This window comes from Tinamus guttatus, unplaced genomic scaffold, assembly GCF_059628265.1.
Source record: "Tinamus guttatus ecotype Peru unplaced genomic scaffold, ASM5962826v1 Tinamus_guttatus_pri_ptg000279l, whole genome shotgun sequence".
In the NCBI taxonomy this organism is placed as follows: domain Eukaryota; kingdom Metazoa; phylum Chordata; class Aves; order Tinamiformes; family Tinamidae; genus Tinamus; species Tinamus guttatus.
This window is the reverse complement of record NW_028288813.1, coordinates 86,872-156,854: the sequence shown is the minus strand read 5'-3', so window position 1 is coordinate 156,854 and position 69,983 is coordinate 86,872. Positions and strand designations below refer to the sequence as shown.

Genomic DNA, 69,983 nt, shown 5'->3' with positions numbered 1-69,983 from the left:
CACAGGACAGCTGGGAACAGGTCAGCTCTTCTCATTCTGCATTAATGCTATAGTGAGCCCTTTTGTCCCTCTATAACCACAGCCATCTACTCAGAGTATAGTAGGAATGCTGGGGATTTCTGTGTCCTCATGGAAAACTCACCCAGCACCAACCAGAGCTCAAGACACAGACCTCAATGACTTGAGACTTGGCTGAAAGGGGAATTCATAACGTTTGTGAGCTAGAGGAGGGCTTATGAGAAAGATTTACACATGGAAATCTGTTCTAATTTCTTGACAACTCTTTTTCCTCTGTCAGTCCTTCAGTGGCCTGAAGGAGCGAATGTCCAACAGCAGCTCCCTCAAAGAATTCCTGCTCAAGCCATTCACAGACACGCGGGAGCTGCAGCTCTTGCACTTCTCGCTCTTCCTGGCCATCTACCTGGCTGCCCTCCTGGCCAACGGCCTCATCATCACAGCCATAGCCTGCGACCACCGCCTCCACACACCCATGTACTTCTTCCTCCTCAACCTCTCCATCCTCGAGCTGGGCTCCATCTCCACCACTCTCCCCAAATCCTTGGCCAGTTCCCTGTGGGACACCAAGGCCATTTCGTACTTGGGATGTGCAACACAAGTCTTTTTCTTCCTTTTTTTATTTTCAGGAGAGTTTTATCTCCTCACAGTCATGGCCTATGACCGCTATGTTGCTATCTGCAGACCTCTGTGCTATTGGGCCCTCATGGACAGCAGAGCTTGTGTCAAAATGGCAGTGACTGCCTGGGCCTGTGGGGTTATCAATGCTTTCTTGCACACTGGGAACACATTTTCCATACCACTCTGCCAAGGCAATGTGGTGGAGCAGTTCTTCTGTGAGATCTCCCAGATCCTCAAGCTCTCCTGCTCAGACTCCTACCTCAGGGAAGTTGGGCTTCTTGGGGTTAGTCTTAGTTTAGCCTTTGGGTGTTTCATTTTCATTGTGGTGTCCTACGTGCAGATCTTCAGAGCTGTGCTGAGGATCCCGTCAGACCAGGGCCAGCACAAAGCCTTTTCCATGTGCCTCCCGCACCTGGTCGTGGTCTCCCTGTTTCTCAGCACTGCTCTGTTTGCCTACCTGAAGCCCCCCTCTATCTCCTCCCCAGCTCTGGATCTGGTGCTGGCTGTTCTGTACTCAGTTCTGCCTCCAGCACTGAACCCCCTCATCTACAGCATGAGGAACAAGGAGCTCAAGGATGCCATTAGGAAACTGGTTACATGGGTCCAATGTCAGCAGCAATAACCACACCATGCACAACCACTCACCAGTTACAGGCTATCTGGCATCAAGTCTTTATGCTGTTCCTTTCCTTGCCTTGCCTTGCCTTCCCTTCTCTTGCCTTTCCCCTCCTTTCTCCTTTTCTGATGCATTCAAATAAAAATAAATAAGTTAATACACAAATTGTGAGTACTAATTCTTCTCATTTGTACTTTCTCCAGAGACTGTGTTGAAGCAGGAAGCCAGGCTTCCCCCTTCACCAGCAGAGAGGGGCAACCTCAGAGCCCGCTGGTCAGAGCTCCCCCAGGTGTCATGTCCCTCAGTGCAGTGAGGAGAGTTTCCCTGTGCAGTGTCTCCTCCTGCTCTGGCACCAAGGGAGTTCTGGGGCACAGAGTTCGGCTAAGACAAGTACAGATGGGGTGAGACCATGAGTCCCCTGTCCATTGGGAGAGCTCAGCTGCTCCAGGCGCAGTCAGCATGTCATCTCACAACCCTCTCCTGCAAGGGTGACAGCCACGTGTCACCGTGGGCTGATCCTTTCCCTCTACAGAGCTTCAACTTTTGGGAGAGGAGGAACATTGGAGAGGAGGGGACTCAGGCAGCAGCTTGTGAGGACAGACCCCGTGCTTGACAGTGTCATCCCCACAGTGACAGCAGCCTTCCTGTGGGGGCGGCAGCTTTCCTGGAGACACGTCCCAGCAGAGCAACAGGGCTCTTTCTTTTGAGAGTCGCTCTCATTTCCATGCTGTCCTTCCATGCTCTATTCTGTGGATATGGTCCAGCATCTCCCATATCCTGAGGGTCACAGGGTTGTGTTTCCATATGTGTGTGTCCTAGAACAACAGGCAGGATGAGTCCTTGAGCTCCCTTAAGCCACAGCTGGACTCCGGAAAAACATTTCCATAATAAAAAGGGATCTGCCCTGTGATCAGCTTAAATCTGGCCCTCCTTCAGAAACTGGAGTCAAAATATATACCCAAGGCTGTGCAATCCCAAAAGGGCCTGCTCTTCTGCTTGTGAACTCCATGAGATCCAAGGGATGAGCTCAGCATTCCAGGGTGATCTGCTAGCCTGAATCCAGGGTTCATCGCTCAGTGACCAGGGGACATGGGCAATGGGCTCTGCATTGCCTGTGCCAGGCTGCCCCACACATGACCGTGCTGGTGAGAGATGCTTCTGGAGGGGCATCCAAACCCCCAGGGGAGCTCCAGGGGCAGCGCGTGCAGCTTTACTGAATCAGGGGGATTCACAGTGCAGTGACCGGAAGGGAGAGCACTAAATACAGGTGCACACGGGGAAAGGAGGGTTCTGCAATCCCGGAACAGACAGTGGGGACCCAGGAGGTCAAGGGAAGGGGCACTGGAGGGTACCGTCCATGAGCACAGACCTGAGCCATCAGAATCAGCAGTGCTGATCCCTGTCCAACTGGCTCTGCTTCATGCACTGGCCAGTGTGGCCCTTAGCCCCACAGCAGGGCTGCTCCACGTGGGAGCTGAGAGTGCTGGCAGGGCAGGCAGGGGAGGTACCCACTGAGAAGAGCTGACATCCCACGGTGCCAGGACAAGAGGAGTAGAGCAGCTTTTGGGATGTTAATGGGGATCACACAGTCTAGTGATGGGCGCACAAGACTGGAAGCCATCAAGCAGCCCAGGTTTGTGGGGGACATGGACTGGAGACCTCCAGAGGTTGCTCCTCTCCACAACTGCTCTGCAACTCGGTGACTTCTTTTGCCTCATCCCCTGATCCAGAAGCACTGGAAGTTCATTCTGCATGAAGATCCTGGTGCTCCTATTCTCGAGCTGGCATCCTCAAAGCCTGGAGACCAGCCCCCACAAAGGCATCTCTTGCCCAGTGCCAAAGTTGTGCAGCTGAGGGCAAGGGTCTTTGCCCCAATTCCCCTGCTCTCCTCCTGCTTCCAGCACCACAAATGCTGTGCCCATGTCAAACCCTTCAGCCTCCAGACTGCCCCGAGGCCTGAGGCAGCTCCAGCTCCTCCAGGGCTGCTCTGGAGCTGTTTGGGATTGGGCTGAGGTGGGTCTGGCACCACCAGGTGGGTGGGAGAGGGCAGCCCCCTCTGCCACGCTGGGGCTGGTGCTGGGCACAGCTTTTCCCTGGGAGCTCCCTGCGGAGCCGCTCCAGGGGATCCTCCACCTCTGCCCTGGCAGCAGATGCCGGGATGGGAGTGCACAGAGGGCAGGAGGGGACGGGCTGCCCCGGGGGAGCATCAAGACCTGCTCTGTGCATGCAGGGATGGAGAGAGGAAATGCAGAGCTCGGCTGGAGCTGGAAAGAGCGAGGGGAGGGCAACGAGGAGGCCTCCTGCCAGCACATCCAGAGCACAAGGAAGGAGGGAGGGAAATGGGGGCTGCTGCTCAGCGGGGTCAGGTCTGGGGCAGCCGAGGAGCTGGTCCCTGCCCACCCCAGGCTGTGCCCCACACAGGGCTCTGCAGGCAGCTGGGCTGCAGGACCTGCTGGGCTCTGCTGCACAAGAGAGCTCGTGCAAGCCTGGCCTGTTCCTCTCCCTTGGGATATGGGGACCTGTGGGAGGATGGAGCTGGCCAGGGACCACCCCACAGCTGGATGAGAACTCAGGTGTGGGACAGTACAAATGGGACCTCCTCAGAAGAATCCCATGGGCTAGAGCTCTAGAAGGAATGGGGCCCAAGGAAGCTGGTTAGTTTTCAAGCGGCACTTCCTCCACATCCAGCAACAGTGCATCCCTGTGTGTAAGGAGTCAGGTAGAGGGGGCAGGAGACCTGCGTGGATGAGCAAGGAGCTTGCGGCAATGCTCAAGCAGAAGGCGGTGGTATATAGAATTTGGAAAAAAGGACAGGCCCCCTGGGAGAAATACAGGAACGTAGTCAGGGAATGCAGAGATGCCACAAGGAAAGCTAAAGCATGTTTGGAACGCCATCTGGTAAGGGACGTTAAAAATAACAAGAAAAACATCTTCAAATATAAGACTTGCCCTGGGAAGAGGAAGATTGAGTCAGAAAGCAAATCCATGGGCCCTGATGGGATGCACCCCAGAGTGCTGCGGGAGCTGGCAGATGCCATAGCTAAGCCGCTCTCCATCATCTTTGAAAGATCCTGGAGAACAGGGGAGGTGCCAGAAGACTGGAAGAAGGCCAATGTCACACCAGTCTTCAAAAAAGGCAAGAAGGAGGACCCAGGCAACTACAGGCCAGTCAGCCTCACCTCCGTCCCCGGAAAAGTGATGGAACGGCTCATACTGGCTGTTGTCTCCAGGCACATGGAGGACAAGAAGGTGCTAAGAGTAGTCAGCATGGATTCACCAAGGGGAAATCTTGCCTGACTAACCTGATAGCCTTCTGTGATGGAATGACCAGCTGGATAAATGAGGGGAGAGCGGTGGATGTCGTCTATCTCGACTTCACCAAGGCTTTTGACATCATCCCTCACAACATCCTCCTGGGCAAGCTCCGCAGTGTGGGATAGATGAGTGCACAGTGAGGTGGATTAGGAACTGGCTGGATGGCAGGGCCCAGAGAGTGGTGATCAGCGGTGCAGAGTCTAGTTGGAGGCCTGTGGCTAGTGGGGTCCCCCAGGGGTCAGTCCTTGGTCCAGTCCTGTTCAATTTATTCATCAATGAATAACCTGGACAGACTGGACAACTGGGCAGTGAAAAACCTCATGAAATTCAACAAGGCCAAGTGCAAGGTTCTGCACCTTGGGAGGAATAACCCCAGACACCAGTACAGGCTGGGGACCGACCTTGTGGAGAGCAGCTCTGCAGAGAAAGACCTGGGTGTCATGGTGGATGATAAGTTGACCATGAGGCAGCAGTGTGCCCTCGTGGCCAAGAAGGCCAATGGGATCCTTGGGTGCATTAAGAAGAGCATCTCTAGCAGATCGAGGGAGGTGATCCTGCCCCTCTACTCAGCCCTGGTGAGGCCGCATCTGGAGTATTGTGTCCAGTTCTGGGCTCCACAGTACAAGAGGGATGTGGAGCTGCTGGAGAGAGTCCAGCGCAGGGCCACAAGGATGATCAGGGGCCTGGAACATCTGCCCTATGAGGAGAGGCTGAGGGAGCTGGGCCTGTTCAGCCTGGAGAAGAGAAGGCTGAGAGGGGATCTAATCAGTGTCTATAAGTACCTCAAGGGAGGGAGTGAGGAGGATGGTGCTGGCCTCTTTTCACTGGTGGCCACCGACAGAACTAGAAGTAATGGCCACAAACTGAAGCACCAAAAGTTCCACAGGAACTTAAGGAAAAAAAATTTAACAGTGAGGGTGACAGAGCACTGGAATAGGCTGCCCAGAGAGGTTGTGGAGTCTCCTTCTCTGGAGATCTTCAAAACCCGCTTGGACGCAGCCCTGTGCCACGTGCTCTAGGTGACCCTGCGTGTGCAGGGGTTGGACTAGATAAGCTCTAGAGGTCAGTTCCAACCTTAAGCATTCTATGATTCTATGATTGCTCACTATAAAGGCTTATGATACATACCACTGGGTCAAATGAATTTCTGTAGGAGAGGTGGAGGAAGAAAGTAGGAAGGAATCAAAAGAGGGGAAATGCAGGCCAGGAGTCCTATCAGTAACATCTCCAAATACAGGTTCATTTTAGACCCTCTCTTGCAAGCCCCTTTCTGCAGTGACCTCCAGCAGCTGGGAGGAGATGCCTCTGGTGGGGTGGAGGGCAGCTGCATTGGAGAGGCCCCTTCCAGCCCAGGAGGATTTTCTGGGCACTCAAACAAGATTTCAGTCTGGGACCTTCATGTTTCAGCCCTGGAAGACTCAGCGCAGGGCTGATTAGCTGCACATGGGACTTCTTTGAACCTGGCTTTGTCACAAGTCACATCTCCTCAACCATGGAAATGCCCCCAGAAGCTGATCCCATCACATCTGACCTCAACAAGACCTACAGTATTTCTCTGCTTTTATTCCCATGTACCTAAACTTTCTTCTTAGCTCCTCAGCATTGGGATGAAGACTCAGCTCCTGGGACAGAGAAGGCTCCATGGGCACCCAGCCCCACTGCTTCACTCAGAGCTTCACTCTGCTGACCTAAGCAAGTCCCAGAGTGCTCCCTGCAGCTGCCTGAATGGACAAAGGTGGGACCTGCCCCTTCCTCTTCCTCCCAAGCATGTCATTTGAGGAAGCACAGGAAGAACAGGCCTGGAGGCATCCTCATGGTACGGCAATGCCTGTGGCTGGGGTAACTGATGGTCCCCCTCCTGCAAATTCTCCCTGAGCCAGGTGCTTGAGGCCAAGTGACTGGCAGTGATTATGGGATGGGTAAGGACCTTCCCCTCTCGGTGGGCAGGGGAACCTCATGCTCTTGTCACACCAGTGGAAAGGAGCTGTCTGCTCAGAGGCCTGTGGAAGAAGAGGGACAGAGCTCAGGGCTCATGGGGTGAAGGTGGTGTCATGTATCTGGGGCCAGGGCACTGCTCTCTCCTAGACCTTCTCCTAGGAAAGCAGTGCAGGAGCAGGCATACCCTGGAGAACAGCCTTGCCCATGTTCCTAAGGCCAATGACAGGGTCCCTTCTGTGTGAGAACGTGACATGCCAGCAGCAGGGCCATGGCTGCTGTTTGTACTGAGGTCATTTCTGCCTGAGAACCTGATATCCCCAAAACTTCTGGCTGTGAGGACACTTACTGCTCTGGAGTTGATACGCCAAAGGGGGCTCTTAGCTCTCACGGGCTGTTGTGACGTCAGGTCAGTGCCTGGTGGTGACAAGCCAGAAAAACGCTCATGGTTCGGGTGTTGGTTGTGTTGGCATTTCTGACTCAGCAGGCTCTGAGTTGCTGAGGTTTCTTGTGACGTCACCTCTGTCCCTGCTGCTGATAGGCCAGAGCCAGTTGAAGGTTCCCGGGCACATTGTGAGGTCACTGCTGCCCCGTGCGGGATTGGCCGGCAGCACCACCAACACCAGCCAAGGGCCTGTGAGGTCCCCTCAGTGTGAGCAGCTGATCAGAGGACAGGGCTGTGACATGGACTGTGAGGACACGTCTGTCTGTGCAGAGGACAGGCTGGAAACGCACTGGCCATGCAGGGCTGTCCCCAGAGCGAGTCCTGGAGATGGAGAAGGAGCAGCAGGCGAATGGCTGCTCCTCATCCATGAGCGGGATCCCTGGAGCGCAGGAGCGCACGAGGGAGGTGAGCGGTGGGATTGCAGGGAGAAGCGGGCAGCAGGGATGGGACCTGCACGGAGAGCACGAGGATGGTGGGGAAGGAGATCTGGGCCAAGACAGCCCAGCAGGAGCTTCTCCAGTGAGGGGACACATACACATGTTCCTGGCCACGGGCTTTTCCTCTCACACAAAGCAGACCAACAGGCACTCTCTCCTGTGCCTGACGCTGGTTCAGGAAGAACAAGGTGCCACTGAAGATGTTCACGGGCCTTGACAGCCGTCAATGCAGCCACCCAGAGGTCCTCATTAGCCCTATTCATATCATGTGGTGGGATGAAGAGAAGTTCAGGAGAGGAGAGCTAGAAGGGTTTGAGAGTGCAGAGCCTGGAGCAGAGACGTGGCGGGGCCGGGGTGCCTCCCATTTATGCAGCACCCTGTATGTAGACGGGATGGGCCTTCCCTACAGCCAGTGCTGGAATGTCTGTGTTTAGGTACAGGACAGAAACGCAGGATGCTCTGGGGCACTTGCCCAGCAATCACTCCAAGGGGACGTGGTTTTCCTGTAGGTTCTCGGCTGTATCTGCTAGAGACATGTGGGTGTGCTGGACACCCCAGGAATCTGACAAGGCCCTGCCAGCACTTTTCTGTGCCATCAAATCAAGGTTCTGCACTGAATTGCAAGAGCTGCTGGTTAATCCTGCAATCTTCCCATGCTTCAACTTCCTAGAGAGTGGGGCTGTCATCGTAGTTGGCATCTGGGGTCATTTCAGACAGTCAAGGCAATTCCCCACCTGGACCCCAACTCGTGCTCTAGGATGATGCAGGTCTCCCAGTAGCTCCATGGGAGCAAGCAGGCACTGGCACCTGCCTTGTAACTCCTCAGTCTCTTCCACTGTCACCAGGTGCTTCTGTGGGAGCAACTGACTCAGCCTTCATCTCCAGTGACTGTGGTGGAGCTTTGACAAGGAGCTTGTGTGCAGATCTCTGTGCTCTGCTCACTTCCATTTTGGCAAGGGGAATCCCACCATTGCTGTATTTGTGGAGTCTAGAGGAGGGATCTGAATACAACTTCAGGTCCAGGCCTAGACAGGCACTGCCCAGATTGATATTTCTGAATCAGCACCTGGACCATGTGTCACTTAACTCCCTATTTGTCCACTCCTCGGTCTCCTGTCTAGTTAAGGGATGTGAAATGAGGCTTCCAGAGTGGGGTATTTCCAACTTTCATAAATAGTCATCCTTTGATGCAATAAATTGCCATGTTGGAATAATCTCTCTCCAATCATTAGCAAAGGACAACAGGTGATTATTTTAGTTTATTGAAGTGAACATTCCCCAGGAGGAGGGGGCACAAGGGACAGAGCAATTGGTGAGTTCAGCTGTTCCTCTGCTCCTGAGCGGGGCCAGGCTCCTGGGACGGAGGCAGCTCGTGGCAGCCTGGCAGCACTGCCCAGAGACAGCCGAGTGCAGGAGCAGCTCCTGTGCCAAGAGCAGCAGGGCTGCGGGCACTGCCTGCTGCTGTGGACAGAGGAGGAGAGAAGGCAGCGAGAGGGGAACGGCAGTGTGGAGCGGGAGGACAGAGCAGAGCTCACTGAAGGAAGAAATCTTCACAAGCCCTTGCGTGGTAAGTCTCTGCCTGCAGGGCAATGCTGCTGAGGTTCCTGGAGGGATCTTCTGAACCCATCCCACCCCATGACTGATAGGACTTGTCTCTCCTGGAGTATCCAGGGCATGGCAGGAGAAGGAGCTGATTCAGCTCAGGGATTCCCTGATGCACCTTCACAGGATAGGGCATGCTGTTCCTTTCTTCCAGGTATTGCTACAGGGGTGTCAAGTGCTGGGTGTGCACATAGAATCAGAGAATCATAGAATGCTTAAGGTTGGGAGGGACCTCTAGAGGTCATCTATTCCAACCCCCCTGCACATGCAGGGTCACCTAGAGCACATGGCACAGGACTACATCCAAGCGGGTTTTGAAGATCTCCAGAGAAGGAGACTCCACAACCTTTCTGGGCAGCCTGTTCCAGCGCTCTGTCACCCTCACTGTTAAAAAATTTTTCCTTAAGTTCATGTGGAACTTTTGGTGTTTCAGTTTCTGGCCATTGCCTCTAGTTCTGCTGGTGGCCACCACTGAAAAGAGGTCTCCCCAGGTTTCTGAATCACAGCAGCATCCCTGCACCCGAGGGAGCACCCTGGGCAGTGACTCTGCTGCCTGCAAGGGTCAGTGCTGCACAGAGAAGCTCTGACAGGGCTGGTCCCAGTCAGCCAGGATCATCTTCTGTGCTGCCTCGGTCAAGTCTGCTCACCTTGTTCATGTGCAGGACATGTCCCAAGAGTCTTTTCAAGAGGAAGATCAAGAGAAGGGCTACTTCCAAGGGTAGGAACTTTCCTCTTCCTGTCTGCACTTTCCGTTATCTCCCTAACTGCTGCAGGGAGAAAAGAGGAGTGTATTCTGTTTTGCCAAGGTAGTGGACTCAAGCCTTCCCTCTCAGAGATCAATGGGTCTGTGAGAAACTTTATAGAGCCTCTTCAACCCACCTTAGTCTGCAGACAGCATCAGCATCGCCTTTGTGCAATTTATTTTACTTGCTCCGTAAAGTGCCTGCACAGCGATACTCCTGGACAGTTCCCTGTCCCCAGAGGCTTGTGTAGGGCAGAACTGAGCACACAAAAGTGATGTCTCTGTGAGCACAGACTGACAAAAATTGTTGGGACAGAGTAAGGTGCCATCAGGGACTGCTGTGGGCAGCAGAGATGGTCAGGGAAGGAGAGGGAAGTGCCCACCATGGTGGGAGGATGGATTTGGGGAAGTCATGCTCAGTCCTTCCAATGCAGACACCTTCCTCTGAGCAAGCCCTGCCACGTCTCCTCTGCCACCCAGCAGCCTCTCTGTGCTGACAGTCTTGGGGTCCAGGGTATCAGCCCACTCCACTACAGCCAGATCCCTGGCAAAGGACAGGGGCATCCCTCCTGCTATGGGCACATTTCCTGCTGCCTGATACTGGGGCTTCAGATGCCTTGCCTGCAGTGTCACCATCTGTGAGGTAGCACGCCCACATAGGTGAGGTAAGGGTGTTCCTGAGCGCCCCTCTGCCTGTCACTCCTTTCTCCCCTTGGCAGAAGGATCGCAGGATTGCTCCTTGTTTCCCCTCCTGTTCTTCTCTTGGGCTCCCTGGGGTTGCAGAGTTTTCAGATGCAGGTCAGACACCTACCCTGCAAGCTGTGGAAGAGAGGAATACGCATGGGAGTGAGGCGTCTCCAGTCCCCTCTAACCTGTGCAACTCCAGGAAATGCAGCCCATGGGTTTAGGAACTGAGCTAACTCTCCCTTAAGCAAAGCCCATCTTCAAGGCAACTTCATTTGACCGTTTTGCCTGTAATGTCTTAATAGACTTGGAGGTGCCCTCAGGAGGGACATTGCTGCCTCCTGCCATCTCTGTGATGTCCAGGAGACCTCTGAAGAATCTGTTACAGAGACTGAGAGTATGAAAAAATGGTTTGGAAACTGCATACGGGCAGCTGAAAAGAGCCCTGCATATTCTTGGCTAGAAGCGAAGCTTGGAGACCTCCCTCAGGTGCCCTGAGAAAGGGAGAGAAGTTGGAGATCGGAGGTTTTGCGACTGGACTTGTCTGCTCTTAGGAGGGGCTGGGTTCTTTCTAGGGCAACTGATTAGGGTGATCATCATGCACCTCAATGAGGTTTGGGCACACAACAGCTGCAATCAAGGCTAATAGGCAGAGGAGCTCTCCTCACTCTGCATAACGTGACTATAAATCCATTTTCTCACGATTACCAGTAGAAACGCTGTTGCCTGACATTGGCAATCGACTCCGTCTGCCGAGGCGGCCAGGCACGTCCAACCCGTGCCTGGGCCAGAGAGCACAGACACCAATATGAGGATGCTGCAAATGGCGTTTAATATACGCAGGCTGGATCTTATAAAGGTAGCAAAGGCGGAAGCATGCCTATATAGCCAATAAGCGTTGCTCTTTACCTAATATGGCATATGCCTTAGTTCCCTATTCTTCCCGTACATCGCGAGATCTTCCGAGCGCCGTACCCTACATCTCCCCCCCCCCATGTTAATCTAAATATCCTAAATATCACTACTTTGAACAAGCTGCTAATAGCGTACATTGTGACTGCCTTGTTTCTGTGAGCGTCGTAGCTGATGCAATACATAGTGGGTTATACATGACAAAATAGGCATGCCGCAAAAGACACCAATCAATACCATAATGATAATCAACCCAAGCTTCCACAATCAATCCAATTGAACCAGGATAGTAATCACGCCCAGATACTGTTGCCTATGCTCTCAAGCCATCTCCAGTTTCCTGGGTTACATCTTATCACCTGTAGCAGATCTGATCCTACGTTTTGAATGGCCTCCGACCTCTTGCCGATCTTCTCGTAGTCTTTTGTGGTCAGGCAACAAAATGTTAGGTTTTTGAATGTTCTGGACCGGCCTCCCCCCACCTGGAGAATCTCGAAGATTACGTTGATGGCCTCGTGATGTGCTTTGAGTATCTTGTTGACATCCCTAAGACCTGCCGCTATCTGTTGAGACAACGTGTTTACTGCTTTATTCGTCCGCAACAAGTGACAGGTCGAGCTTTGAATTTTGTATAGCCCTGTTGATCCTAAAATCGGGCCGAGGCAAGTAATATTAGCATTCACCAGGACGAGGAATGGTGCCTCGCTCATATTACCCGGTAAAAAGACACCAGGTGACATGGGGGCAAAAAATTTTACAAGGGTTGGGGGTATTTTGTCTGGTGGTAGGTATGCAGCAGCCAGCAAGCATAGCGCGCTAGAGCAGGAAACGTTTCAGGTGGGGAGAATTATAGTACCGTTCGTCCATCTTGTACCTGAGTGTCTAACAAGTCTTCGGGTATAATCCACTCCCTGTTTCCTTCATCATCCCCGCAGCTAAATCTTCCCACACCTCTGTCTATATTTATTGTATTATAACTTTCATAGGTGGCAGAGGGGTCTGATGTAATCTTTCTCTCCCATTTCTGAGCCTTCTGAGTGACTATCTCTAGGTACCCCGTGAAATTCACATGATGGGAGCGGTATGTCACATTAACATATGACCCATATGGTGACCATGATTCCCCATACACTGTCCCACTAGGCAGTATTGTGAGATTTGCTGCTCTTCGTGCCATTAATTTGCATAAAGCGTTATCTGTTAGCGGAGCCGCAAAACTTACAAAAGCAAAGCATGTTAGTGGATTGTGTGGAAGGAGCGTTTGTAGAAGAATTGTTTGAAAGCAGGAACTGAGAGGAAAACTAGGGCCTCACACAGCTCTGGCATTACAGAGGCCTGCTTGGGGTGCTGCACAGTTGCCACTTCTAGGATGGTTGGTATGCACGGACCCTGCTCCTCCACGGTTCCCTGGGCAACGCAATCTGCCCTCCTCGCAGCTGCGAAAGGGAGTAACGGAGGACGGAGCGGGGTGAAAGCTCCGCGACCAAACTCTGCTGCACTCCCTTTGCTGGGCTGCTGATAAGCTGCACAGTGGCTGTCTAATGAGAGATATATGATAACAAGTCCGGTGCTGAGCCAGCAAAAGTGGCAAATGATGAACTTTGCTTAAACTTTGCTCATTATAATGTGAAAACCGTACCTCCATCTCAGAAGTTACCCGCCTCTGAGGTACGACCACCCCTCACTGAGCATGCGCTTTAGATTTTCGGTTGACTGTACCTTTAAATGAAAGCGAGAAACTTTTCCACCAATCAACAACAAGGTTAGGTATGACTTTAGTCACTCAAGCTCCACCTGAATGTAAAGAAAAGTATAAAAGGTGAACTAAGGATGAAAAGTCTGGAGGGAAGAATTCATCGTAACTCCTGGGTCAGTCGAAAGGCTGAGCCCCCTTCCCTCCCCTTGCGCCGGGACGCTGCCCGAGGAGACTCGAGACTGGACGTCTTCTCCCATTTTCTGGGGTGAGTGATGACTGCACATTTGTACATCAGAGCTAGCTAAAAACCCCATGCTCTAGTAGAGAATTTCCTGTACTAACATCCGAAACCTGCTTTGTAAATGCTGCACTTGAATAAATCATACTGTTTGTGAACTCGACTATTTGTTTGCGGGGGGGCAATCGGACCTACAGATGACAGACTGTTCGTGAATCCGATACCTTTTTTGATACCTCCTTCCCCCCCCACCACCATTACCACTACGGCTTTCAAACTGCAACATTTTCAACACAGGTTGAGATCAGGACTTTCCCCTTTTTCCACCCCGGTGGGGAGGCAATAATGGGATGCGCCTCTCGCCCTCGCCCATTGTCGGGCCTAGGATTCTGTGTTTCCTGGTCGACTCCATACAACCTGTATCAGCAGGATAGCGCAAAGAGACCCTTTCCTCGTCTTGCCATGTCGATCGTTTGTTTTGCTGTTCTCCAATATTTCCTTTTCAACCGGACAAGGTGCTTTCTTAGTAGGTCGGGGTCCAGTCGAATCCTCCATCACTGAGGTGTATGGGTTGTGAGGTCGTCCCACCAGCTGTTCCTCCTAAAAGCCACAATATACAGCTAATAATAACAGTAACAGTTCTTCCTCCCATGTTGTTCTTCTGCAGGCTCACACTTTCCACAGCTAGGGTACCAGCTGCCTGCCTGCTACGTTTGATGTATGCGAGTTTGCTTCCAGCCAAGGTCTCGCCCATTTTTGCTGGCACCCATCTGGTTCCAGTATCTGTAACGACACAAGCATACCCTTTTCCCCAGGTTATTAAGCCCAAGGGTCCCATCCAGTTTCCCGTGTTCCAGTCTCTCAGCATCACCTTACACGGACCCGACTTTACTTCTGTCAGGCCTCCCTTTAGCCCAGCCCTGTGTTTGACCATCAGAGGGACTAGGCTATCCTGGGGCAATCTCAAAATTTTAAAACATATTCTGCTCTTGCCAATTTTTCGTTTTTCGTAGCTGGCGTTTCAGCGTTTGGTTCATATGTTCCACTATGTCATGGTCCTCAGGATGTAATAGTATGGTGAAAAAACAATCTTTCAAATCGATTATTAAGATGTCCCAATCATTTTGAAAGGTTCACGATTTCCATTTCTATTTATGTTTGCATAGCTTCAATTTGGTTTCCTCCCCAGAAATTGCTTGGGATTTCCATATATTAAGAAGGCCCCCGCTCCAGTAGCATTGAGGCTTTTACAATTTGTAAGGACTGTTGCAGGTCCTTCCGTGCCAGTTGCACTGGAGCTTGGCCGTCGCTTCATTCTTGTTTCCCATGCTGAAGTACTTCCCTAGTCTCTTTCCAAGGATACAAGTCAGAGCACGGCTCCCAGTCCTCCACTGGTTGTGGGGGGGGAACGCCATAGTCTGAGTTATTCCTGGCTTTCCCTCTTTCAAATTCTGCACTTTCCTGTTGTGCTTATTCAGCCCTCTCTGCTGATATATATATTACACAATAAAGATCTAAAGACCACACACACAAACAGCACAAACACGGTTTCTATCCAGTGGCACGACCTCACGTAGCTGTGCACTCCTCTAGTGAGTTCCACTGTCTCAATTGCCTAATCCCATCCTCGCTGCCAATTAGGTTGCGAATGGGTTTGGGATTCGGCAATAATCACACAGAACAAAGTGGCTACGGCTATTCAGGTGAAAGCACGTTAAAGAAGCAAAGTATGCCTAATTACTCATGAGGTAATACTTGTCGGCAGGACACTGAGACTGAACATTCTCTCGAGGTGGCAGATGAGAGGGTTGCTGACAGGCTCCCAACTCAGCGGGCGTCCCCGCAGAGACAACGTGGGCCTCAGTGTTAGGAGTCTCACCCCTCCTTTCTCTCTGCACTGTCTGTTTATGCCCGGTGCATCCTGCCACATAGGGCCAGTACGTGCCAGCAGGCAGACCAGGGGGCGGACAAACTCCGCCTTCAGTCTCATAATCTTCCCTCCTGGGTGCGCAGGTGCGCATGTCAGTAAATTGTCCCAGTCGTCAGTCTGAGGGTCCTGCCTTTCTCATCTCCCTCCCTCTCGGGTGTTTGACCTTCAAACTAATTTAGAGGATGTTTGCAGTTAAGTTGGCTACAAGCCCGGTCGAGCAGCCGCCTTCAGCTGCTTTTGGAGGAGGTCGGCTCTGAGCCTGGCTGGGCAGCCGCCTCCATGCTCCTTATCGCTCAGCCTGGGCAGGCAAACATCTTCTTTCTCAGGGTCTTGGATCCTGTTTTTCACAATAGTTTTAAGACTCTACAGATCATACAAATTTCCACCTTTCAACCATACCTCGTGTCGGCATCAATATACAAAGGATACAACACATAATAGAGATGAACATAGCAAATAGAAATAATAGCCCTAATAACGGTTTCCGTCCTCACTTAAAGCATTACAGTTCTACAACCTCCACTTTTAAAGACAGATCAAATTCCTCTGCACCTCCCTCCTGGCTTTCATCAAGCCTTCAGCAACATAAGTTTCCTTGATCTCATTCGCCTTCTCTTCCCCAGCCCCCCTTTCTCCTTTTTTCAAGGCGATCTAACAAGCGGAAGCGGGGGCACAGACAGTGTAGGCGCCGCAGGTGCAGGCACAGAGGCAGGCACGGGCGGGGGGGTTAGCGATGGATCTCCAAACACCAGCGGTTTTCAGTGGCGTGGCGGTCCCGGTCCTGAAGTGCTTGCAAAGGCTGCCGTGGCTCCGATGGCCACTTTGCTTTTGGCTTTCACATCGGGTTTGAATACTAGGTGGGGCTCGGCTTTGAACCCGTTCTCTCTGCACCAGATCGAAAGCTTGCAGAGGGTCTGTTCATCAGCCTCCGTCTGCACTCCCACTGCTTCGCTCTTCCCGAGCGCCTCCCGTGCTGCCCTCCAAGTCTCCCTTTCCTCTTTTGCTCTCTGGAGGACCTGCCGTATCACTCCCCATGTCTTTAGATCTTTCGCACTCCCTTTAGATATACCATATTCCGCTAAGGCGGTGGTACATCTCTGCCAGTGCTGGGGGAATAAAACTTCCCCGGCACTGTTAACCGCCCCTTCTTCAAGGAGCCGCTCAGCAGCTCTTAACTGCGTTCGATTTCATAGAAATCCCCATTCACGAGCACACGATAATACGACCTTGATTATCCCTTCCATGATCCGGATCCCTCGACCGCCTGCGGTCCGCCGCCTCGGAGTATCACGTCGGGGTCACCACTTGTTGCCTGACATTGGCAATCAACTCCGTCTGCCGAGGCGGCCAGGCACGTCCAACCCGTGCCTGGGCCAGAGAGCACAGACACCAATATGAGGATGCTGCAAATGGCGTTTAATATACGCAGGCTGGATCTTATAAAGGTAGCAAAGGCGGAAGCATGCCTATATAGCCAATAAGCGTTGCTCTTTACCTAATATGGCATATGCCTTAGTTCCCTATTCTTCCCGTACATCGCGAGATCTTCCGAGCGCCGTACCCTACAAAACGCTGAAAAATTCTGCATCTGAGGAACACTCTGCAGAGGTGAGAGGGGCATCCCAAAGAAAATACACGTCAAAATAAATGTTAAAAATACCCAAATTGTACGCTCAATACACATTCATTAGCAGTGGTACTTTAGATACTGAAAAGCCCTTTTACAAACCAGGGGGATTTCACCTGAAAAACTGTGAATCTCAGAGCTCATCACCCCTCTTGTCTCCTTCCCACTACTGTAGAGCTGAACAGACTTCCCTGGAGCCCATGCGGAGATGCCCCTGCTCCTCACAGCACATTCAGCCACCCCACATGGAGGCTCAAGGAAGCTGCACAAACATCTCCATGAAGAGACAATATGGGCAGGGTGTTAGAACTGGAACAAGTTGGGAGATATTTAACTTTAAAAATCTGGGATAACTGCCCAATATCTTTTCTTTTCTGAACAATCCACAAAGCTTGGAGAGAGTGAAATGTCCAACAGCAGCTCCCTCAATGAGTTCCTGCTCCTGCCATTTGCAGACACACGGGAGCTGCAGCTCTTGCACTTCTCGCTCTTCCTGGCCATCTACCTGGCTGCCCTCCTGGCCAACGGCCTCATCATCACAGCCGTAGCCTGCGACCACCGCCTCCACACCCCCATGTACTTCTTCCTCCTCAACCTCTCCCTCCTCGACCTGGGCTCCATCTCCACAACTGTTCCCAAAGCCATGCACAATTCCCTGTGGAACACCAGGGCCATTACCTATTTGGAATGTGCCTCCCAAATATTTTTCTTCTTCTTCTTGTTTGGAGGATAGTATTCTCTTCTCACAGTCATGGCCTACGACCGCTACATTGCCATCTGCAGACCCCTGCACTATGGGACCCTCCTGGACAGCAGAGCTTGTGTCAAAATGGCAGCTGCTGCCTGGGCCACTGGTTTCCTCACTGCTCTCCTGCACACTGGGAACACATTTTCCCTACCCCTCTGCCAAGGCAATGTGGTGGAGCAGTTCTTCTGTGAGATCCCCCAGATCCTCAAGCTCTCCTGCTCAGACTCCTACCTCAGTGAAATTGGGATTACTGTGATTAATGCTTGTTTATTCTTTGGGTGTTTCACTTTCATTGTGGTGTCCTATGTGCAGATCTTCAGAGCTGTGCTGAGGATCCCGTCAGACCAGGGCCAGCACAAAGCCTTTTCCATGTGCCTCCCGCACCTGGCCGTGGTCTCCTTGTTTGTCATTACTGTATTGTTTGCCTACCTGAAGCCCCCCTCCATCTCCTCCCCACTTCTAGATATGGTTGTGTCCGTTCTGTACTCTGTGGTGCCTCCAGCCATCAATCCCCTCATCTACAGCATGAGGAACAAGGAGCTCAAGGAGGCACTGAAGAAACTCATCCAGTGGGTACAAGGCCAGGGGTGACAACTGTTTAATTCACGCACCAGGATATATGGTATCAAAGCTGTATTTTATCCATTTCCTTCTTTTTTACTTCTCGCTTTTACACCCATATTAAAATAATAAAAAATAAAATATGTCCCCAGTGCAGGGAGGAGAGTTTCCTTCTGCAGCGTCTTTTCCAGCACTGACACCAAGGGACCTCTGGGGTACAGAGTCACGGCGGGACAAGGGCAGGTGGGGTGAGACCAGGGGCCCAGTGTTGTTTAGGAGATCTCAGCTCTCGTGCCTATGCTTAGAGTGTGATCTCAAATCTCTCTAATATGACAGAAATGGCAACCAAGGGTCACCACAGGTTTCCATGGTTCCATTCAAAGCTCCAGCACACAAAACTAAACATGAGTGAATTGAAGGAAAGTCTAGAGGCAGCCTTCCCATGGCAGTTCATCTTTCCTGAAGACACATTCAGGAGGACAGCAGGACTTTCTCTACTTAGAGTTAGCCTCCTCATTTCTGTGCTGTCCTTCCATGCTTCATTTTGCAGATATGGTCGAAGAACTCTCATAACCTGGTAGAGATAGGCTTTTTTTTTCCTCGCACCCTGATAAACCAGGCAGGACCAGTCCTTGGGCTCCCTTAAGCCACAGCTGGATTCCAGAATAACATTTCCATAATAAAAAGGGGATCTTCTCTATGATGGTCCTGAATCTGGCCTCTCTTTAGAAACAGGAATCAAAAAATATGGCCAAGCATGTCCAACCACAAATGGGCCTGCTCTTCTGCTTGTGAACTCCATGAGATCCAGGGGATGACCTCAGCATTCCAGGGTGATCTGTTAGCCTCAATCCAGGGTTCATCTCTCAGTGACCACTGCAGACAGGCAATGGTCTCTGCATTGCCTGTGCCAGGCTGCCCCACACGTGACTGTGCTGATGAGAGAACCCCCAGGGATCTCCAGGCACAGGGTTTGCCTGGGAGTGGGCATTGAGTGCAGCTTTAACGAAACAGGGATGACTCACAGTGCAGGGACCAGAAGGTAGAGCACTAAACCCAGGTGCACATGGGGAAAGGAGGGCTCTGCAATCCCCAGAGAGGCAGTGGGGACCCAGGTGGCCCAGGGAAGGGGCAGTGGAGGGCGATTCCTGCACCCGCAGTGAAACACCACAGCCTGGAGCTAGAGGCCACCCAAAGACATCTCCTGCCATTGCAATATTGTGGGGGCACTCTGGGTACCGTCAGACCTCAGCCACCAGTATCAGTGGCCACAGGGGCACACTGATGGCTCATGGTCAATTTGTTGCCAACCACGATTCCCAGGTCCCTTTTTGTGGAGCTGCTCTCCAACAGGTCAACCCCCAGCCTGTCCTGGTGCATGGGGTTATTCCTCCCTAGGTGCAAGACCCTGCACTTGCACATGTTGAACTTCATGAGGTTCCTCTACCCGCCAATCTCCAGGCTGTCCAGGTCCCTCGTAAAGCCTGCACAGACCTCTGGGCTATCAGCCATTCCTCCCACCTTTCTATCCTCAGTAAACTTGCTGAGAGTGCACTCTGTCCCTTCAGGTCACTGATTAATAAACTGAACAGGTTTTGACTGACTCCTCATACCAATAGTTGCAGGTCTCCAACTAGGCTCTGTGCCACTGATCACAACCCTAAAGCCTAAACCCCAAACCCAGCTGCTCACATGGAGGTGACCTCACAGGGGCAAACCCACCACATCCCTGCTGCTGCCTGTGGCCTTCAGAGACACCAGCTTCCTCAAACCCCTTCCCCACACAGGAACCACTGCTGCCCTCTCAGCTCCTCTCACCACAGAGACCCCCACCCACTGCCCATGCCTGCCTGCTGCCGGCCAATCAGGCACTCACAAAGACATGACGTCACAGCGCCGTCCCGCCCAGCTCTCTGGCCCTGCCCTCCAGGGCAGCAATGGCCTCCCCAGCCCTTCCCTGCCAGGAGCCCAGCCCGGGCTCAGCAGCTGCTCCGCGGAGATGATCTCAGCAGCGCAGAGCCCCGCAGGGCCCGGCTGCTGCCCAATGAGGCGCTGCGGGAGCGGTGACCTCACAGTCACCAGGCAGAGCCAGCCCTGCTGCTGCCCAATCAGCTCTGCCCGCAGCGGGGACCTCCCAAGCAGCAGCCACGCCCTCTCCCTGCAGCTGGCCTATCAGGGGCTGCGGCAGCAGTGACCTCCTCGTGCCCAGCGCAGCCATTGGCTGTGAGGCCCCGCGGGGCTCCTGGCTGTGCTGGGGGCTGTGCGGGGCCGGGGCAGGGAGGGGAGCCCAGCTCGGGGCTGCGGGTGCTGGGGGTGCTGGTGTGGGGGCCTGGGGGGCTGTGTGAGCTGCTGTGTTGGGCTCAGCCAGCACTGCCCACCCCGGCGTGGGGGAGAAGAGGGGCAGCCAGTGCCAGGGAAACCTGCCCTGGATTCTCTCCTTCTGCCCCCAGCACCCACACAAGGGTTGGAGCTGCCCCACGGGAGCCCTGGGGCTCGGGAAAGCCCCAGCCCCAGGAGTCCTGGCTGCCACATTGTCCCCTGAGCAAGGTGGGACCCTCAGGAGGACTCTTGTGGCAGCCTCCAGCCCTGAGCAGCTGCTGCCACAGCCTGGGATCCACAGGGGTCTTTGCAGTGACAGTTTCTGTGTGACACCTCGGGAAGGAGCTCCCAAAGCTGGGAGCCTTGTTGGAGAGCAGCAGGATCCCTGGGAACAAGAACTGAGGTCCAGGCTGCGGGTGTTGATCCAGCAGTTCCCACCTCGCTCATCAGTCCCCACCTCATTTGACTCCATCAGCAGTTTGTGAGATGAGCAGCTCCCTGCTCTGCAGATGATGAAGTTAGGGAAAATCCCTGCAGTCTCCCTTTGTGCTCTTCTTCATCTCTGCAGCAGAGCCCTGGTTACCATCTGACAGAAGAGAAGCCCCATCTCCCTGCAACCCTGCCAGAGATGCAGTTTTCCAAGTCACAGAGTTTCTTTGGGTTAAGTCTGTGGCAGCTCATCAGTGATGCTGTGACCCCTGCTCTGCATGCTGGCGTTCTTTCCCACATGTCCTGTTTAAAGTGACAATTTCTAACATCCCCTTCAGGGCACTCTCTGGACACATTGTGACTCCTCCCGATACTCTGTTCACTCAGAGACCCAGCGGCTGGTTTGCCCTTTATGGAGGTTAAAGCTTGCTCTGTCTTTCTGCAGTCTGCCCCATTAGCCAAGTCCTTACTAGATGTACGGATTGTATGGACTTAGCATATATTCAAAGAGTGTCATTATTTTCCATGAAACTATACTCTACCTGTTTTTTTTCTTTTTTCTTTCTTTTTTTTTTTGTTTGTTTCTTTGTAACTAAAAGAAGATCCCCCTGTGCCTGTTGGCAGCCAGTTGTCTAAGTAAAGCAGGTGAGAATTGGGGCAGGTGAGCTATAACCTTGAGTGCAGACTTAGGTGGACTAAGGCTAGCTCTCAGCAAGAGTGACTTAAATTCCCAAGAGGCTGATGAGGGAAATGGGAGGGCTGGGGATGCGGGGAGGAAGATTGTGCATACAGTGCCTGATCTCTGGGACACTGCTTTCCCTACATGTGCTGCCTTCATTAGGAGTCACTCTGGATGGCTATGAATTGGACGGTGCGCTGTCACCTATTCTTTAGAATAATAATAGAAAACTTTAAAAAGATGAAATACTTGTATATAATTGTTGTCTTCAGCTTTCAGCTGCGCTCCTGAAACCTCTCCAATTAGCCATGGACACTTGAAGGAAATTGCAGGGAGAGTTCTAGTTTATCAGGGATTTTTGCTTTTTAATGAGCTCCATGCACTACTTGGTGCTGTGGCCATGAATTGCACCTTTGAAAGAAGATTGAAGAAATCCGTGAAGAAGTCAAAGTCAGAAGGAAACCCTAAAGTTTTGTAGAACACTAATGGATCCTACTGGGGCCGTGAACTACAACAACTCACCAGGGGCTGACTAAAGGTAAAAAAAATATAATCATTGGTAATAGTTAGGTAGAGAAAATACTCATGTGGCTCTGATGCTGAATACACCCTTGATGTGTTTTGTCAACACACATTGGCCAAGCACAGGCAGAGAAACCCCGGGAAGGGAGATCCTTTCCTCCATGTGTTGCCCACATCCTCCCTGGCAGCAGAGTTTGGGTGAGGGTGTGCAATGCTGAGTGCAGGACAAACACACGACACCTCCCAGGGCCCCCAGAAGGATAAAGGGGGTAAAGAAGTCCTGATGATTCCTGATAGGCCTCGGTGACAGACACAACAGCCATAGTCAAGAGGATAAAGACCTCCATTCTGTTGGGGCCTTGGCAGTGCCCTTGGCCATCTCTACCACAGGTCATCCTAGGCCTGCTCCTGTGTCCCTGCAGACTATGGACACCCAATCTGCTTCCCCAGCAAGTTTTCACAACAGGTTCTCCTTCCCTTCATTGAGGGCTTTTCCATCCTCAGTGGCTGTTTCTGGAAACACAAAGCCATGGGTGGTGACAGACTCTCTCTGGGTGCCCTGTAGCACCACTGCTCTACCCTTCAAGTGATATTTCTTCATCCTATTGCCCCATCTGAGCTTCCCAAGCAGTATTTTGGTCCTGTTTCCTCTTTTCATGCTACTTCCCACTACCAAGGAAATCTCTTGGCAGACCCATAATGTGGGGACGAATATAACCTTGTGTGTCACGACAGAGTGGAACGTGAGGAACTGAAGTGCCAGGGCCTGAACGACAGGCCCGAGTCGGGTTTGACTTAGAGACGAATACGGCACTGCCTTTGCAGTGCACAACACTCGCCTGTAGAATTGCTCATGCCAGCTTGCACAGAGGCTTATTAAACTGTAGCTTTTTTAAGCTCTCGTGTGGCTGTTCTTGACCTTGAAGGGAGCCCTCCCACCCGAGGCCTGGGCTCTGAGCAGATCCCCATCCCACATGATAGGGAAAGTATGCCACATCAGATGTTACCGCTCACAAACAAAATGCAAGTTATCATGATTTGCTGATTTGGCTCTATAAAAGATGGACACTCTTGCCGTGATTTTGGAGACCTCACGGGTGGATGCACCACGTAAGACCTCCCAGTTGTCAGGAAGGTTCTCCAAATCCTGGCCACAACAGGGACCCCCCAGTGACTGCGGATTGGGATGATGATGACATATGATGACATATTTAGGCAATTGGTGATGCATTTTTAATCACTATTCTCTTTCTCATATAGTAATGGTTAGCTACATTGCCTTGCTTATTTTGTCTGTTGCTAAAACCAGTGTGTAATAAGCTTATTTTTTTAAATGTATCATTCTGTACTGCCTTAATATTGTGAAATAATATAGTGAAATAAGACCATTCTTTCCAGTGGTGTCTGGTTCTTTCTGTCGCCCCGTCTGCTGTCTGCCATCTGCCCCAGAGCTGAGCCGTTGCTCTTCTTTCTCACCGTGCTCCTTTGCATGCCCCAAGCCCCCTGCCCTTATGGCCCTGAGTAGCAAGTGTGTGTTACAAGCAGGATGCAAATTATTGCCTGATGACTTTTAAAAGAAGGGAAAGATGCCTCTTCTCTTGCTGCTCTCCAAGAAAAAGCAGCCCAGCCTGAACCAGGCAATGCCTGTAACAAGACCAAGCAAGGTAGAGCAAGGTCCTTCCTTGCGCTCAGCTTCTTCTATTCCCAGTTGTCACTTTGACCATGCAGGTGGCAGGTGAGGTTGTCTGAGGTGTGAAACACAGGAATAACACCAGAGGAGAAACTGCCACTTGTGCACTTTGAGATGTGATCGTGACACATGCAATGGTGCAGTGTGACAAACAGAGAAGGGGTAAAGGGAAGCAAGCTAACCATCAGGAGGCATGAAAGCAGTGCAAGATGCAGTGCCATAAATGCAGCATTCCCATGTGAGCCCCTTTTTGCATCTATCAGGCGGTGCTCAGAGAGTCTCTGATGTGTGAAGGTCGCTTGCCAAGGGCCAGAGGTACAAGCAGTGTAACTGGAGGGACTCGATTTCTCCAGTTCATGGAGCTCTGTCAGACGTGGGCACTGAACAGTGCAAGAGAGTCCCGACAGACCCCATGGTTTTGTGGGTGTCCAGTTTGCTGAAGTGAGCGCTACTCAGATCCTCCTCCAGCAAGGGAAAGTCTTCCTTCCTCCATTTCTCCATGGACTCCAGGGCCTAGGATTCCTGAGGGTCACTCTTAGCTCTAAAGCCTGTGCCAAAGGTGGCCTTTTCCGTGTCCTCTCTCACCAGGGCTCTTGGCCCATTTAGCAGCAGGCCCATATTTTCCCTAGTCCACCTTTTGTTCCTGCTGTATTGTTGTATTGTATTTTAAATAATTATTTATTATTATTTTATCAGGAAGATAAGAGTAAAAATTCATAAAGAAATAAATGAAGAGCACATGTTTCATGCCAAGTACATGGGAATGACAAGTGACGGCACACAGGACAGTTTTTGGCACTGACATGGAGGAAGTTTCCTCAGTGCCTCCTTGAGCTCCTTGTTCCTCATGCTGTAGACAAGGGAGTTCAGTCCTGGAGGCACCACTGAGTACAGAATGGCCAGTATAGAGAGATCCAGAGCTGGGAATGATATGGAGGGAGGAGAGGGGGGAATAAAGTGGCTAAGGGTGACATTTCACTGCCCCTGTGATTAGGGGTAGGAGTCAGACCCAACCAAATGGGTATCACGACCTCTAATCCCTCCGGGGGACTGCAGATGACTGCACAGTCCAGGGCACCTGGACTGCAGAGCATTTCCAAGGGTGCTCGTTGTGTCCAGTTGTGCCTATACATCCTGCCCCTGGTATTTGATTGATGGTGACCCAGAGGGCTCTCCGTTCTCCCTTCTTCCTGACAGTTGAGTCCTCACTGCCTCTCCTGAGACTGCAGAGTCCTCTTTTGCCTGCGAATACCCAGTGCTTTACCTCTAAGAAACTCCATCTTTGAGGACCTCTCCCTTTATGAGGCTCTACTCACAGGCCATCCCAGGCATATGCTGTCCCAGGAGGATCTCTGTGCTCTCCTGACACCTCCACCTTCCCCTCCATGAGAACAGCCGTCTGACACTGTGCCTTAATACGTAGGAGAGCTGTGCATGTGTAAATCCATGAGCATTCAGCGTCTCCACTATCCTTGGACTCTGATAGGTGAATTCTCAAAGCAGCCCTTGGTCTCTAAAAGATCATTACATGATTCTGAGCTCTGTGTTGCTGAACCCATGGAGAATCCTGTGCAGCAGGCCCTTGAGGGGTGCAAGTCCTTGGGCCTATTCTTGACACCAGCTTTGGAGGAAAGGCCCAGCTTTCATGCACTGTACTGATAGAAATTACTTTATTACAGAGATACTGTTAGGGAGCCAGTCCTTGTCCAGCATTCGACACAATTGAGGGTATCAGGTGAGACAGAGCAGACACCGTAAAAAGGGGAATGAATACAAGTAGTTGTGTAGCAACACGATAACAATTATTATCACTAGTAAAAGCCATAATAAAAAGAACATGAAGAAACAATGCGCAATCCAGTTATGGGATTCAGAAAGAATCATTTGTGGAGAGATGTGGAAAAATTACCACTGCTTAAAAAGGTCCATGAAATCACTTTCCTAATGGCATCCTTGAGCTCCTTGTTCCTCATGCTGTAGATGAGGGGGTTCACTGCTGGAGGCACCACCGAGTACAGAACAGCCACCACCAGGTCCAGAGACGGGGAAGACGGGGGACGTTGGGGACGTGGCCGGGGCCCGGCGCTGCTTCCGGGGGGCCCTGGAGCAGGTGGGGACATTGGGGACAATGAGGGACAATGGGGACACGGGGGGGGATTGGGGACAATGGGGACAATGGGGACAATGGGGGCATTGGAGATAATGGGGGCATTGGGGGCATTGAGGGGGATTGGGGACGTTGGGGACGTTGGGGACATTGGGGACGTTGGGGACATTGGGGACAATGGGGACATTGGGGACATTGGGGACGTGGCCGGGGCCCAGCTCTGCTTCCGGGGGACGCTGGAGCAGGTGGGGACAATGGGGACAATGGGGACACGGGGGGGATTGGGGACATTCAGGCGGATTGGGGACATTGGGGACAATGGGGACATTGGGGACAATGGGGACAATGGGGACGTTGGGGACATTGGGGACACTGGGGACAATGGGGACATTGGGGACATTGGGGACGTGGCCGGGGCCTGGCGCTGCTTCCCGGGGGCGCTGGAGCAGGTGGGGGTGACAATGGGGACAATGGGGACATTGGGGACAATGGGGGACATGGGGGGGATTGGGGACAATGGGGGAGATTGGGGACAATGGGGACAATGGGCGGGATTGGGGACATAGGGGACAATGCGGACACGGGGGGGATTGGGGACATGGGGGACATTGGGGATGTTGGGGACATTGGGGACATGGGGGGGATTTGGGATATTGGGGACATTGGGGACAATGGGGACATTGGGGGGATTGGGGACATTCGGGATATGGGGGACATTGGGGATAATGGGGACAATGGGGGGAATATGGGGCACATGGGGGACATTGGGGACGTTGGGGGATGTTGGGGACATTGGGGACATGGACGTTGGGGACATTGGGAACACATTGGGGACATGGGGGGACATTGAGGACATGGGAGGATTGGGGACACGGGGGATATTGGGGACATGAGGGACGTGGGGGACGTTGGGGACATGAGGGGGATTGGGGACATGGGGGATATTGGGGACCTGGGGGGATGGGGGGGACCCTTGAGGACATGGGGACAGGAGGGGACATGAGGGGACGGGGGGACATCGTGGATATGGTGGGACAGGGAGGGACACTGGGGACGGGGGGGACATTGGGGACACGGAGGGACACGGTGGGGACGGGGCCATGTTGGGGACATGGGGGGACATTGGGGACATGGGGGAACATGGGGGGACACATTGGGGACATGGGGGGGATGGTTTGGGGCTTGGGGACATTTGGGGACCCATTGGGGACACCCTGGGGCTGCATTTTGGGGCATTTCCTTGGGATTTGGGGGTTTCTTTGGTCTTTGGGGACACTTTGGGGACACCTTGGGGACACTTTGGGGACATGTGTCCTTAGCATGTCCTTAGCGTGTCCTTGCTGTGTCCTTGTCGTGTCCTTCCCGTGTCATTGTCACACAGGGTCCCCACGCGGGGGCGCTGCGGGCCCTGTCCCAGGCCCTGCGCCAGGGGGGACCCGTTGGGGACATTGGGGACACGGAGCGGAGCGTGGAGGTGGCCAAGGGAGCCGTGCGCTGTGACCCCCAAGATGGCCAGAACTGGTGTATGGGGACATGGGGGGGACACGTGTGACATGGAGGGGACATGGGGACATGGGGACATGGGACATGGGGGGGACACGTGTGACATGTGTGACATGGGTGACATGGGACACGTGACACGGGGGGGGCACGTGTGACACCGTGGGGGGACATGGGTGACGGGGGGGACATGGGTCACCGCAGGGGGACACGGGTGTCATTCCCATGTCATTCCATGTCATTCCCATGTCCTTCTCATATCCCTCCCGTGTCATTCCCATGTCATCCCGTGTCAGTTATCCCATGTCATTCCATGTCATCCCGTGTCCTTCCCGTGTCATTCCCATGTCATTCCATGTCATCCCATGTCATTCCCGTGTCCTTGCCATGTCATTCCCATGTTATCCCATGTTATCTCGTGTCATTCCCGTGTCATTCCCATGTCATTCCGACGTTATCCCGTGTCATTCCGTGTTATCCCGTGTCATTCCCATCTCATTCCTGTGTTATTCCCGTGTCATTCCCATGTTATCCCGTGTCATCCCGTGTCATTCCCGTGTTATCTCGTGTCATCCCGTGTCATCCCGTGCAGTCGTCCTTGGCAACGCCTACGTGGCCCTGTTCTTCGCGGGGGGGCAGGGCCCCGGCGCCGCCCGCAGCGCATTGGCCGCCTAAGCCCGCACGGTGAGGGGCGGGGCCAACGGGAGGGGCGGGGCCAGGGGGATGGGGGCGGGGCTAACGGAGGGGATGGGGCTAAGGGGAGGGGGCTGAGGGAGGGGGCGGGGGGAAGGGGAGGGGCGGGGCCAAGGGATGGGAAGGGGCTATGGGCCCAGGGGGGTTGCAATGGGGCTGAGGGGGTCCAGGGGGCTGGGGGCGGGGCTAAAGGCTTGGGGGCGGGGCTAAAGGCTTGGGGGCGGGGCTAAGGGCGGGTCTATGGGCCTGGAGGGGGTTGCAAAGAGGCTGCTGGGGCCTGGAGGTGGGGCTAAAGGCGGGGGCGCGACAGGGCGGGGCTAAAGGCCTGCGCGTGGGGTTAAAGGCTTGGGGGTGGGGCTAAAGGTTTGGGGGCGGGGCTAAGGGCGGGGCTATGGGCCCGGGGGGGTTGCAATGGGGCTGGGGGGTGGAGCTCGGTGTTCATGGGGTGTGGGCGGGGCTATGGGGAGGTGGGAGGGGCTCTTGGGGTGGGCGGGGTTATGTGTCCGGTGGGCGGGGCTGTGGGGTGGGGCTATAGGGGGTGGGTGGGGCTTTAGGGGTTGGGCTATAGGAGAGGGCTGGGGTTTATGTGGGCGGGGCTCGGGGTGAATAGGCGGGGCTGGGAGTGAGGGGGCGTGTCCCGGGCGCTGACTCCGCCCCCTTCCTCCCCCCCCCCCCCCGCAGGAGCAGGTGGACCCGCGGGCCGCCCGCAACGCCGACCTGCACCTGAACCGGGCGGCGGTGAGGGGCGGGGCCTAAGGGGGCGGGGCCTAAAGGGGGCGGGGCCTAAACGGGGGCGGGGGCCGCGCGAGGGGGCGGGGTCGGGGGAGCCCCCAGGGTGTAGAAGGAGCCACTGGGGAGGGGGGGAGTGGGAGGAGGTGGGCGGGGCCAGGGAGGGGGCGGGGCCATAAATGCCCCCTCGGGGGCGGGGCTAGAAGCGAGTGGGCGGGGCCACAGGCGGGGAGGGGAGGGGAGCCCCGGGGCTCTTAAATGAGCCGCGGGGTTTGGAGCAGAGGGGCGGGGTTTTTGGGGGGAGGGCGGGGCCTGGGTCAGCGTGGGCGGGGCCAGGGGGCGCCGGGGAGCCCCGGGGCTCTTAAAGGAGCTGCGTGGGCGGGGTTTGGAGCACTGGGGAGGGTTTTTCGTGGGGTGGGCGTGGTTTGTGGGGTGTGGGCGGGGTTTGCGGTGGTGGGCGTGCCCGTGACGTCACGGGGGCGTGTCCAGCTGCTGCAGTTCACGGAGCAGCTCGGGGCGGCGCTGGCGGCCCTGGCGCGGGCGACCGACCTCCGCCCCGGGTGGGCGGACCCCCGGAGGAGGCGGTTGCGGCTGCGGCGCTTCCTGCGGCGCCTCTGCCACCTGCTGCAGCACCGGGTGACACCGCGGGGGGAACGGGGGGACAATGGAGGACAATGGGGGGACATGGGGAGAATGGGGGACATGGGGGACAATGGGGGACATGGGGGCAATGGGGGCATTGGGGGCAATGGGGACATGGGGGGTAATGGGGGGGTTGGGGACAATGGGGGCATTGAGGGACATGGGGGGCAATGGGGACATGGGGGGACATGGGGGACAATGGGGACAATGGGGACATGGGGGGGACATGGGGACAATGGGGACAATGGGGGGACATGGGGGGGTTGGGGGCGTTGTGGACATGGGGGGCAATGGGGGGCAATGGGGGTTGGGGACATGGGGATAATGGAGGACATGGGGACAATGGGGATATTGGGGACAATGGGGGCACAATGGGGACATTGGGGGGTTGGGGGCTTTGGGGACATGGGGGACAATGGGGACAATGGGGAGATTGGGGGTAGGGGGGGACAATGGGGGACATGGGGACAATGGGGGCGTTGGGGGCATGGGGATAATGGGGGACATGGAGGGCAATGGGGACACTGGGGACAATGGGGATATTGGGGACAATGGGGACATGGGGGTAATGGGGGACATGGGGACAATGAGGGCATTGGGGACATGGGGACACTGGGGACATGGAGGCAATGGGGGACATGGGGACAATGGGGACATGGAGATAATGGGGGACATGGGGGGCAATAGGGGACATGAGGACAATGGGGGCATTGGGGGGGTTGGGGACAATGGGGATTTTGGGGGAGGGTGGCACAATGGGGGACATGGGGGACAATGGGGGACATGGGGACAATGGGGGGCAATGGGGACATTGGGGGACATGGGGACATGGGGGACAATAGGGGGCCATTGGCATGGGGGAACATGGGACATTGGGGGCAATGGGGACATGGGGGACCTTGGGGACCCACTGAGGATATTGAGGGGACATTGGGGGGACATTGGGAATATTTAGGGGACATTGGGGACATGGGGAGACATGGAGGGACACTGGGGACATGGCGGGACATGGGGGAAGTGGGATTGGGGACAATGGGGACATTGGGGCGGATATGGGGGGACAATGGCGACAATGGGGGACATGGAGGGACATGGGGGTCATGGGGGGATATGGGGCACGGGGGACAATGGGGACAATGGGGGACATGGACACGGGAGGATGTGGGGGGGCATTGGGGACATTGGGGGGACATTGGGACATTGGGGACACTTTGGGGACATTGGGGGGACATTGGGGACATTGGGGGACACATTGGGGACATTGAGGGGACATTGGGGGGACCTTGGGGACACGGGGGGACATTGAGGGGCCATCGGGTCCCCCAGTGGGCGGGACTAACCCGGCTCCGCCCCCCAGGGGAAGGTCCCGGTGTGGCGGCTCCGCCCCCTTTTGGCGTCGCTGTCCCCGGCCCTGCTGGGCCCCCTGGGGACATCGACGTCCCGGATGTCCCCGACGTCCCCGACGTCGGTGGCCACGTTGGTCCCCGATGTCCCCAACCCGGGCCAGGCGCTGCTGCTGCGGGTGCTGTTCAGCCTGGCGCCCCCCAAGGGCGTCCCCGTGTGAGTGTCCCCAATGTCCCCAATGTCCCCAAGGTGTCCCCAAGGTGTCCCCATGTCCCCAGGGTGTCCCCAATGTGTCTCCAATGTGTCCCCAATGTGTCCGCAATGTCCTCCCAATGTGGCCCCAAGCTGTCCCCCATGTCCCCAAGGTTTCCCCATGTCCTTAGTGTGTCCCCAAGGTGTCCCCAAGGTGTCCCCATGTTCCCAATGTCCCCAAGATGTCCCAAAGGTGTCCCCAATGTCCCCAAGGTGTCCCCAATGTCCCTCCAACATGTCCCCATGTCCCCAGTGTCCCCAATGTGTGCCTAGTGTGTCCCCAATGTGTCCCCATGTCCCCAATGTGTCCCAAATGTCCCCAGTGTGTTCTCATGTCCCCAATGTGTCCCCAATGTGTCCCCATTGTCCCTAGTGTGTCCCCAATGTGTCCCCAATGTCCCCAACATGGCCCCAATCTCCCCAAGGTGTCCCCATGTCCCCAATGTGTCCCCAATGTGTCCCCATTGTCCCTAGTGTGTCCCCAATGTGTCCCCAATGTCCCCAACATGGCCCCAATCTCCCCAAGGTGTCCCCATGTCCCCAATGTGTCCCCAATGTGTCCCTATTGTCCCTAGTGTGTCCCCAATGTGTCCCCAATGTCCCCAATGTGTCCCCATTGTCCGCAACGTCTCTAGTGTGTCCCCAGTGTCCCCCCATGTCACCCCAAGGTGTCCCCAATGTCCCCAACATGTCTCCAATGTGTCCCCAATGTCCCCAATCTGTCCCCCATGTGTCCCCAATGTCTCCAATGTGTCGCCAATGTCCCCAATGTACCCCCAATGTGTCCCCAGTGTCCCCATGTCCCCAATGTGTCCCCAATGTGTCCCCAATGTCCCCCATGTGGCGCCAGTGTCCCCATGTCCCCAACGTGTCCCCAATGTGTCCCCAGTGTCCCCCCAATATCCCCAATGTGTCCCCAGTGTCCCCAATGTCCCCCCAGTGTCCCCTGGCGCCCCCCTACGGAACTGTGGGATTCCTGAAGGCCAGTGGTCATGCTGTGAGCAAGCCAGATAAGGGCAGAAGGGCGCCAGACCTAGATGAAAGGGCAGAAGGGCGCCAGGCCTAGCTGAAAGGGTGGAAGGACTGCTGACTAAGAGATAAGGAGATCTTGCGGAGAGTCAGATAAGGAGGCAAAGAGTTGAGACAAACAAGTAGAGGGGGACGGTCGTTAAATGTGAGGACACGTGGGCACTGTTAGTTAGCCTCTGTTAGTTAGCCTATCACACTGTATAGTTAGACGCATGGACGCGGGGTCTTGACCAATCATTGTAAAGAAGCGCTCGCGTGTACGGGGAAATCTTGCATAGAATTTCGTTGACGCAAATAAGAGCTAACCTATCCTGAGCTCAAGCTTTGCAATATGCATGAACCTAATTAAGTTATGTATAAAAGTGCACACTGAGTGTTCAATAAACGAGTCTTGTCGATGACCATATGGTGTCGCAGTCTCCCTTTCTCCTACACGGAACCCCATAGGGCCCGCGGGGATGACGTCACCGGCGCTTAGTGATGTCACGGGTCACATGGGGTCGTGGTGGCACCTCTAGGTGTCCCCCTAGGGTGTCCCCAAGGCCCCAATGACCCCCCTATGGAGCCCTATAGGGGTCACACACATGATGTCACATGTGTCTGATGACGTCACACACGTGTGATGACGTCACGGGTCACATGGGGACCTTGCTGGCACCTCCAGGTGTCCCCATAGGCCTCCCCGTGTCCCCCTAGGGTGTCCCCAGGGCCCCAATGTCCCCCCTATGGAGCCCTATAGGGGTCACACACATGATGTCACATGTGTTTGATGACGTCACACGTGTGATGACATCACAGGTCACATGGGGACCTTGATGGCACCTCCAGGTGTCCCCATAGGCCTCCCCGTGTCCCCCTAGGGTGTCCCCAGGGCCCCAATGTCCCCCCTATGGAGCCCTATAGGGGTCACACACACGATGTCATGTGTGTTTGATGACATCATAGGACGCCGCACGTGTGTGATGATGTCACAGGTCACGTCGGGACCTTGGTGGCATCTCCAGGTGTCCCCATAGGCCTCCCCGTGTCCCCCTAGGGTGTCCCCAAGACCCCAATGTCCCCCCTATGGAGCCTCATAGGGGTCACACACATGATGTCACATGTGTTTGATGACGTCACACCTGTGTGATGACATCACAGGTCCCATAGGGGCCCCCCAGTGCATCGCTGCCCCCCCCCAAGCCACCATTTTGCCCCCACCCAATGAGGTCGCCCGGGGGGGGGAGGGGGGTGATGTCACGGTGATGTCATGGTGATGTCGTGATGATGTCACGGTGACATCACAGCACGGTGGGCGTGGCCGACGCCGTCGGGACCCCCCTGGCCCTCAACGTGTTCAACGCGGCGCCCGGCTGGGCCCCCCGCGTGGGCGACGCGCTGGCCCTGGCGGCCCCCGTCCTGTGGCAGCACCGCGTGGAGGAGCGGGGGGAGGTGGGGCCAAAACCGGGCCAAAACTGGGCCAATGGGGGCCAATGGGGGGCCATGGGAGCCGATGGGGGTCAATGGGGGTCAACAGGGGTCAATGGGAGCCAATGGGGGTCAATGGGGGCAGATGGGGGTCAATGGGGGCCAATGGGGGCCGATGGGGGTCAATGGGGGTCGATGGGGGTCGATGGGGGTCAATGGGGGCCAATGGGGTCAATGGGGGTCAATGGCAGCGAATGGGGCTCAATGGGGGCCGATGGGGGTCAATGGGAGCCAATGGGGGTCGATGGGGATCAATAGGAGCCAATGGGGGTCAATGGGGATCAATGGGAGCCAATGGGGGTCGATGGGGGTCAATGGGGGCCGATGGGGGTCAATGGGGGCCAATGGGGTCAATGGGGGCTGGCCCTGGCGGCCCCCGTCCTGCGGCAGCACCGCGTGGAGGAGCGCGGGGATGAGGGGCCAAAACCGGGCCAAAACCGGGCCAATTGGGGCCAATGGGAGTCAACGGGGGTCAATGGGGATCGATGGGGGTCGATGGGGGTCAATGGGAGCCAATGGGGGTCAATGGGGGTCATTGGGAGCCAATGGGGGTCGATGGGGGTCGATGGGGGTCAATAAGGTCAGTGGGGGTCAATGGGGGTCAATGGGAGCCAATGGGGTCAATGGGAGCCGAAGGGGGTCAATGGGGGCCAATGGGGGTCAATGAGGGTCAACGATGGTCAATGAGGGTCAACGGGGTCAATGGGGGTCAATGGGAGCCAATGGGGGTCAATGGGGGCCGATGGGGGTCAATGGGAGCCAATGGGGTCAATGGGGGCCGATGGGGGTCAATGGGAGCTAATGGGGGTCGATGGGGGTCGATGGGAGTCAATGGGGTCAATGGGGGTCAATGGGGGCTGGCCCTGGCGGCCCCCGTCCTGCGGCAGCACCACGTGGAGGAGCGCGGGGAGGTGGGGCCAAAACCGGGCCAATTGGGGCCAAGGGGGGTCAATGGGAGCCAATGGTGGTCAACAGGACTCGATGGGAGCCAATGGGGGTCAATGGGGGCCAAGGGGCTCAGTGGGGGTCAATGAGGGTCAATGGCAGCCAATGGGGGTCAATGGGAGCCAATGGGGGTCAATGGGGTCAACGCGGGCCAATGGGGGCCAATGGGGTGAATGGGGCTCAACGGGGGTCAATGGGAGCCAATGGGGGCCGATGGGGGTCAATGGGGGTCAATGGGAGCCAATGGGGTGAATAGGGGTCAACGGGAGTCAAGGGGAGCCAATGGGGGTCAATGAGGGTCAATGGGGTCAAGGGGGGTCAATTGGGCCGATGAGGGTCAACGGGGGCCAATGGGGGTTAACGGGGGTCAATGGGGGCCGATGGGGGTCAACGGTGGCGCTTGGGGGTGGCTTTTGGGGTCAATGGGGGCCATTGGGGACCCCTGGTGGCCATTGGGGCCACGTGGGGGTCCATGGGGCCCCTTGGTGTCCCCAACACCCCCAATGTCCCCATTGTCCCCATTCACCCCATTGTCCCCATTGTCCTCAATGACCTCATTGTCCCCAATGACCCCATTGACCTCAATGTCCCCATTGTCCCCATTGCCCCCATTGACCCCATTGCCCCCATTGTCCCCAATATCCCCAATGTCCCCATTGACCCCAACGCCCTCATTGCCCCCATTGATCCCATTGTCCCCATTGTCCCCAATGTCCCCATAGCCCCCATTGTCCCCATTGACCCCATTGTCCCCAACGCCCCCATTGTCCCCGTTGACTCCATTGTCCTCATTGTCCCCATTGCCCCCCCTTTGTCCCCAGGTCTGGTCCTTCTCGTCCGTGCGGGTGCCGACGCCGCTGGCCCTGGTGCTCAACGGGCGGCCCCTCCCCCCCAGCACCCGGGCTGCCGCCCGCGTCACCTGCCACGCCCCCGCGGGGCCAGGGGCGGGGCCGACCTCGGCGACATTGTCCGCTTCCCCCATGACATCACTGATGACATCACTAATATCCCACATGTCAGTGGTGACGTCACTGATGACGTTACCCACGCGGGCACCAAGGGCGGGGCGCAATAAAAGGCGGGACCCGGAGGTAGCACCGGAGTCTTGGGGACATCGGGGGGGGTGAACGATCGGCCAATCAGGGCTCAGCTCCGCCCCCGGCCAAGATGGCTGCCGCCGCGGGGCCGCCGGCCCCGCCCCCGCCGCGGCGCTGCCATCTTGGCCCACGCGGGGGGCGGCACCGCGGCGGCCGCCATCTTGGCGGCCATCTTGGCCGCCCGGCGGGTCACGGGGCCGGCGGCCATCTTGGAAGGGGCGGCTCCCTCCGCGGCGGCCATGTTGGGAGGGGCGGGGTCTCCCACGGTGGCCATCTTGGGAGGGGCGGGGTCTCCCGCGGCGGCCATCTTGGTCCCGGCGGGGGGGTGGAGCTCCTGGAGGCGCCGCTCGACCAGCTGCGAAAAGGGGGGCGGAGCCAACGCGAGGGCGGCCCCGCCTCCAGGGGGAGGGGCCTCCGGGTGCGTTACCTGGGCGGGGCTTAGTCCGAGCTCCGCCTCCAGCAGCGGCGCCAGCGCCAGGGGGTCCCCGTGGGGTGACGCGACGGCGGCCACAAAAAGGGGGGACAGGACAGCCTCGGCCTGTGCTATGGGGCAGGGAGGTGTCTATGGGGCAGCCCCATGGCTCCCTATGGGGCAGGAGTCACTATTTGGCAAGTGGGTCCCTATGGGGCTCCCAATGGCTCCCTATTTGGCAGGGGCTCCCTATGGGGCTCCCAATGGCTCCCTATTTGGCAGGGGCTCCCTATGGGGCTCCCCATGGCTCCCTATTTGGCAACGGGGTTCCCGGACGCCGGGGCCCCTCCCCGCTCACGTGACGCACGAAGTCCCGCCCCCCGCACAGCTGCTCCAGGTAGGCCTCCAGCTCCAGCTCCGCGGCGGCCATGATGGGCCGGAAGTGGCCGTTAAAATGGGGGGGGGGGGTATCCATGGTGACCCCCCCCCCGGACGCCGGAGCCCAATGGAACCCAATGGCTCCCTATTTGGCAGGGGCTCCCTATGGGGCTCCCAATGGCGACCGCGGACTCCATTTCCCAGCGCTCCCCGCGCGCGCGGCGCGAGGGGCGGGGCCGCGCGGCGGTGACGTCAGCGCGCGGATTCCCAGGACCCTTTGCGAGGCAGCGCGCGGCGGCCGCCATGTTCCTGCAGTTCTACGAGAACGAGCGCGGGGAGCGGGTCTACACCCTGAAGGTACCGGAACCGGAAGCGGAAACCGGGAGCACCGGGGGGGGGGAGCGGAACCGGGAGGGTCCGGTTTGGGCGGGGGGAGACACCGGAACTGATGGGGGGGGGAGCGGATTGAAGGGGGGGCCGGGGGGAACCGGGGAGAACCGGAAGCGGAACGGAAAAGGGGGGGGGAGCGGGAGGCGGCGCACCGGGGGAGCGCAGTAAGGGCGGAAGTGGGGAGCGGTTTGGTGACGGGCGCTTCCGGTTGCGGCGCAGAAATGGGCCCCGGACGGGCGCGCCACGGCCTCGGCGCACCCGGCGCGTTTCTCCCCGGACGACAAATACTCGCGGCACCGGCTGGCGCTGAAGCGGCGCTTCCGGGTGCTGCCCACGCAGCAGCCGCGGCCGCTGCTCTGAACCCGGAACCGGGGCGGCCAGAACCGGAACCGCCGTTAAAACCCGCCCCCCGGAACCTTTGCCCCCCCCCCCCGGAACCTTCGCGCGGCGCCGCGCGGGGCACCGAGGCGGAAGTGCCCGCGCCAGGGGGGAGTAGGAGGGAGGGGCTTCCGGCCGCGCGGTGAATAAAGGCGGTGGCCACGTGACACGGCTGCGTGTGGTGAATGGGGGGGGCGTGGCAAGTGTGACGTAGCCGCGCGGTGACGTCACGCCCCGTCCCGCCCTCCCCCCCCCCCCCCGCCCGGGCTGAGGTAACGCGGCGGCGCCTGAGGGGGGGGGGAATGGGAGGATTTTGGGGGGAAAAAGGGGGATTTGGGGGAAAAAGGGGGGTTTTGGGGAAAAAGGGGGGTTGGGGGGGGGGATGAGAAAAAGGGGGGCGGGAAATGGGGCTTTGGGGGAAAAATGGGGATTTTGAGGGGAAAAATGGGGATTTTGGGGGTTAACATGGGATTTGGGGGGGGGGAATTTTGGGGGGGGGAATGGGAATTTGGGGAAAAACAGGTGCTTTTGGGGAATGGAAAATGGGGGTTGAAATGGTTTAAAATGGGCTTTTTTGAACCCAAAATGGGGAGGTTGGGGGGAGAAAATGGGGTTTGAGGCCCTGAAATGGGAATTTGGGGGGAAAAAAAGGGATTTGGGGGTTTTATAATGTTTTTTTTTCCCTGAAATGGGGAGATTTGGGGTTAATTAAAGGGGATTTGGGGCTGCAGAATTACATTTTTTTTGCTGGTAAAATTGGGATCTTGGGGATACAGAATGGAGGTTTCTGCTCCCAAATGGAGCATTTGGGGTAAAAAACATGTTTTTTTGGTTGAAAACCAAAAATGGAGGTTTTAGGGTCCCAAAAAGTTCCTTTTCCGCCCCAAAATGGGCTGGAGGACCTGAAAATGGGGATTTTTCCCCCCAAAATGTCTCTTTTTGCCTCAAATTATGGGATTTGGCCCCAAACTGGAATCCCAGGAACATCATGGGGGCCTGGGAGTCCCAAAATGGGGAGATTTTGCCCCAAAATGTGGGAGTTTTACCCCAAACTGGGGGATTTTTCCCCTAAAATGGGGCTGCAAAAGGGAGGGGGAGCCCCAAAATGGCGGCCCTCAAAATGGCGCCCCCCAGTGGGGGTGGCCATGTTGGGCGGCGGCCATCTTGGCAGGAGGCCACGGGGGGGGGGGGGGGCGCCATCTTGGGTGGGGGGGGGCTGTCCCCCCTGGTGGCCATTTTGGGAAGGGGGTGGCCATCTTGGCATGAGGGCGGCCATTTTGGGCACAGGGGCGGCCATTTTGGGGAGGGGGTGGCCATCTTGGGGAGTGGGCGGCCATCTTGGGGAATGGGCGGCCATGTTGGGGAGTGGGCGGCCATCTTGGCATCAGGGCGGCCATCTTGGGAAGCGGTGGCCATTTTGGGGAGGGGGCGGCCATCTTGGCATCAGGGCGGCCATCTTGGGGAGCGGCGGCCATTTTGGGGAGGGGACGGCCATGTTGGGGCGTGGCGGCCATTTTGGGGAGCGGGCAGCCATCTTCACATCAAGGCGGCCATCTTGGTGAGTGGGCGGCCATCTTGCGGAACGGGCAGCCATGTTGGGGAGCGGCGGCCATGTTGCGTCTCCCCCCCCCCCGCAGGGCCCCGCCCCCATCATGGCGGCCGTGCGCTTCGTGGTGACCCCGGCCAAGATGGCGGCGCCGGCGTCGGCCTCGTCCAGCCCCGCCCCCAGTTCGGCCTCGAGCAGCCGCGATGGAGCCGGGAGCAGCCGGAGCGACGGCACCGGTGCCGCCCCATAGCGACCCATAGGGACCCATAGCGACCCATAGAGTGACCCATAGCGAGACCCATAGTGACCCATAGAGACCCCATAGGGACCCATAGAGCGACCCATAGCGGGGACCATAGAGTGACCCATAGTGAGACCCATAGTGACCCATAGAGACCCATAGGGACCCATAGAGCGACCCATAGCAACCCATAGCAGGACCGATAGAGACCCCATAGCGAGACCCATAGCGAGACCCATAGCGGGACCCATAGCGGGACCCATAGCGACCCATAGAGAGACCCATAGGGACCCATAGCGGGACCCATAGCGACCCATAGAGTGACCCATAGAGACCTATAGAGACCCCATAGGGACCCATAGCGGGACCCATAGCGACCCATAGAGTGACCCATAGAGCGACCCATAGCGGGATCTATAGAGCGACCCATAGGGGCCTATAACAGTCCCATAACAGGGACCCATGGGGAGACCCAGAGAGACCCCATAGACACCCATAGCGGCACCGATAGGGACCCATAGAGACCCATAGTGACCCATAGAGACTCCATAGTGGGACCCATAGAGCGACCCATAGAGTGACCCATAGCAACCCATAGAGACCCATAGCAGGACCCATAGCGAGACCCATAGTGATCCATAGCAGGACCCATAGAGCCACCCATACAGACCCATAGCGGGACCCATAGGGAGACCCATAGGGACCTATAGAGCGACCCACAGTGACCCATAGAGACCCATAGCGAGACCCACAGCGCCCCATGGCGGGACCCATAGACCCATAGAGACCCATGGCGGGACCCATAGAGAGCCATAGAGCCCCATAGGGACCCATAGAGACTGACAGCAACCCATAGCGGGACCCATAGGGACCCATAAAGACCCATGGGGCCCATAGGGAGACCTATAGACCCCCATAGAGACCCATAGCAGGACCCATAGCAGGACCCATAGACCCATAGGGACCCATAGAGACCCCATATGGAGCCATAGGGAGCCATAGACCCCACAGGGACCCACACCGGGACCCATAGGGACCAATAGCGACCCATAGAGGGACCGATATGGACCCCATAGGGACACCCATAGAGACCCATAGACCCCATGGGGAGCCATAGGGACCCATAGAGACCCCTTATGGACCCATAGGGACCCATAGATCCCTATAGGGAGCCATAGAGACCCATAGAGGCCCATAGGGACCCATAGGGAGACCTATAGAGACCCAGAGACCCATAGAGGGACCCATAGAGACCCACAGCGGGACCCACAGACCCCATAGGGACACACACCGGGACCCATAGTGTGACCCACAGGGACCCATAGAGCCCAACAGCGCGACCCACAGCAGGACCCACAGGGACCCATGGACCCATAGGGAGATATATAAAGCCTCATAGAAACTCATAGAGACCCACAGCGGGCCCCATAGACCCATATGGACCCATAGGGGGACCCATAGCGGGATCCACAGCGGGACCCATAGGGACTCATAGGGACCCATAGCGTGACCCATAGCCCCCCCTAGTGGGCCCAATAGCCCTATAGCGCCCTATAGCTGCCCCATAGCTGCCCCATAGCACCCCATATACCCCATACTGCCCCATAACCCCATAGAGCCCTATATCCCCCATAGCCCTATAGCCCCATAGCTGCCCCATAGTGCCCCATATACCCCATAGTGCCCCATAGCCCCATATTCCCCATAGCTGCCCCACGGCTGCCCCATAGCTGCCCCATAGCGCCCCATAGACCCCATAGTGCCCTATAGCCCCATATCCCCCATAGACCCCATAGCTGCCCCATGGCCCCGCCCCCCCTCAAGCTCCGCCCCCTTTTCCAGACCCCCCCCCGGCGCCGCGGGACCCGACCCTGGCGCTGTTCGAGGTACCGCCCTCTCCCCGGAAGCTCCGCCCCCTCCCCGGAAGCTCCACCCATTCCCAGAAGCTCCACCCCCTTTAAGCTCCGCCCCCGCAGGAGGGGCCCAACGTGTCGGCCCTGCTGCGACGGGTGGCGGCCGCCAGCGACGGGACCCCGGTGAGCGCTATGGGGCGGCTATGGGGCGCTATGGGGCAGTGCTATGGGGCGCTATGGGGCAGTGCTATGGGGCGGAATGGGGTGGCTATGGGGAGGCTATGGGGTGCTATGGGGCAGTGCTATGGGGCGGCTATGGGGCGCTATGGGGCGGCTATGGGGCGCTATGGGGAGGCTATGGGGCGCTATGGGGCAGTGCTATGGGGCGCTATGGGGCGGCTATGGGGTGCTATGGGGCAGCGCTATGGGGCTCTATGGGGCGGCTATGGGGCGGTATGGGGCAGCGCTATGGGGCAGCTATGGGGCAGGTGTGGGGCTATGGAGATATGGGGGACGATGGGGCTATGGGGCGCTATGGGGCAGAATGGGGTGGATATGGGGCGCTACAGGGCTATGGGGCACTAGGGGGCTATAGGGCACTATGGGGTAGCGCTATGGGGCGCTATGGGGTGGCTGTGGGGCAGCTGTGATGCTATGGGGATATGGGGCGCTATGGGGCAGCTATGGGGGCCTATGGGGTAGCGCTATGGGGCGGGTGTGGGGCAGGTGTGGGGCTATGGGGATATGGGGCGCTATGGGGCAGCTATGGGGCAGAATGGGGTGGATATGAGGGGCTATGGGGCAGCTATGGGGCGCTATGGGATGCTATGGGGCAGCTATGGGGCGCTATGGAGAGCTATTGCAGCTATGGGTTTCTATGGGGTCTCTGGGGGTTTCTGGGGGGTCTATGGGGCTCTATGGGGCAGCTCCATGGGGTGCAGCCCCCATAGATGCCCTGTGCTTCGCCCCACAGCGCGGCTCTGCCCTGTGGCGCTATGGGGCTCTATGGGGCTATGGGGCTCCATGGGGTCCCTATGGGTCTCTGTATGGGTCTTTCTATGTCTCCCTATGGGTCTCACCCCACATTACCCCCTTGGCCCCACAGCGCGGAGCTGCCCTGCGGTGCTATGGGGTACTGTGGCTCCCTATGGGTCCCTATGGGTCCCTATGGGTCCCTATGGGTCCCTATGGGTCTCTATGTGTCTCTATGGGTCCCTATGGGTCTCTATGGGTCTCACCCCCCACATTTTGCTCTGCCCCACAGCGTGGAGCCGCCCTGCAGTGCTATGGGGCACTGTGGGTCCCTGTGTGTCTCTATGGGTCTCTATGGGTCTCACCCCACATTTCTCTGCCCCACAGCGCGGAGCTGCCCTGCAGCTCTATGGGGTCCCTATGGGTCTCTGTATGGGTCTTTCTATGTCTCCCTATGGGTCTCACCCCACATTACCCCCTTGGCCCCACAGCGCGGAGCTGCCCTGCGGTGCTATGGGGTACTGTGGCTCCCTATGGGTCCCTATGGGTCCCTATGGGTCCCTATGGGTCCCTATGGGTCCCTATGGGTCTCTATGTGTCTCTATGGGTCCCTATGGGTCTCTATGGGTCTCACCCCCCACATTTTGCTCTGCCCCACAGCGTGGAGCCGCCCTGCAGTGCTATGGGGCACTGTGGGTCCCTGTGTGTCTCTATGGGTCTCTATGGGTCTCACCCCACATTTCTCTGCCCCACAGCGCGGAGCTGCCCTGCAGCTCTATGGGGTCCCTATGGGTCCCTATGTATCTCTATGGGTCCCTATGGGTCGCTATGGGTCTCTCTATGGGTCTGGATCTATGGGTCTCACCCCACACATTCTCTGCCCCACAGCGTGGAGCCGCCCTGCGGTGCTATGGGTCCCTGTGGGTCCCTGTGTGTCTCTATGTGTCTCTATGGGTCCCTATGGGTCTCTATGGGTCTCACCCCACACATTCTCTGCCCCACAGCGCGGAGCCGCCCTGCGCCGCCTCCTGGGGGGCGCCGGCTCCGCCCTCCCCGACGCTCTGGGGCCGCTGCTCTTCCTGCGGCTGCCCTGGGTTGTGGGGCAGGGGGGGCTGCTGGGGGCGCTGGGCGCCGGGGGGCTCTGCGGGGCCGCCGTGAGTGCCGCTATGGGGCAGCTATGGGGCGGAATGGGGTCTATGGGGCGCTATGGGGTCTATGGGTCACTATGGGGCACTATGGGCACTATGGGGCGCTATGGGGCAGAATGGTGTCTATGGGTCACTATGGGGTGGAATGGGGTCTATGGGTCACTATGGGGCGCTATGGGGCACTATAGGGCGCTATGGGGCAGAATGGGGTTATGGGGCAAAATGGTGTCTATGGATTACTATGGGGCGGAATGGGGTCTATGGGTCACTATGGGTCACTATGGGGCGCTATAGGTCACTATGGGTCACTACGATGCTATGGGGCAGAATGGGCGCTACGGGGCGGAATGAGGTCTATGGGGCACTATGGGGCGCTATGGGCCTATGGGGTGGAATGGGGTATATGGGGCTATGGGTCACTGTGGGGTGCTATGGGGCTATAGGGTGCTATGCGGCGGAGTGGGGTCTATGGGGCAGAATGGGGGCTATGGGGCTCTGTGGGGCTATGGGCCCTATGGGACAGCTATGGGACGGAATGGGGTCCTATGGGTTGCTATGGGTCTCCCTATGGGGTGATATGGGTCTCTCTGGTTGCTATGGGTCCCGCTTTGGGTCCCTATGGGTCTCTCTGGGTCTCTGTGGGTTTCCCTATGGGTCTCTCTGGGGTCTCTCTGGGTTTCTATGGGTCTCTATAGGTCTGTATGGGTCTCTCTCTGGGTCCCTATGGGTCTCTCTGGGTCTCTATGGGTTTCTCTATGGGTCCCTATGGGTCTCTGTGGGTTTCCCTATGGGTCTCTATGGGTCTCTATAGGTCTCTCTGGGTCTCTCTGGGTCTCTATGGGTTTCCCTATGGGTCTCTATGGGTGTCTATGGGTCGCTATGGGTCCCTATGGGTCCCTATGGGTCTCTATGGGTCCAGGTCCTCCTCACGGCTGCGTCACTTGGAGCCGTCGCCACCAACGGGGCCCTCCCCTCCCCCGGCGCCCCCGAGGCTCCGCCCCCCGGTGAGCGCTATGGGGTGGCTATGGGGATCTATGGGGCTCTATGGGGCGGTATGGAGCTGCTATTGGGATCTATGGGGTGGCTATGGGGCTCTATGGGGCTATGGGGCTATGGGGCTCTATGGAGCTATGGGCCTCTATGGGGGGTCTGTGGGGCTCTATGGGGGGTCTATGGGGCTCTATGGGGCGGCTATGGGGGCTATGGGGCCGGGGGGCTCTGTAGGGACTATGGGGCGGCTATGGGGCAGCTATGGGGCCATGGGCTCTATGGGGCCATGGGGCTCTATGGGGTTCTATGGGGCTATGGGGGGGCTATGGGGGTCTATGGGGCAGTTATGGACTGCTATTGGGATTTATGGGGCGGCTATGGGGCTCTATGGGGCGGCTATGGGGCTCTGTGGAGCGGCTATGGGGCTCTATGGGGGGTCTATGGGGCTCTATGGGGCGCCTATGGGGGCTATGGGGCCGGGGCGCCTGTGGGGGCTATGGGGCCAGGGGGCTCTATAGGGGCTATGGGGCAGCTATGGGGCCATGGGGCTCTATGGGGCCGGGGGGCTCTATGGGGCTATGCGGCAGCTATGGAGTTCTATGGGGCTATGGGGTGGCTATGGGGCTCTATGGGTCTCTATGGGGGTCTCTGTGGTGCTCTATAGAGCCCTATGGGGCTAGTGTATCTCTATGGCGTGCTATGGGTCTCGCTATGGGTTCCTGTGGGTCTCGCTATGGGTCTCACTATGGGTCTCGCTATGGGTCTCGCTATGGGTCACTGCGGGTCCCTATGGGTTTTGCTATGGGTCTCTATGGGTCTCTCTATGGGGCGCAGGGGCGGGGCCGCTGGCCCCCCTGGCGCGGGCGCTGGGCCCCGAGGTGGGCGGGGCCGCTGGGCTCTGCGCCTTCCTGGGCGCCGCCTTCGCCGCTGCCATGGCCGCCCTGGGCGTGGCCGAGACCCTGCTGGTGAGTGCCCCGCCCCAAGATGGCCGCCGCGCCCCATTGACCCCCATTGGCCCCCATTGACCCCCATTGGACCCCATTGGGCCCCATTGACCCCCATTGGACCCGGTTGGCCCCCATTGGTCCCCATTGGTCCCCATTGAACCCCATTGATCCCTATTGACACCCATTGACCCCCATTGACCCCCGTTGACCCCCAATGGCCCCCATTGGGCCCCGTTGACCCCCATTGGTCCCCGTTGACCGACATTGGCCCCCATTGAACCTCATTGACCCCCGTCAACTTCCATTGGTCCCCATTGGCCCCGGTTGGCCCCCATTGGCCCCCATTGGGCCCCGTTGACCCCCGTTGGCCCCCATTGACCCCCATTGGCTCCCATTGACCCCCGTTGACCCCCGTTGACCTCCATTGACCCGTGTTGACCCCCATTGACCCCCATTGATCTCCATTGGCCCCCATTGACCCCCATTGGCCTCCATTGACCCCGATTGGCCCCCATTGGGCCCCATTGACTCTCGTTGACCCTCGTTGACCCCCATTGGCCTCCATTGACCCCAATAGCCCCGCCCCGTCTCCCACAGGTGTATGTGGCTCCGCGGGCGGCCATCTTCCCGGGGGGCGGAGCCAGCGCCCGCCTCAACAACGGGCGGCTCTGGGGCTCGGCCGCCCTGGGGCTCCTGGCGGCGGCGGCGGCGGCTCCGGGGCCCCCGCGATGGCGGCGGCGGCCGCTGCCCCCCGCAGCCCTCGGCCTCGGCCTCCCCCTCCTGCTGCTGCTGCTGGGGCCGCTGGCCCTGCTGGGGGGCGCCGCGCGCGGGGGCGGAGCCGGGATGCGGTGAGCGGGAACGCCGGATACGGGAAGAACGGGAATACGGGAGAAACGGGAAAAAGGGCCGCAGAATTGGGGGAAATGGCCGCGAAATTGGGAAAAATGGCCGCGAAATTGGGGGAAACAGACTCGGAATTGGGGAAACGGACTCGGAATTGGGGAAACGGACTCGGAATTGGGCAAAAGGGCCCCGGGATCGGTAGAAAGGGCCCCAGGATCGGTAGAAAGGGCCCCAGGATCGGTAGAAAGGGCCCCAGGATCGGTAGAAAGGGCCCCAGGATTGGGAAAAACGGCCTCGGAATTGGGAAAAACGGCCTCGGAATTGGGAAAAACGGCCTCGGAATTGGGAAAAACGGCCTCGGAATTGGGAAAAACGGCCTCGGAATTGGGAAAAACGGCCTCGGAATTAGGGAAATGGACTCGAAATTCGGGAAACTGAGTCGGAATTGGGGAAATGGACTCGGAATTGGGGAAAACGGCCGTGAAATTGGGGGAAATGGACTCAGAATTGGGGAAATGGACTCAGAATTGGGGGAATGGACTCGGAATTGGGAAAAACGGCCGCAAAATGGGGAAAAATGGCTGCGAAATTGGGGAAAACGGCCTCGAAATTGGGGGAACAGACTCGGAATTGGGGGAAATGGCCTCGAAATCGGGAAAAACGGCCGCGAAATTGGGAAAAACGGGCGCAGAAATGGGGAAATGGACTCGAAATTGGGAAAAACAGCCTTGGAATTGGGGGAACGGACTCGGAATTGGAGAAACGGACTCGGAATTGGAGAAACGGACTCGGAATTGGGGAAACGGACTCGGAATTGGGAAAATGGACTCGGAATTGGGGGAACGGACTCGGAATTGGGGAAGCGGACTCGGAATTGGGAAAAACAGCCTTGGAATTGGGGAAATGGACTTGGAGATGGGGAAATGGAGTTGGAATTGGGGAAATAGCCTCGGAATTGGGAAAAACGAACTTGGAATTGGGGAAACAGCCGTGAAATTGGGAAAAACGGCCGCAAAATTGGGCGAAAGGGCCCCAGGATCGGGAAAAAGGGTCCCAGGAGCAGGAAAAACAGTCCCGGGATCGGGGAAAACGGCCTCGGGATTGGGGGAAATGGCCTCGAAATTGGGGAAACGGACTCGAAATTGGGGAAACGGACTCGAAATTGGGGAAACGGACTCGGAATTGGGGAAACGGACTCGGAATTGGGGAAACGGACTCGGAATTGGGGAAACGGACTCGGAATTGGGGAAACGGACTCGGAATTGGGGAAATGGACTCGAAATTGGGGAAACGGACTCGAAATTGGGCAAAAGGGCCCCGGGAGTGGGAAATTGACTCGAAATTGGGAGAACAGCCTCGAAATTGCGCAAAATGGTCCAAAATCGGTCAGAATGGCCCCAAAAGTGGGTAAAATGGCTCCCAAATCGTTCAGAATGGCCCCAAATTCAGGCAAAATGGCCCCAAAATTGGGCGAAATGGCCCTGAAATCAGGAGAAAGGGCCCCAGGATTGGGAAAAAAGGCCCCAAATCGGGAAAAAAGGCACCGGGAACGGGAAAAACAGCCTCAGAATTGGGGGAAACGGCCTCGAAATTGGGGAAATGGACTCAAAATTGGGGGAAACGGCCTCGAAATTGGGCAAAAGGGCCCCGGGAGTGGGAAAAAATGGTCCAAAATCGGTCAGAATGGCCCCAAATTTGGGCAAAATAGCCCCAAAATCAAGAGAAAGGGCCCCGGGATCGGGAAAACAGGCACCGGGAGTGGGAAAACGGGCCCAGCATTGAGCAAAATGGCCCCAAAATGGGCCAAAATGAGCAAAAATTGCCCCAAAATGAGGCAAAAGAAGCCTAAATGACCCCCAAAATGAGCTCAAATGAACCGAAATGAGCAAAAATGCCCCCAAATGAACCGTGAAAGAGCCGAAAAATGAGGCAAAAGCAGCGGCCGAAATGGCCCCAAATGGCCCGAAACGGCCCCAAATGCCCCAAACGGCCGCGTTTTCCGCCCAGGTTCTGCGTGTTGGGCAACCGGACGCTGGCGGCGGCCATGTTGCCGGGGGGCGGGGCCTGCGGGGGCCTCCGGGGCCTGTTCTGCGACGGCGCCGGCGCCTGCGACGGCTACTACGGGCGGAACCGGGCGACTGTCATGGCCGCCGTGCCCGGGCCGGCCAGGGACGTGCTGGCCCGTGAGCATGGAGGGACAAGATGGCCGCCGGGGGGGGCAAGATGGCCACCGGGTTTGGGAGGAGCCAATGGGAAGGGGTCACAAAATGGCCGCCGGCGGGGCAAGATGGCCGCTGGGGTGGGAGGAGCCAATGGGAAGGGGATATGGGGTGCACAAGATGGCCGCTGGGGGGACAAAATGGCCGCCGGGGATGGGAGGAGCCAATGGGAGGGATTTATGGGGTGAACAAGATGGCGGCCGGGGGGGCAAAATGGCCGCTGGGCTTGGGAGGACCCAATGGGAAGGGGGTCTATGGGGAGGAACAAGATGGCCGCTGGGGTCACAAAATGGCTGCCAAGGTGGGAGGAGCCAATGGGAAGGAGCTATGGGGGGGGACAAAATGGCCGCCAGGGTGGGCGGGGTCTGGAAGGGGCGGGGCTTGAGAGCATGGGGGTCTAAAGGAGGGGGCGTGGCCTCTGCGATGACGTCACTGGGGGGATCTCCAGGCAACCTGTGGCCCCGGTGGGCGGAGCCCGGGCGGCGCTTGGAGACACCGGCCACGCCCTCGGTGCCGGCCCCGCCCCCCGGCGATGACGTGGGCGGCCCCGCCCCCTCTCCCCCCTACGTCCTGACCCACGGGGGCGACTTCGGCCTTGTCCTGGGGCTGGTGCTGCCCCTGGCGCCGGGTGAGACCCTGCCCCATAGCGATCTATGGGGCTGCCCCATAGAGAGAGCCCTGCCCCATAGTGAGAGCCTGCCCCATAGCGAGAGCCCTGCCCCATAGCGACACCCTGCCCCATAGCGAGAAATGGGGCTGCCCCATAGCGAGCCTTGCCCCATAGAGAGAGCCCTGCCCCATAGCGAGCAATGCGGCTGCCCCATAGCGATCCATGGGGCTGCCCCATAGCGAGACCCTGCCCCACAGCGATCTATGGGGCTGCCCCATAGAGAAAGCCCTGCCCCATAGTGAGAGCCCTGCCCCATAGCGACACCCTGCCCCATAGCGATCCATGGGGCTGCCCCATAGCGAGAGCCTGCCCCATAGCGAGAAATGGGGCTGCCCCATAGGGAGCCCTGCCCCATAGAGAGAGCCCTGCCCCATAGCGAGCAATGAGGCTGCCCCATAGTGAGAGCCTGCCCCATAGCGAGAGCCTGCCCCATAGCGATCTATGGGGCTGCCCCATAGCGAGAGCCTGCCCCATAGCGAGCAATGCGGCTGCCCCATAGCGAGACCCTGCCCCATAGCGAGAGCCCTGCCCCATAGCAAGCCATGGGGCTGCCCCATAGCGAGTAATGGGGCTGCCCCATAGGGGGAGCCCTGCCCCATAGTGAGCAATGGGGCTGCCCCATAGGGAGAGCCCTGCCCCATAGCGATCCATGGGGCTGCCCCATAGCGAGGAATGGTGCTGCCCCCTAGAGAGCCCTGCCCCATAGCGAGCAATGGGGCTGCCCCATAGCGAGAGCCCTGCCCCATAGCGAGTAATGGGGCTGCCCGAGAGACCCTGCCCCATAGCGATCCATGGGGCTGCCCCGTAGGGAGAGCCCTGCCCCATAGCGAGAACCCTGCCCCATAGTTGCCCCATAGCTCCCCATAGCGCCCCATAGCTGCCCCAAAGTGCCCCATAGCCGCCCCATAGCTCCCCATAGCACCCCATAGCCGCCCCATAGCCGCCCCATAGCTGCCCCACATCTCCCCATAGCTGCCCCATTGAACCCCCCCGTCCCCGCAGGGCTCCTGGCCGCCCCTCCCCCGCTCGGGCCCCCCCTTCCCTGCGGAGCCGCCGGGACCGTCGGAGCCGTCGCCGCCTCCTCCCTCATCTGTATCCAAACCCCAAAACCGCCGGAATTCGCCCCAAAACGGCTGCCAAAAAAGCACCTTTTTGGCCCCAAAATGGGGGGAGCGGAGGGCAAAAAATGCTGGTTTTGGGGTGGTTTTTGGGGGGTGATTTCTGGCCGTTTTGTGTCCTTGACGGGGCAGACGGGGTCAGCGCCATCTTGTTGGGGGCCTCCGTGGACGGGGTCGTCCTGCAGGACAAGTGAGTGACCCCCCGGTGACCCCGTGACCCCAATGTGACCCCAATGTGCCCAATGTCCCCCAATGTCCCCCAATGTCCCCCTATTCCCCCCATTGCCCCCAATGTCCCTCCAAGTCCCCAGATGTCCCCATTGTCCCCACATCCCCCATTATCCCCAATGTCCCCAAGGTCCCCAAGGTCCCCAGAGTCTCCCCATGTCCCTCTGTGTCCCCATAACCCCAAATGTCCCCATTGCCCCCATTATGCCCATTGTCCCCCATTGTCCCTCCATGTCCCCATTGTCCCCCCATTGTCCCCCCGTTGTCCCTGCAGATTCGGCGCCGCTCTCGGTGCCACCCCCCCCTGGGGCGCCCTGGCCTGGCCCGGCCCTTGGGTGGCCCCGGCCGGAGCCGCCGCCGCCTCCGTGGCCACCGGCCTCAAGGGCCTGGCCCAGGCCCCACGGCTGCTGCGGGGCCTGGCGGCGCTGCGGGCCCTGCCCGGCCTGCACGTGAGTGTCCCCAATGTCCCCAAGTGTCCCCAGGGTGTCCCCAATGTCCCCCGAGCGTTTTGGGAGAGTTTGGGGCCGTTTCACGGCTTTTTTGGGCGTTTTCGGCCTTTCGGGCCTACTTGAGGCCTACCAGGCCTGCTTGAGGCCTACAAGGCCTATTGGAGCCTGTACGTGGCCGCTCTGCATGTGAGTGTCCCCAACGTGTCCCCAAGTGTCCCCAATGTCCACTGGGCCTTTTGGGAGAGTTTGGGGCCGTTTCGCGGTGTTTTTGGGCGTTTTTTGGGGCATTTTCGGCCTTTCGGGCCTACTTGAGACCTACCAGGCCTGCCTGAGGCCTACAAGGCCTATTGGAGCCCCTATGTGGCCGCCCTGCACGTGAGTGTCCCCAACGTGTCCCCAAGTGTCCCCAATGTCCCCTGGGCCTTTTGGGGGAGTTTGGGGCCGTTTCGCAGCATTTTTGGCCATTTTTGGGCCATTTTTGAGGCATTTTGGGGCCTTTTGGGCCTGCTTGAGGCCTATCAGGCCTCTTGGGGCTCCCACGTGGCCGTCCTGCGTGTCCGTGTCCCCAGTGTGTCCCCAACATGTCCCCAGTGTGCCCTGGGCCTTTTGGGGGCTTTTCACAACAGTTTTGGGGGCGTTTGGGGTTTTTTGGGGTGTTTGGAGTATTTGGGGTTGTTTTGGGGGCATTTTGGGCTCTTCTGGGGCATTTCAATGCCCTTGGGGGCTGTTTTGGGGTATTTGAGGGTGTTTGGGGCACTTGACTGTATTTTGGGGCATTTTGGGGGGTATTTAAGGGTTTTTTGGGGTCATTTTGGTGCATTTTGGGGTTTTCAGGAGGTATTTGAGGGTTTTGTGGGGCATTTTAGGGATATTTGGGGCATTTGGAGGGTGTTTGGGGGCATTTTGGGGGCATTTTGGGGCATTTGGAGGTGTTTTGGGGGCATTTTGGGGGTGTTTGGGGGCATTGCGAGGGTGTTTGGGGGCATTCTGGGGGTGTTTGGGGACATTTTGGGGGTGTTTGGGGGCATTTGGAGGGTTTTTGGGGGTGTTTGGGGGCATTTTGAGGGCCTTTTGAGGGTATTTGGGGCGTTTTGGGGGTGTTTGGGGTTTTTTTTTTAGGGACATTTTGGGAGTTTGCGGAGGCATTTGGGGATATTCGGGGCATTTTGAGCGTTTTTGGGGGCATTTTGGGGGTGCTTGGGGGCATTTTGGGGGCATTTTGGGGTGTTTGAGGGCATTTGGGGGTGTTTTGGGGCATTTGGAGGCGTTTTGGGGGCATTTTGGGGGTGTTTGGGGACATTTTGGGGTGTTTGGGGGTGCTTGGGGGCATTTTGGGGGTGTTTGGAGGCGTTTTGGGGGTCTTTGGGGGTGTTTTGAGGGCATTTAGGGACATTTGGGGGGTTTGCGGAGGCATTTGGGAATATTTGGGGCATTTTTAGGGTGTTTGGGGGCGTTTGGGGGGTCTTTGGGGGTGTTTGAGGGCATTTTGAGGGTGTTTTGGGGCATTTGGAGGGTGTTTGGGGGCATTCTGGGGGTGTTTGGGGACATTTTGGGGGTTTTGGTGGCGTTTAGGGGCATTTTGGGGCTGTTTGGGGGCATTTTGGGGGTGTTTTCTGGCATTTGGAGGGTTTTTGGGGGTGTTTGGGGGCATTTTTGAGGTCTTTGGGGGCATTTCGAGGGTGTTTGGGGGTTTTAGGGGGTGTTTTGGGGGCGTTTTGGGGAGTTTTGGGGTGTTTGGGGGGCATTTTGGGGGTGTTTGGGGGCATTTCGAGGGTGTTTGGGGCCATTTTGGGGGCGTTTTGGGGCGTTTTGGGGCGTTTGGGGGTCTCACGTGTCCCCGCAGATGCTGCCGCCGGGCACCGAGGAGCGGGTCCCGCTCTGGGCCCTGGGGCTCACGGCGGCGGTGGCCGAACTGGGCGTCCTGGTGGCCTCGCTGGACCTGGTGGCCCCCGTCCTCTCCGTGTGCGTTGGGGGGGGGACCGGGAGGGGACCCAAATGGGTCAATTTGGGCCCCAAATTGCTTAACGGGGGCCTAAAGGGTCTCTAGGGATCAATGTTGGCCAACCCAAGTCAACCTTGGCCAACCCAAGTCAACTTGGGTCAACCCAAGTCAACTAGGGTCAACTCAAGTCAACATGGGCCAATCCAAGTCAACCTTGGCCAACCCAAGTCAACCTTGGCCAATCCAAGTTGGGTCAACCCAAGTCAACCTTGGCCAACCCAAGTCAACATGGGTCAACTCAAGTCAACATGGGTCAACCCAAGTCAACCTTGGCCAACCCAAGTCAACTAGGGTCAACTCAAGTCAACATGGGCCAATCCAAGTCAACCTTGGCCAACCCAAGTCAACCTTGGCCAATCCAAGTTGGGTCAACCCAAGTCAACCTTGGCCAACCCAAGTCAACATGGGTCAACACAAGTCAATGTGGTTCAACCCAAGTCAACTTGGGTCAATCCACATCAACCTTGGCCAACACAAGTCAACTTGGGTCAACCCAAGTCAATGTGGTTCAACCCAAGTCAGCATGGGTCAACCCAAGTCAACATGGGTCAACCTAAGTCAACATGGGTCAACCCAAGTTGACTTAGGTCAACACAGCATGGGTCAACTGGGGTCCAATTGGGCCTAAATGGTCTAGAGGGGTCAACATGGGCCAATCCAAGTCAAGATGGGTCAACCCAAGTCAACTTGGGTCAACACAACATGGGTCAAGTTGGCTCGACTTGGGTCTGACTGCGTCTAAAGGGTCTAGAGGGGTCAACATGGGCCAACCAAACTCAATCTGGGCCAACCCAAGTCAACCTTGGCCAATCCAAGTTGGGTCAACCCAGGTCAACCTTGGCCAACCCAAGTCAACATGGGTCAACACAAGTCAATGTGGTTCAACCCAAGTCAACTTGGGTCAATCCAAGTCAGCCTTGGCCAACACAAGTCAACTTGGGTCAACCCAAGTCAATGTGGTTCAACCCAAGTCAATGTGGTTCAACCCAAGTCAACATGGGTCAACCCAAGTCAACCTTGGCCAACCCAAGTCAACTTGGGTCAATCCAAGTCAACTTGGGTCAACCCAAGTCAACATGGGTCAACCTAAGTCAACATGGGTCAACCCAATTTGACTTAGGTCAACACAACATGGGTCAACTGGGGTCCAATTGGGCCTAAATTGTCCAGAGGGGTCAACATGGGCCAATCCAAGTCAACATGGGTCAACCCAAGTCAACTTGGGTCAATACAACATGGGTCAAGTTGGCTCGACTTGGGTCTAACGGGGTCTAAAGGGTCTAGAGAGGTCAACATGGGCCAACCCAAGTCAACCTTGGCCAACCCAAGTCAACATGGGTCAACCCAAGTCAACACGGGTCAACTCAATTCAACATTGGTCAACTCAAGTCAACGTGGGTCAACCCAAGTCAACCTTGGCCAACCCAAGTCAACTTGGGTCAATCCAAGTCAACCTTGGCCAACCCAAGTCAACATGGGTCAACCCAAGTCAACATGGGTCAACCCAAGTCAACTCGGGTCAACACGACTTGGGTCAACTTCGCCTGACTTGGGGCTAACTGGGCCTAAATGGTCTAGAGGGGTCAACATGGGTCAACCCAAGTCAAACTTGGCCAACCCAAGTCAACATGGGTCAACTCAACAAGGGTCAACTTGGCTCAAATTGGGTCTAACTGGGTCTAAATGGTCTAGAGGGGTCAACATGGGCCAACCAAACTCAATCTGGGTCAACCCAAGTCAACATGGGTCAACCCAACATGGGTCAAGTTGGCCCTAAAGGTTCTGTAGGCGTCAACATTGGCCAAGTCAACATTGGGCAACTTGAGTTGGCCAACGTTGGCCAACGTCAGTCCAGTTGTGTCAACCCAAGTCAATGGGAACCAACTCAAGAAGACCCAACTCAACCCAACTAGACCCCAGTCAACCCAACTAGACCCAACTCAACTCAACTAGATCCAACTCAACCCAGCAAGACCCAAGTCAAACCAACTAGACCCAACTCAACTCGACCCAAGTCAACCCAACTAGACCCAAGTCAACCCAACAACACCCAACTCAATCCAACTAGACCCGACTCAATCCAACTAGACCCAACTCAACCCAACTAGATCCAACTCAACCCAACTAGACCCAACTCAACCCAACTAGACCCAACTCAACCCAATCCAGCAAGACCCAAGTCAACCCAACTAGACCCAACTCAACTCGACCCAAGTCAACCCAACTAGACCCAACTCAACCCAACAAGACCCAAGTCAACCCAACTAGACCCAACTCAACCCAACAAGACCCAAGTCAACCCAGCAAGACCCAACTCAACCCAACAAGACCCAACTCAACCCAGCAAGACCCAACTCAACCCAGCAAGACCCAAGTCAACCCAACTAGACCCAACTCAACAAGACCCAACTCAACCCAACTAGACCCAACTCAACGCAATAAGACTGAAGTTGATCCAAAATGACCCAAAATGCCCCAAAATGACTCAGAATGACTCAAAATGGCCTCAAAATGACCCAGAATGCCCCGGGCCTCTCCCGCAGCTTCCTATTGGCCGCCTACCTCGTGGTGAACCTGGCGTGCGCCCTGCAGAGCGTCCTGCGCAGCCCGACATGGCGGCCCCGCCTCCCCTATTACCATTGGTGAGCCCGGACACCGGGGCCCCTTCCCGGATTCCGGGGCCCATTCCCAGATTCTGGGGCCCATTCCCGGATTCCGGGGCCCGTTCCCGGATTCTGGGCCCCATTCCCGTATCCCGCCCCCCATTCCCGGACTCCGGCCCCCATTCCCGGCTCCCGTCCCCATCCCGGCTCCCTATTGGCCAGGGCGCTGTCGCTGGGCGGCGCCATCCTCTGCTCGGCCCTCATGTTCGTCGCCTCCTGGCCCTGCGCCGCCATCGCCCTGGCCATGGCCGCCACCGCCTACAAGTACATGGAGTACCAGGGGTGAGTGCCCTGCCCCCTTTTCACCCCCGCCCCCTTTTTACCCCCACCCCCTTTTTACCCCTACCCCCTTTTTACCCCCCACCCCCTTTGCCACACCCCCTTTTAACCCCCGCCCCCGTTTTACCCCCCACCCCCTTTGGCCCCGCCCACTTTGGCCACGCCCCCTTTTTACCCCACCCCCTTTGGCCACGCCCCCTTTACCCCACCCCCTTTGGCCCCGCCCCCTTTTAACCCCCACCCCGTTTTACCCCCACCCCCTTTGGCCCCGCCCCTTGGCCACGCCCACTTTGGTCACGCCCCCTCTTGGTCACGCCCCCCCTGTTGGCCACGCCCCCCTTCTCTCCCATAGGGCGGCCAAGGCCTGGGGGGAGGGGCTGCGGGGGCTGTCGCTGAGCGCCGCCCACTTCGCCCTGCTGCGATTGGAGGAGGCGCCGGCGGAGCCCAGCAAGAACTGGAGGTGGGCGGGGCCAAAGGGGGCGGGGCCCTATGGGGCGCTATGGGGCGGCAGGGACTCCCTATGGGGCTCCCAATGGTTCCCTATTTGGCAGGGGGCTCCCTATGGGGAAATCCATGGCTCCCTATTTGGCAGGCTCTCTCTACGGGTGCCCGCATGGGTCATTTCTCGCAGGCCGCAGCTGCTGGTGCTGCTCAAGCTGGACGGGGCCCTGCGCCCGACCCGGCCCTGGCTGCTCTCGGTGGCCGCCCAGCTCCGCCCCCCCGGGGCCCTCGCGCTCGTCGCCGCCGTCGTCGCCGGCTCCTTCCGGGAGGCGCCGGGGAGGGGGCGGCGGGCGGAGCAGGTGGGGGCGGCGCCGGGGGGCGCTGTGGGGCGCTATGGGGCAGGGGGTCCCTATGGGGCGGGGGGGGCGCTATGGGGCGCTATGGGGCGGCGGGGGGTACTGTAGGGCCATTGGTCACTATTTGGCAAGAGGGTCTCTATGGGGATACCAATGGCTCACTATGTGTCAGGGGGGTCACTATGGGGCGGGGGGGTCCCTATGGGGTGCTATGGGGTAATAGATCACTCTTTGGCAAGAGGGTCTCTATGGGGCAGCCCAATGGATCACTATGTGGCAGGGGGTCCCTATGGGGATTACAATGGCTCACTATTTGGCTACGGGGCACTATGGGGCGGGGGGGGTCCCTATGGGGTAATGGATCACTATTTGGCAAGAGGGGCCCTATGGGGATTCTCAATAGCTCACTATTTGGTAGGGGTCTATATGGGAATCCCCATGGATCACTATGTGGCAGGGGTCACTATGGGGATTGCCATGGCTCACTATGGGGCAGGGGGCACTATTGGGCAGGGGATCCCTATGGGGCAGCCCCATAGCTCCCTATACCCCTATAGGAGCTCTGTCGCCTCATGGCCGCCTCGGGGCTCCAGCGGCTCCCTATGGGGCAGTATCTCGCTATGGGGCAGCCCCATAGCCCCTATATCTCCCCACAGGAGCTCTGTCGCCTCATGGCCGCCGCGGGGCTCCGGGGGCTCCCTATGGGGCAGTATCTTGCGATGGGGCAGTATTTCGCTATGGGGCAGCCCCACGGCTCTCTATAGGGCAGTCCCTCCCTATGGGGCAGCCCCATAGCCCCATTCCCGCCCCATTTCCCCCCCTATAGGAGCTCCGTCGCCTCATGGCCGCCGCGGGGCTGCGCGGCTTCGCGCAGGCGCTCGTGGCCCCGCGGGTGCTCCCGGCGCTGCCGCTGCTGGCCCAGGGCTGCGGCCTGGGCGCCCTGCGGCCCAACGCGCTGCTCCTGGCATGGCCGCGGCGGGCGCGCGCGCGCGCGTCTTTGGGGGTGAGCACCGCGCGTGCGCGGAGGGGACGGGGAGGGAACTGCGCGTGTGCGGGGGGGACGGGGAGCGAGGAGAGGAGGGGGGAGGGAGGGACCGCGCGTGCGTAGGGGGCAGCGGGAGGGAGAGCTCGGCGCGTGCGCGGAGGGGAAGGGGGGGAGCGACCGCGTGTGCGCGGAGGGGAGGGGGGAGTGAAGTGGGAGGGAGGAGAGAGGAGGGGAGCGCCCCGCGCATGCACGGGGGGCGGGGCTGTGAGGGCGGGGCCACGGGGGGGGAATCGCCATGGCAACGCGGCTGGGTGAGGCGAGTGGGGAAGCCACGCCCCCTTGTGGGTGGGAATCACCATAGCAACGCCCCCTTGTGGGTGGGAGTTGCCATAGCAACACCTTTTGGGCAGGAGTTGCCATAGCGACCGCCCCTTTTGGGCGGGAGTCACCATAGCAACCGCCCCTTTTGGGCGGGAGTCGCCATAGCGACCACCCCTTTTGGGCGGGAATCACCATAACAACCACTCCTTTTGGGCGGGAGTTGCCATAGCGATGCGGCCCGCTGAGGCAAATGGCGGCCGCGGCCGCCCCCTCTGTCCTCCCCCAGGGCTGGCGCGGGCGGCGCTGGCCGCGGGGCGGGCGCTGCTGGTGGCCAAGGGCAGCGGGGCCTGGCCAGGGGCCGCAGACGACAGCGGGGATGGTGATGGCGGCACCCTGGACGTGTGGTGGGTGGTGCACGACGGGGGGCTCCTCACGCTGCTCGCCTGCCTCCTGCACCAGCACAAGGTGGGTCCGGATCCATCAGGTCGCCATGGGTCTGGCTAGGGGGATATGATGGCGCTGTCCCCTCCTAGGCATGGCGGGGCTGCCGCGTGCGCATCTTCACGGTGGCGCAGCTGGAGGACAACAGCATCGAGATGCGGCGGCATCTGAGCGCCTTCGTGCGGCTGCTGCGCCTCCCTGCCGCCATTGAAGTGGTGGAAATGGTGAGGCCTCCCCTGCCGCCGCGCTGCTCCTCCTCCCTGCCACCATCTCACCTGTCCCGGTTCCTCCCCAGCACGACAGCGACATCTCCGCCTACACGTACGAGCGCACGCTCATGATGGAGCAGCGCTCCGCCATGCTGCGGCGCATGCGCCTCTCCGAGGCCGAGCGGCAGCGCGAGGTAAAACGGGGGCGCCAGGGGGGAAAAGAAAAGGAAAGGGAGAGAAAAATGGAAAGAGAAACGAAAAGGGAAAGAGAAAGAGAAAGAAAAAGGGAAAGAAAAAGAGAGAAAGGGAAAGAGAAAGGGGAGGAGGAGGAGACAAAATGGCGGCCGCCCCCTGAGGCGATTTGTGCGAGCGACGCCCCCTTTGGGCGGGAGTTGCCATAGCGACGCCCCTTGTGGGCGGGAGTTGCCATGGCAACACGACTCGCTGAGGTAAATAGCGAGCGACGCCCCCTCGTGGGCGGGAGTTGCCATAGCGACCGCCCCTTCTGGGCGGGAGTTGCCATAGCGACTGCCCCCTCTTGGGTGGGAGTTGCCATGGCGACCGCTCCTTTTGGGCGGGAGTCGCCATGGCAACGCGGCTGGCTGAGGTAAAGGGGAAGCGCCGGCCCTAGGGGAGAGGCACCATTGAAGCCGCGGATTCCCCCTTTGCCCCAGGCGCAGCTCGTGCGGGAGCGGAGCTGGCGGCCCCGCTCCAGCAGCGGCGCCTCGGAGCTGGACGACGATGATGACGACGACGACGAAGAGTCCGAGGCCGCCCGCGTGCAGAGAACGTGGAGCCGCCCGCGCCGAGAGCTGCCCCCCGACCTGCTGGACCCGCACCCGTGAGCACCGGGAGAGCCCGGGGCTTTGGCGGTGGATTTTTGGACATTTGGGGTGGATTTTGAAGCATTTGGGGTGGGTTTGAGGGTTTGGGGGGGATTTCGGTGGATTTTGGAGCATTAGGGGTAGATTTGATGGTTTGGAAGGAGGATTTCAGGGTTCGGGGAGATTTTGTGGATTTTGGAGCATTTTGAGTGGGTTTGTGGCTTTTAGGGGTGGATGTGGGGGGCGTGTTGGGATTTTGGGGGGATTTGGGTGGGTTTTGGAGCCTTTGGGGGGATTTGAGGGGTTTGGGGTGGATTTTGGGGTGGTTTGGGGGGAGTTGGAAGCATTGGGAGAGGATTTGGGTGAATATTAGAGCATTATGGGTGGGTTTGGGGGGTGTTTGGGTGGATTTTGGGACATTTGGGGTGGATTTTGGGATACTTGGGGGTACTGGGGTGGATTTGAGAGCATTTTGGGTAGATTTGGGGGCATTTGGGGTGCAGTTGGGGCAGATTCGGGGCATTTTGGATGGATTTGGGAGTATTTGGGGGCATTTGGGGTGGATTTTGCCATGGTTGGGGCGGGTTTGGGGGCATTTGGGCTGCATTTGGGAGTATTTGGGGGTCTTGGAGTGGCTTTTGGAGCATTTTGGGAGGGTTTTGGAGCATTTGGGGATATTTGGGGTGGATTTGGGAGCATTTCGGACGGCTTTTGGCTCATTTTGGGTGCATTTTGGTTGGATTTGGGAGCATTTTGGGCGGGTTTTGGAGCATTTGGGGGTTTTGGCATGGATTTGGGGGTCCTGAGGCGGATTTGGGCTCATTTTGGGTGGATTTCAGCTCATTTTGGGTGGGTTTGGGCGCATTAGGGGGTATTTGGGGTGCCTTTGGGGTGGCTCCGGGGGTCCCGGGGTGGATTTTGGCTCATTTTGGGCAGCTTTGGGCTCATTTTGGGCAGCTTTGGGCTCATTTTGGGCGGGTTTTGGCGCATCAGGGGGTATTCGGGGTGCCTTTGGGGTGTATGCGGGGTTCCCGAGGCGGATTTCAGCTCACTTGGGGTGGATTCGGGAGCATTTTGGGTAGGTTTTGGCACACTTGGGGGTATTAGGGGTGCCTTTCGGGTAGATTTGGGGTTCCCGAGGTGGATTTTGGCTCATTTTGGGCGGGTTTTGGAGCATTAGGGGGTATTTGGGGTGCCTTTGGGGTGTCTGCGGGGTTCCCGGGGCGTCTTTGGGCTCATTTTGGGTGGATTCGGGAGCATTTTGGGCGGATTTGGGAGCACTTGGGGGTATTCGGGGTGGATTTGGGGGTCCCGAGGCGGATTTTGGCTCATTTTGGGCAGCTTTTCGTTCATTTTGGGAGGGTTTTGGCGCATTAGGGGTATTTGGGGTGGATTTGGGGGTCCCGGGGCAGCTTTGGGCTCATTTGGGGCGGCTTTTGGTGCATTAGGGGGTATTTGGGGTGGATTCAGGGTGGCCGAGAGGGGTCCTGGGGCGTCTTTCGGCTCATTTTGGGCAGGTTTTGGCACACTTGGGGGTATTAGGGGTGCCTTTGGTGTGGCCATGGGGGTCCCAGGGCGTCTTTCAGCTCATTTGGGGCGGATTTGGGAGCGTTTTAGGCGGGTTTTGGCGCACTTGGGGGTATTTTGGGTGGATTTTGGGTGTTTTTGGGGTTTCCAAGGCGGATTTCAGCCCATTTTCCCCTCTCTCGGCAGCGCGCGGGGCAACGTGCGGCGCATGCACACGGCCGTGCGCCTCAACGAGGCCATGGCCGCCCGCTCGCAGGGCGCCCGCCTGGTGCTGCTCAACCTGCCGCCCCCGCCGCCACGTCACCATGACAACTGCACCCAGCGCGGCTCGTTAGGGGTAATTAGCACCGGGGAGGGTAATTAGTGTGTGTCGGGGGGGTAATTAGTGTGTGGGGAGGGGGTAATTAGCACCTGGGGGGGTAATTACTGTGTTTGGGGGGGGTTGGTTTGGGGATGGGGATTGGGGGCCCTGGCTGGGAGAAGAAGGGGGTCGCTAGGGAAATGAGGGGGTAATTAGCACTGGAGGAAGGTTAATTAGCACCTAGGGAGGGTAACTAGCACCTGGGGAGGGGTTAATTAGCACTGGGGGGGGGTAATTAGCATGGTGGGGGGTTGGTTGGGGGATGGGGATTTGGTAGCAGGGGCCCTGGCTGGGAGAACAGGGAGGTCATTAGGGAAATAGGGGGATAATTAAGTATTTAAGGGGGTTAATTAGCAGGGAAAAGGGGTCATTAGCACGAGCATGGGGTAATTAGGCAGGCGGGGGGGTAATTAGCGATGGAGGGTGTTAATTGGATAGGGAATGGGATGGGGGCAGCGAGTCCCCAATGGGTAGATGAGTGAGAGGAATAATTAGAGAAATAAGGGGTTAATTAAGCACCTGGAGGGTTAATTATTAGCAGAGAGGATTAATTAATGTTAATTAATGTGGGGGGGTGCTAATTAACGCTAATGAGCCTTAACGAGGGCGGCGCAGACCTGGAGTTCCTGGAGGTGCTCACGGAGGGGCTGGAGCGGGTGCTGCTGGTGCGGGGCGCCGGCACCGAGGTGGTGACGCTGTACCCGTGAGCCCCAAAACGGCCCCAAAACGCCCCGAAACCGCCAAAAAATACCCCGGAACGGCCCAAAACACCCAGAAACACCCCAAAAACTCCCAGAAACACCCCCAAAACACCCCCAAAACACCCCAAAACGGCCAAAATGGGCCCAGAAACCACAAAACGGGCGGCACAAAATGGCCGCCGCCACACGGGGTGGGTGACACAAAATGGCGGCCCAGAAGGGCCCCCAGTGAGAGGAGGATTAATTACCCCCCCCTCCCCCCATGGTGTTAATTAGCCCCAAAGGGGTTAATTGGTTGTTAATTACCCCTTAATTAGGGGCTAATGAGGCCCCGGATGGGGGGTAATAAAGGAGGTTGGAAGCGGCCGTGTGCGAGTGCTGAAAAAGGGGGATTTGGGCCCAAAACGGGGTCGGTTTTGAGGCAAAAAGCGGCGGAAAAGGGACAGAAACGGGTCGGTGACCCCAAATTTGCCCAAAAGGGGCCAAATTTGCCCCGAAAGGGCCCTGAGTTCACACACTCCCCTCCCCCAAGAGCGGGTTTGCCCCAAAACAGGCAGTTTGGCCCCAAAACAGCAGTGAAATTCCCCCGAATCGCCCCAAACCGGTAATGCCCCCAAATTGTCCCAAAACAGCCTGAAATGAGCCCAAAACCCAACGCCTTTATTGGGGGGGGGGGCGGGGTCAGAGGAGCAGCCCCCCCCCCCCAGAGAGCTCCATGTGCTGTGGGGGGGGGGAGGGAGGAGTCAGAGAGGGGGCGTGGCCAGGGGGTGTGGCCCCACCCGGGGGCGTGGCCCCAGCCAGGGGGCGTGTCCTTGGGCACCTGGGACCCCCCCCTCCAATGATCCCACCCAATAGGGCCCAGGAGGAGGGATCCCCCCTCCCACCCCGGGGGCGTGTCCTCATGCGGGGGGGCGTGTCCTCACCCGGGGGGGTGTCCCCAGGTACCCAGGACTCCCCCTCCCCATCCCACCCTATAGGACCCAAGAGGAGGGGCCCAACCCAGGGGGGCGGGTCCCCACCGAGGAGGAGGCGTGTCCAGGGGGGGCGTGTCCTCAAGTGGGGGGCGTGTCCTCACCCAGGGAGCGGGGCCCCAGGTACCCAGGACTCCCCCTCCCCTTCCCACCCAATAGGACCCAGGAGGAGGGGCCCAACCCAGGGGGGCGTGTCCGGGGGCGTGTCCCTACCTGGGGCGGGGCCACGAAGGCCAGGCAATTGGAGGCGTGCGTGGGCAGCAGCCCCATGGCCTGGCACTTGTAGAGGGCCAGCGCCAGCACCAGCCCGTTGCCCACCAGGAACACGAGGCCCTGCAGCGCTGGCCGGCTCGAGCTCTCCAGCAGCCGCAGCGCTGACGTCATCATGACATCATCGTGATGTCATCAGCCGCAAGGACACGTCCCCGTGGGGTCACCGGTGAGGCCACGCCCCCCCCCTCCATACACCCACCCCCGGCCTCCAAGCAGCAGTGCCCCCCCCACCGCTGTGGCCACGCCCCCAAACCCATGACATCACCATGGTCACACCCCCCAAACCACCCCTCATGGCATCACCATGGCCACACCCCCTATGACATCACCAGGGCCCTGCACCCCCCAACCAACCCTAAGCTGCCCCCCCAGTACATCACCATGGCCACGCCCCCCGTGACGTCACCGAGACCCCGCCCCCACAAGACCACCCCCAAGCCGTCCTGCGTCACTTTGGCCACGTCCCCGCGACGTCATCACGGCCACGCCCCCCCAAACCACCCCTATTCTAACCCATGTCCCTGCCCCCTCAGCCACCCCCATCCCACCCTGCTTCACTGGCCACGCCCCCATTACATCATCCTCCCCAGGCCACGCCCCCTGCAACCACCCCACGTCAGTGTGGCCACGCCCCCTTGTGACATCACCCAGGCCCCGCCACCCCCAAGACCACCCCTAACCTGCCCCTCCTCACTTTGGCCACGCCTCCCTGCTACATCATGGCCACGCCTCCCACAACCACCCCATCCCTAGCCCCGCCCCCTGCGATGTGGCCACGCCCCCCAACCACCCCTATTCCACACTATGGCCACGCCCCCCCATGACATCACCCAGGCCCCACTACCCTCTAAGACCACCCCTAAGTCACCCCTCCTCACTTTGACCACGCCCCCCTCGGTGACATCATCACGGCCACGCCCCCCACTACCACCCCACACCACTGTGGCCACGCCCCCCACTACATCAGCCTGGCCACGCCCCCCTGTGGCATCACCCAGGCCCCAGCCCCCCCCCCAAGCCCAGCCCTAAGCTGCCCCTCATCTCTTTGGCCACGCCCCCCACAACCCCCATCCCTAGCCCCGCCCCCCCGCTACGTGGCCACGCCCCCCACCTCCCCAGGCCATGCCACCATCACCCCCCATCCCATCTCCCACAGGCAGCAGCTCCCTGATCCCCCCCCACCAACCCCGCAAATTCCGCCCCCACAAACCCCAAGCTCCGCCCCCCAAGCTCCGCCCCCCTCAAGCCCCGCCCCCTGTGCTCCTCACTGGCCCCCATGGAGAGCGGCGCCTGCAGCGGCCGCCGTCCCATCATGCCGACCATCATGGCGGGGAAGATGGAGATGGTGTTTCCCGCCATGTACATGATGAACAGGTTCATGGGCAGCTGCTTGAGCGGTGCCAGCGCCACATCCCAACACCGCTACGTCGGGAACAACCCATCGGAATTCCTGGAATTCCCCAAAATCCCGGAATTCCAGGGAAAAACCCCCAACTTCTCCACCAGGATGCGGTCGCTCTGCTGGACGCCCCCGTCCGGAACCTGCTTCTCCGCGAAGCCCACGGGGCCGTCGGCGCCGCCGCGGGGCCTGTGGGATTTTCCTCCGTTTTCCAGTTTTTCCTCTTTTTCCCTCACATTTTTCCCCTTTTTCCCCACATTTTTCCCCTTTTCCCCCCACATTTTTCCCCTTTTTCCCCCTCTTTTCCCCCCTCTTTTCCCCCTCTTTTCCCCCCCTTTCCCCCCTCTTTTCCCCCCCTTTTCCTCTCTCTTTTCCCCCTTCTCCCTCCTCTTTTCCCCCCTTCTCCCTCCTCTTTTCCCCCCTTCTCCCTCCTCTTTTCCCCCTTCTCCCTCCTCTTTCCCCCCTTCTCCTCCTCTTTTCCCCCTTCTCCCTCCTCTTTTCCCCCCTTCTCCCTCCTCTTTTCCCCCCTTCTCCCTCTCTTTTCCCCTTTTCCCCTCCTCTTTTCCCCTTTTTTCCTCCTCTTTTCCCCTCTTTTCTCCTTTTCCCACCTTTTTCCCCCCCTTTCCCCTTTTTTCCCCCTCTCTTTTCCCCTTTTTCCCCCTCTTTCCCCCCCTTTTCCCCTTTTCTCACCCCTCTTTTCCCCTTTTTCCCCCCTCTTTTCCCCCCCCTTTTCCCCTTTTCTCACCCCTCTTTTCCCCCTTTCCCCCCCTTTTCCCTTTTTTCCCTCTTTTCCCCTTTTTTCCCCTCTCTTTTCCCCTTTTTTCCGTCTTTTTTTCCCCCCTCTTTTCCCTTTTTCATCCCCTCTTTTCCCTTTTTCCCCCCTCTTTTCCCCCTTTTTCCCCTCTTTTCCCCTTTCCCCCCCCTTTTCCCCCTTTTCCCTTTTCTCCTCCCCATTTCTCAGATTTCCCCATTTCTCCCCCTGTTTCCCTCCATTTTCCTCCTCATTTCCCCCTTCCCCCCATTTTCTCTTTTCTCGCCCCCATTTTCACACTTTCCCCCCCTTTTTTCTCCATTTTCCCCCATTTTCCCCCTTTTTCCCCCCATTTCCCCATATTTCCCCTGGTTTCACCCCATCTTTCCCCGTTTTCATCTTTCCCCGTTTTCCCCCTTTTTCCATTTTCCCCCGTTTCCCCCCCTTTTCCACCCAATTTCCCTGTTTTCCCCTCTCTTTCCCCCCATTTTCCCTGTTTTTCCCACTTTTTCCCTGTTTTCCTTGTTTTTCCTCCTTTTCCTTGTTTTTCCACTTTTCCCCTGATTTCCCCATTTTTCTCCATTTTTCCCCCCATTTTTTCCCAGTTTCCTCTCATTTCCCCCCTCCTTTTTGTTTTCCCAATTTTCCCTCATTTCCCCTTCATTTCCCCCTCCTTTTTCTCAGTTTCCCCCCGTTTTCCTCCTTTTTCCCCAATTTCCCTCCATTCTCCATCTTTTTCCCCTGTTTTCCCTCTTGTCTTTCCCCCATTTTCCCCCTTTTCCCCCCGTTTTCCCCTGATTTTCCCTGTTTTCCCCCGGTTTTGCCCCATATTTCCCCCTTTTCCCTCTCTTTCCCCCTCATTTTCTCCTTTTTCACCTCATTTTCCCCGTTTTTCCCCCATTTTTCCCCGTTTTCCCCCCGTTTTCGCCCTTTTTGGCCCCCCGCGGCCGCCGTCTCTCACCGCCCCTCCGCAAAGAGGGAAGAGATGGAGGGGGGCTTCAGGTAGGCAAACAGAGCAGTGCTGACAAACAGGGAGACCACAGCCCGTCTTCTTAGAGGTAAAGCACTGGGTATTCGCAGGCAAAAGAGGACTCTGCAGTCTCAGGAGAGGCAGGGAGGACTCAACTGTCAGGAAGAAGGGAGAACGGAGAGCCCTCTGGGTCACCATCAATCAAATACCAGGGGCAGGATGTATAGGCACAACTGGACACAACGAGCACCCTTGGAAATGCTCTGCAGTCCAGGTGCCCTGGACTGTGCAGTCATCTGCAGTCCCCCAGAGGGATTAGAGGTCGTGATACGCATTTGGTTGGGTCTGACTCCTGCCCCTAATCACAGGGGCACTGAAATGTCACCCTTAGCCACTTTATTCCCCCCTCTCCTCCCTCCATATCATTCCCAGCTCTGGATCTCTCTGTACTGCCATTCTGTACTCAGTGGTTCCTCCAGCACTGAACCCCCTTGTCTGCAGCATGAGGAACAAGGAGCTCAAGGAGGCACTGAGGAAACTTCCTCCATGGGTACAATGTCAGTGCCAAAAACTCTCCTGTGTGCAGTCACTTGTCATTCCCATGTACCTGGCATGAAACATGTGCTCTTCATTTATTTCTTTCTGATTTTCTACTCTTACCTTCCTGATAAAATAATAATAAATACTAATTTAAAATATATGGTGAATGATAAGTTGACCATGAGGCAGCAGTCTGCTCTTGTGGCCAAGAAGGCCAATGGGATCCTGGGGTGCATTAAGAAGAGCGTCTCCAGCAGGTCGAGGGAGGTGATTCTGCCCCTCTACTGAGCCCTGGTGAGGCCACATCTGGAGTATTGTGTCCAGTTCTGGGCCCCACTGTACAAGAGGGATGTGGAGCTTCTGGAGAGAGTCCAGCGCAGGGCTCCAAGGATGAGGAGGGGCCTGGAACATCTGCCCTGTGAGGAGAGGCTGAGGGAGCTGGGCCTGTTCAGATGGAGAAGAGAAGGCTGAGAGGGGACCTGAGCAGTGTCTAGAAGTACCTCAAGGGAGGGAGTGCAGAGGACGGGGATGGTCTCTTTTCAGTGGTGGCCACTGATAGGACTAGAGGAAACGGACAGAAACTGAAGCACCAAAAATTCCATAGGAACTTAAGGAAAAATGTCTTAACAGTGAGGGTGACAGAGCACTGGAACAGGCTGCCCAGAGAGGTTGTGGAGTCTCCTTCTCTGGAGATCTTCAAACCCACTTGGCCGCAGCCCTGTGCCACCTGCTCTAGGTGACCCTGCGTGTGCAGGGGTTGGACTGGATGAGCTCTAGAGGTCCCTTCCAGCCTTAAGCATTCTATGATTCTATGATTCTATGATATATAAAATATAACAATAGAGCAGGAACAAAAGGTGGACTAGGGAAAATACGGGCCTGCTGCTAAATGGGCCAAGAGCCCTGGTGAGAGAGGACACGGAAAAGGCCACCTTTGGCACGGGCTTTAGTGCTAAGAGTGACCCTCAGGAATCCTAGGCCCTGGAGTCCATGGAGAAATGGAGGAAGGAAGACTTTCCCTTGCTGGAGGAGGATCTGAGTAGCGCTCACTTCAGCAAACTGGACACCCACAAAACCATGGGGTCTGTCGGGACTCTCTTGCACTGTTCAGTGCCCACGTCTGACAGAGCTCCATGAACTGGAGAAATCGAGTCCCTCCAGTTACACTGCTTGAACCTCCGGCCCTTGGCAAGTGACCTTCACACATTAGAGACTCTCTGAGCACCGCCTAATAGATGCAAAAAGGGGCTCACATGGGAATGCTGCATTTATGACACTGCATCCTGCACCGCTTTCATGCCTCCTGATGGTTAGCTTGCTTCCCTTTACCCCTTCTCTGTTTGTCACACTGCACCATTGCATGTGTCACGATCACATCTCAAAGTGCACAAGTGGCAATTTCTCCTCTGGTGTTATTCCTGTGTTTCACACCTCAGACAACTTCACCTGCCACCTGCATGGTCAAAGTGACAACTGGGAATAGAAGAAGCTGAGCGCAAGGAAGGACCTTGCTCTGCCTTGCTTGGTCTTGTTACAGGCATTGCCTGGTTCAGGCTGGGCTGCTTTTTCTTGGAGAGCAGCAAGAGAAGAGGCATCTTTCCCTTCTTTTAAAAGTCATCAGGCAATAATTTGCATCCTGCTTGTAACACACACTTGCTACTCAGGGCCATAAGGGCAGGGGGCTTGGGGCATGCAAAGGAGCACGATGAGAAAGAAGAGCAACGGCTCAGCTCTGGGGCAGATGGCAGACAGCAGACGGGGCGACAAAAAGAACCAGACACCACTGGAAAGAATGGTCTTATTTCACTATTAATATTAAGGCAGTACAGAATGATACATTTAAAAAAATAAGCTTATTACACACTGGTTTTAGCAACAGACAAAATAAGCAAGGTAATGCACCTAACCATTACTATATGAGAAAGAGAATAGTGATTAAAAACGCATCACCAATTGCCTAAATATGTCATCATATGTCATCATCATCCCAATCCGCAGTCACTGGGGGGTCCCTGTTGTGGCCAGGATTTGGAGAACCTTCCTGACAACTGGGAGGTCTTACGTGAGGTCTCCAAAATCACGGCAAGAGCGTCCATCTTTTATAGAGCCAAATCAGCAAATCATGATAACTTGCATTTTGTTTGTGAGCGGTGACATCTGATGTGGCATACTTTCCCTATCATGTGGGATGGGGATCTGCTCAGAGCCCAGGCCTCAGGTGGGAGGGCTCCCTTCAAGGTCAAAAACAGCCACACGAGAGCTTAAAAAAGCTACAGTTTAATAAGCCTCTGTGCAAGCTGGCATGAGCAATTCTACAGGCGAGTGTTGTGCACTGCAAAGGCAGTGCCGTATTCATCTCTAAGTCAACCCCGACTCGGGCCTGTCCTTCAGGCCCTGGCACTTCAGTTCCTCACGTTCCACTCTGTCGTGACACACAAGGTTATATTCGTCCCCACATTATGGGTCTGCCAAGAGATTTCCTTGGTAGTGGGAAGTAGCATGAAAAGAGGAAACAGGACCAAAATACAGCTTGGGAAGCTCAGATGGGGCAATAGGATGAAGAAATATCACTTGAAGGGTAGAGCAGTGGTGCTACAGGGCACCCAGAGCGAGTCTGTCACCACCCATGGCTTTGTGTTTCCAGAAACAGCCACTGAGGATGGAAAAGCTCTCAATGAACGGAAGGAGAACCTCTTGTGAAAACTTGCTGGGGAAGCAGATTGGGTGTCCATAGTCTGCAGGGACACAGGAGCAGGTCTAGGATGACCTGTGGTAGAGATGGCCAAGGGCGCTGCCAAGGCCCCAGCAGAATGGAGGTCTTTATCCTCTTGACTATGGCTGTTGTGTCTGTCACCGAGGCCTATCAGGAATCATCAGGACTTCTTTACCCCCTTTATCCTTCTGGGGGCCCTGGGAGGTGTCGTGTGTTTGTCCTGCACTCAGCATTGCACACCCTCACCCAAACTCTGATGCCAGGAAGAGACATGGGCAACACATGGAGGGAAGGATCCCCCTTCCCGGGGTTTCTCTGCCTGTGCTTGGCCAATGTGTGTTGACAAAACACATCAAGGGTGTATTCAGCATCAGAGCCACACGAGTATTTTCTCTACCTAACTATTACCAATGATTATATTTTTTTACCTTTAATCAGCCCCTGGTGAGTTGTTGTAGTTAATGGCCTCAGTGGGATCCATTAATGCTCTACAGAACTTTAGGGTTTCCTTCTGACTTTGACTGCTTCACTGATTTCTTCAATCTCCTTTTATTAGCTGCAATTCATGGCCACAGCACCAAGTAGTGCATGGAGCTCATTAAAAAGCAAAAAGCCCTGATAAACCAGGACTCTCCCTGCAATTTCCTTCAAGTGTCCATGGCTAATTGGAGAGGTTTCAGGAGCGCAGCTGAAAGCTGAAGACAACAATTATATACAAGTATTTCATCTTTTTAAAGTTTTCTATTATTATTCTAAAGAATAGGTGACAGCGCACCGTCCAATTCATAGCCACCCAGAGTGACTCCTAATGAAGGCAGCACATGTAGGGAAAGCAGTGTCCCAGAGATCAGGCACTGTATGCACAATCTTCCTCCCCGCATCCCCAGCCCTCCCATTTCCCTCATC

The 69,983-nt window shown here is 57.4% G+C and overlaps 2 protein-coding genes across 2 annotated transcripts; both read left to right on the top strand.

Moving 5' to 3' along the window:
• The first annotated feature begins 36,655 nt into the window (after window positions 1-36,655).
• On the top strand, window positions 36,656-37,113 carry LOC148594233 (H/ACA ribonucleoprotein complex subunit 3-like). The gene is made up of 2 exons (XM_088527329.1): window positions 36,656-36,715; window positions 36,968-37,113. The coding sequence occupies exons 1-2, from the start codon at window positions 36,662-36,664 to the stop codon at window positions 37,106-37,108; spliced, it is 195 nt and encodes a 64-aa protein (XP_088383455.1). The 5' UTR covers window positions 36,656-36,661; the 3' UTR covers window positions 37,109-37,113.
• Window positions 37,114-41,112: 3,999 nt separating this feature from the next.
• Window positions 41,113-61,474, top strand: LOC148594232 (solute carrier family 12 member 4-like). Its single transcript, XM_088527328.1, has 19 exons — window positions 41,113-41,202; window positions 42,519-42,596; window positions 42,743-42,892; window positions 43,806-43,890; window positions 44,711-44,841; window positions 45,421-45,534; window positions 47,057-47,069; window positions 49,558-49,647; window positions 49,806-49,863; window positions 50,176-50,350; window positions 52,194-52,312; window positions 54,896-54,994; window positions 55,178-55,297; window positions 55,647-55,754; window positions 55,926-56,094; window positions 58,134-58,241; window positions 58,722-58,888; window positions 60,585-60,712; window positions 61,375-61,474. The coding sequence occupies exons 1-19, from the start codon at window positions 41,113-41,115 to the stop codon at window positions 61,464-61,466; spliced, it is 2,094 nt and encodes a 697-aa protein (XP_088383454.1). The 3' UTR covers window positions 61,467-61,474.
• The last annotated feature ends 8,509 nt before the right edge of the window (window positions 61,475-69,983 follow it).

Excerpts from the sequence above, each read along its gene's own strand:
- LOC148594233 (XM_088527329.1), top strand. The coding sequence starts at position 36,662 with ATGTTCCTGCAGTTCTACGAGAACGAGCGCGGGGAGCGGGTCTACACC. Across the intron at positions 36,716-36,967 it reads AGCGGGTCTACACCCTGAAG|AAATGGGCCCCGGACGGGCG; the intron begins GTACCGGAACCG and ends GTTGCGGCGCAG.
- LOC148594232 (XM_088527328.1), top strand. The coding sequence starts at position 41,113 with ATGGGGAGGCTATGGGGCGCTATGGGGCAGTGCTATGGGGCGCTATGG. Across the intron at positions 43,891-44,710 it reads CCCCGAGGCTCCGCCCCCCG|GGGCGGGGCCGCTGGCCCCC; the intron begins GTGAGCGCTATG and ends TATGGGGCGCAG. Across the intron at positions 60,713-61,374 it reads GCCACGTCACCATGACAACT|ACCTGGAGTTCCTGGAGGTG; the intron begins GCACCCAGCGCG and ends AGGGCGGCGCAG.